Genomic DNA, 71,340 nt, shown 5'->3' on the forward strand with positions numbered 1-71,340 from the left:
CGTACCTTTAATTTATTACGTTTGTGTTTTCCATCTCCTGTTATAAAGGTCGCCTGATATTATAGATGAAAAAAGACTTTCCCAATTATTTTCTTTGAATATTGAGCATAAATTTATAATTAAAATTATGAGACTTGAGATAAATTTAAATATTTTATTGATGAGAAATGAATTTACTTTCTTCAATTGTGAACGACTAAAACCTTATCTTTTTTAAAATATTGCTTTAACTTTATATCCGCTGATCTGCGTTTTATTTACACCAATAAGGCTGTATGTTCCATATTATGTGAATTACGAACGTAAACGGTTAATAAGTTTATTGTCTTTATGCACCAATCATAATATTTGATCCTGATGTGTTAATCAAATGATATTACAGTACAGAGAGTAAAAGGTGTCCACAGCAGCTGCCTTGGAACACTGGTCATGATTTCTAATTAACTATGACACCTTAATGCTCTCAATTAATTGTTTCCAACACTGATACATATTCTCCCGTTGTTTTTAAAAACAGTAGGCCCTATTTGCAATTTAAACCAAATAGTACATGCTGTGTTTGTTAATAAAACGGCAGTATTCATTAGCAGCCATCCCACGCTGTTATCTTACTGAAATAGAGGTTCCTTATTGTTTTCATGTTCACCTTTACTGTTTCATAATTTCAGGCAGCACATCGACTTATCATAATATTCTTCATTAACCATGTCCTAGAAAATTAAATAAAGGGTGACCTGACGCTACATAAAATAATTATCTTGAAACTACTACAAGTTTGATGCTTGAAGTTCAAAGAAGAAAATAATAATAATGAAAAATGGATGGTAGTGGAAGTTACTGGTTTACCTTTTGTCAATAAAATACAATGAATGCGGCAAAGATGGCGAATGTGAGACAGAGTGAGGTGTTACTAAGGCCTTAACACCGCCATTCTCCCAACTCACAATTATTCCATGTTAGTGTCTTCCCCATTCTGCTTTGATGACAAGGGGGGAAACCTATATTATCCGCATCTTGTGTCTTTAGAAACTAAATGTGAAGCTCCTATTCCACTTTTTCATTGTGATTTACCTCTGTTGAAGATAGCAAGCACCGGTTAAGAGCTGGGCATTATTTTCCTTCCACCTAGCGTAATTTACGAATGTGAGATGAGAGTGAAGTGTTACTAAGGACTTAACACCGCCATTCTCCCAACTCACAAAAATTGCATGTTAGTGTCTTACCCATTCTGCTTTGATGACAAAGGGGAAACAATATTGTCCATATCTTGTGTGTTTGGAAACTAAATGTGAAGCTCCTATTCCACTTTTTCATTGTGATTTACCTCTGTTGAAGATAGCAAGCACCGGTTAAGAGCTGGGCATTATTTTCCTTCCACCTAGCGTAATTTACCAAGTCGTTCTATTGTTCGTTTTTCAGTAACGATAATGTGTCTGAAAATTTTGCATAGTTGATCACACTATTCCTATTTCAAACCTTCATTTTAATATGCGACTCCTTCTACTAATTTCTCTTCCTCCTACAGCTATATCATTTTTTATCTTTTCTTCCAAAGAGTTGATCAAACGCAGTTCTGTAATTGGAGCTCATATGATAATAAATAAAAATATTCAAAGACGAGTTGAGAGCTTCCAACGAAAAGAAAAAAGAAAACATGATGAGAAATATATTTTCAAACCTGCCCTTTAAATGAAAGTCTGGAACAATTTGCATGACAATGAAGGAAATAAATGCAGGGATGAAACAGACGATGAATATGGTTGCCACCCTGACGACCATTTTGGAAACTTTGGTATCGCGACTGGAGAGTGTGTTTGAACTCGTGGCATTCTGTCGCCATTTTGATTTCTCTCTAAGATTTAAGACTAAAACGATTGTGAAGACTACAACAACGACAAATGTGGTAATTGGGATGAAAATGCTGTGAATGGCAAATGCTATATTGTTAACTTGTTCACTATTCTGAATGAAAACTAATCTTAAAAGCGTTTTGTTTCTTGCAGGGTGGAATTTCATCCTGTATCTAGCTGTGTAATATATAGGTGAAATGGCGGCGATTACGAAGATAAAGATGAAGGTCAGGAATATAGTTACCCTTTTTGGTGTGATAATTTCCTTGACTTTCAAAGGAGCTGCAACGCATAAACATCGTTCAAATGTAATGAAAGCTGTGATACAGCTTGTAATTCTTGTAAACGCGACATGAATCCACCCTGACGTGAGATAGTGAAAATCTAAAGGGTCAAAGGGCAGATCCAATTTCTGAAACATCGGACTGTAACACATAGCCAAAAATATCAGGGAAAAGCAGCAACCGAAATCGGAGATTGCCAACGCCAGAAGTGTAATGTTTACTCGATCTTTGAATCCAAGCTTTAGGAAGACAATAATGTTGATTATGTTTGCGACAGAGCCAAAGGCGATGATGATTCCACTGAGAATGAAGTGATTTGCCATTAGAAAGGCTGCAGTGACTTCGTCACTAACAATACCTCCAGCTGTGGTGTTCAATGATAGTGCACCTGTAATGTCATCGAAAGGATATTCATCGAGGCTATTATTCAATGACATCATGATGTAGCGCTTTTGAATAACTGGCGATAAAATATGTTGAAAAGGGAAAATCTAAAATGGTATAATATGTCCAATCATGATTTTGCTGTCCGATTTTAGTGTCCGTGGTCACGACCGGATTATCACTTTAATGTTGTGAAAAGGGGATCTATCAATTATGTTTAAGTTGAAAAAATTCAAATGAAAAAGAGATTTTAAAGGATCATCCACACGCCGAGTTAGGAGGATTAAGAGAAAAAATATACGTTGTAAATGAAAATATTAGGTAAAATATGTGAACTATTAATGGCCCATCTAGATATTTTCTTAGTTTCATCGATTTTTTATATAATGATTTTTTTTATTAAATGAATTCCTTAAAATCGTTTGACAATAACTCTTTGATGGAGTAACAGACCCTGTTAAGTAATACATGTTCCTATTATCATATCAATCATTATGAATTTCAAAAGTTTCGCAACAAAACAAATTTGATAGAGAACCAATGAGAGAATTACAGTCGCGTCTCTATTATGTATAATATAATATCAAATTGCTACATAAAAAGTTTGATTTAAATTTCTCTGACATCTCAGTCACAAGTTAAATTCTGGTGTAAAGAAATAAGGATCACTATTAATATCAATTGTAGTGGATTAAACGCCGCGTGTCAGTTTGTAAAATTTCAGAATTGCCTTATTTAGAGGAAAAATGAGATGAGATGACAATATTGAAACAATGAATCAATCGATTCATCATTTTAAGTAATTATTTGAAAACTACAGATTTTTTTTTTCATATTCCAAAATAGCTAATCCATTAAATGTTTTCTTGATTTGATATAATTTTTATTTGCGCTTAGATTTTCGGTTGTATAAACGGTGTTAGATAAACAATTGATATGATCAAGTAAGATAAAGCTAGAACAGATGAACCGCAAGATGTCTATTAACGTCTAATCTCTTGAATAATTTTTATTCGTCTATTTTTACAAAAAAATAAATTATTGAATAGTTATTATCATTAAGTAATTTCCTTCCTTGTTTTCCATTTTTACACTGGTATGTCGATACACACACATTGACATGAATGTTATTTATCAAAGCTGAAAATGTTTCTGAAATTTTTTCTTTCTTGTTTTATGTTTGACGAGGGTTTGCCACCGCTTTACAATTTGATATAATATTCTGATAAAATGAAATCTTGTCATCCGTCAGAACAAAAGCAGTCTGCCTAAAAACCATTCTGAATGGATTATAAAGATACTTATGCATGCTCATCAAGAACAACATTTATAAACAAACAAAAACGCAAACGCAAAAAAAATGAATCACACGGATTCTATTAATGCCTCGGTATTCAATAAATTTAATGTCGTCAGTTTGATAAATTAGTCGTGCAGTATTTATTGGGGAAAAAACAACCAGATGTTAAGACACAGCCAGTGAGAACAGAACTGCTAAATATATTTTTTTCTCCAATACAAATATATATTTTTAAAAAGTAGTCCTCCGGAGTCATTAGGCCCATGGAGCTAGAGTTTATCCCGGTTTCTATAGCGTAAACGGACAATTTCAATTGCTTGCTAATCTATCGTAAAGTACCTTCCGCCAGATCTAACAGACGCCTCTACCCAATCACTGCTGGGTGGACAGGGATGTCAGAAAAAAATTTCGACGGCACCCAGGATCGATCTCCTTCCCTTTGATTGTGAAGTATGTGCTCTACCAACTGAGCTATCGGGACCCCTTGTATTAGAATCAAAACGAATATCGCCCCACATCCAGCACCACAACTGTTTCCGGATACCTACTTTTAATGGAACCTACCTTGAATGTCTTGACCCAGCTTCAGAATATTAGGTCCAAGATTTTTTCAAGGAAAGTTGGTGTAGAGAGTATAATCCCGATCATCTTCCAATTACACGTTGATTTTGAAAACTATTTAGAAGTTGTGTTGCATTCTTTAATTTATTTTATTAATAAATCGCTGAAATTGAGTTTTTCCAACGTGTCCGTATCTGTACGTCTGATAACCCAAATTGTCATGGGCTCAATGTTGTAATAGGATTATTGTAAACCAACGCAAACTATTGTCCATTTCAACAATGTTGAATCAAGCCAATAATCGCGTTCGTTTATTAGATCTGAAAATAAGTGAACGTCGGGTATTTTCTATCTTTTTATAATGAATTTATACTGTCTGTTTGACATACTGCACGTATTTTGAAAATAAACATTTGTTTTGACATGGTTATATAATGTTAATCTATTATCCTATGGTCACTAAAATTATAAAGAATACTGACTTTTGTTCACCTCTACCATTGTCAATAGATTCTCTAATAGAATTACCTGAATATTTTGATCTGTAGGTCATAAGGTCAGCTCTTCATACTACGAACTTGGAACATCTAACAGTGAAATCAGTTTGAAAAATATTCTGACGTTGTGTTGCATTTAAAAAATGTATTTTTCAATAACTAATTTAAAGTATAGTATAGTAGTCCTTCGGAGCCATTGGGTCCATGGAGCCGGAGTTCATCCCGGTTTCAATTGCGTGAGAAACGGGCAATAGCAATTGCTTGCTATCCTTTGGATAGGACGCTAGTCTATCGCAAATTACTTTCCGCCAAATCTAACAGACTCAGCTATCCATTCACTGCTGAGTGGACAGGGAGGTCAGAAACAATTTCGACTGCACCCGGGATCGATCTTGGTCCCTTAGCGTGTGAAACGAATGCTCTACCACGTGAACAATCGGGACTCACTATAATAACTGATTTAATTTGGGAATTTTCTTGGATTTTTTCAAGACCAAGATTGTTAAGCCATTACTAAAAAGTATGACTTGCATGTTGAATAATACAATTTAATTTTCATGCCTTTATAAGATAAAATAAAAAATGAGGAGGTATTAAAAGAAATTGGAGTACGACCAACTTTGATAAACACCATCAGAAAAAGACAGTTAAAATTTCTCGACATATTTACAGAAAAAAACGAGATTGAAAAGATTGTACTTACGGGTAAAGTTGCTGGGAAGAAAAGAAGAGGGAGACAGAGGATAGATTACATTGACAATCTGAACGGATGTATTGGTGGAGGAGGAACAGGAATCGAGATATTGAGAAGATCTGAGGACTGATTTGGTTGGAGGGACATGATCACCGATGTCTGCAACATCATGATGATGATAAACAAAATCCGATGTAAACGAATGTTAAGTTTTGTAACTAAATACTGACTCATATAAATGGCAGCTCTCTAAAAGAATACGCCAAGTGTGTCGACAGTATTAAAACATTGATTTAAAAAACATTGAAAAAGTGAAAGAGCAGGCAATATTTCAAGATCAAGATCCTAAAAAGTGTTTGTGATGGAGTGCCAAAAAGCAAAGGAAACACACACATACACACATTTATTCACTCACACATACACATACACACAAACACACACACACACACACACACACACACACACACAACCAAACAATATAAAGATTCATTCCAAAAAATTCGGGTTTCTATACAAATATCGTACTTTGTGGCTTCGTGTCGTGTGATATAACACGCGCCTTCGGATCGGTTGCTCTTTGGTTCGACTCTCATTTTGAGTGGCGCAGTTGGATTGTTTTTATACTCTTTAATAACATTTTTTGACCGCATTGAGGTGTAAAAATAAGTACCTGGCCGTAAACAGCGTTGTCTCTGTTGATAACAAAATGTAATATCGACTTACATCATGCTTTTCCCTAAATTTTAAGTGTTGCTGGTAGTTTTGGAACTCTTTGTAAAGCCCTTGGATCACATTTTAGTCAATTAAGTCACTATTAAAAAGCTGAAGAATGAGTACCTGGCCGTCAACATGTTGTCTCTGTCGGAAGAAAAAAAAATGTAATATCGCCTAACGGTCATCATGTCTCCTTTTGCACTCATGTTACGTGTTGCTGTTAGTCAGGGGCCCTTTATAAAGCGCTTTGAGCACATTTAGTTGGCATTGCATTGCTCTATATAAAAGCTCAAGGAATCTGGTGTTAAAGAAGTTTACATTCAGCGATATTTCACATTAATAAAAGCGCCCACCCCCTTTTTTTCCCAGCGAACATAATTCAAGAATGACGAACACGTAGAGTACTCGATGAGTGTCCATTGGGATTTCTGACATGTCTTGTGCGACCTTTATAAGTTGACGTGCTCATAGGTTTGTCGGGTGTTGTCTTGTGGCAGGCATTTATCTCCTCGTCCTATCGAAGACCGGTGTAAAAATTCAAGGATTTCTCTGTTTACTCTCGGTTTTTACATGAATGATTGTTTGTTTTTATGGGTTTTACGGCGCTTGTAATACATTAAGGCCATATCAGCGCCAGTAAAAAGGAAGAAAATGGGATAGTAAAAAGTTCTAGACTTACAATTAAAGCACCCAAGAAAAGGTAAGACAAAGGGAATTAGTTCAAATAGGAAACAGATGTAATTTCCAAGAGCACGCTATCAAAGTACTTAGTTTGAGATCACCTAAAAGTCTCATCCAGACACAAGCAAAGGTCCCAACTAAGAAGGATACACTCAAATGTTTACAAATAATATATAATACAGTGGATAACAGAGAGATGATTTACAAGGAAAAAAATACCATCTCCCAAAACTCTAACTATCAAATTGACTGCTTCCCTCTCAGCCAGGGTATCCTGCCAGGGCCTGGACAAAACCAAGTAATCTCATTCCAAGACAAAGACAGAAAACATGTTGGAAAATTGATATAGGAGGATAGAAGACACAGTGAGTGCCTCCCTGCCCTCTATGGGAGGTAAGGAACCCCACCCAGTTTTTACATGAATGTCTTTGTCGGAAAAATGTATAGGCACCTAGCGGGCTCTAGTGTCGTCAAATGTATTATATGGCCGTTATCCAAAGTGGATATTTTATTTAGACAAATATTCACTTAACCTAATCAAAGCAACTTTGTTGTGGGTTAAATGCATCAGTAACACTTAACACCTGGGATGATATATGATAACTGTGAGGCGTTATTTGAGACAGAGAGGGATATATATATATATATATATATATATATATATATAGAGAGAGAGAGAGAGAGAGAGAGAGAGAGAGAGAGAGAGAGAAGAAAGAAAAGAAAGAGAGAGAGAGAGAGAGAGAGAGAGAGAGAGAGAAAGAAATAAAGAAAGAGAGAGAGAGAGAGAGGGAGAGAGAGAGAGAGGGAGAGAGAGAGAGAGAGAGAGAGAGAGAGAGAGAGAGAAAGCGCAGTTACCTACCAGGTACTCATTTTTTTACACTTAAATGTGATGAGAGAATGTGGATAAAGAGCTACGAGGGCTCTTTCAGAAATAACCGAAAAATACCCATTGCTCAGCAACCAGTGGAGATTTTTTTAATTCTGTAAACGACATGATATTCCTTATTTCTTTACGAATATTCCCAGAAATTATGAAGTGCATCATTTTGCACAATGAATTTCTAGACGATTTTAAAGATGGTGGCCCGCCTTGAAACTTGGTCAAAGGAGGAAATCAGAGCTGTCATACGTTTTTTGAACGCCAAAAGTCTGAATCCTACCGAAATTCATAAAGAACTTCAGAGTGTATATGGTGAGCATGTTATAAGCCGTACACAAGTCTATCACTGGTGTAATTTGTTTGTAGCCGGCCATTCCGACTTGACAGACAGGGAAGGGAGAGGGCGTTCGATAACTGCGACGTCAGAAGACAATGTGAAGCGAGTTGATGAGCTTATTCGTCAAGACAGGAGGTTGAAACTTCATGAAATCGCAAGCAGTCTTGAAATTTCGGAAACTTCTGCCAATAGAATTGTATTTGATGATCTTGGCTACAGAAAAGTCAGCGCAAGATGGGTTCCTAAGCAATTGACAGACAATCATAAAGAACAAAGATTGGACATCTGCAGGGAACTTTTGAGAAGAAGCAAGAGCTCACGCAGGGTTCACGGGCATACTGCCAACGCCGGCGGAGACTTTCTAGGGTACGATGTGACTTTTCTTGACAGCATAGTCACCGGTGATGAGACTTGGTTGCACCATTGCACCCCAGAAACAAAGCAAGATTCGATGACATGGAAACATCCATCTTTACCTGTCGCGAAGAAATTCAAAGTCATGCGGTCAGCAAAGAAAATAATGGGAACTGTTTTCTGGGACAGTCGTGGTATTATTCTGTTCGAAACCTTACAACCTGGAGAAACAATCAATGCTGCAAGGTACTGCCAAACTCTTGACAAGCTTAGGGAGGCCATTCGCAGAAAGCGCCCAGGGCAGTTGACCAACGGGGTCATTTTGCAACACGACAACGCTACACCCCACACAGCACGAGTGACGCAAGGTTGGCTAGAGAAATATGGATGGGAGATTTTGCCACACCCACCACACAGTCCAGACCTCGCACCATCGGATTATTACCTCTTTGGGCCACTGAAACGTGAGCTGGCAGGAAAGCGCTTTGATGTCGATGAAGAGCTTGTTGACCATGTGTGGAAATGGCTACAAAACCTTGACGGAAATTTCTTCCGAGAGGGTATCTATTCCATGGTGCGGCGTTGGCAGAAGTGTGTCGACAGACTTGGCTGTTACGTAGAGAAATGAAGGACGAGACAAGGTATGAACACGTGCAAGAATTTTGTTGATAGCATAAAAAACGCGGATTTTACAGGCATTTTTCGGTTAATTATGAAAGAGCCCTCGTATTTTAAAGGCTTAACTTTGCGATCCTTAGGTGACTGTCAATCCAATGGACCATAAAGACTGAAGGAGGGGGGAAAAAGATAATAATATCAATGTACAAATAATAATAATAATAATAATAATAATAATAATAATAATAATAATAATAATAATAATAATAATAATAATAATAATAATAATGATGATGATGATGATGATGATGATGATGATGATAATCATCATCATTAATTTTTGTTTATTATTCATTTAATGAAATTCGTCACTGTTATAGTCAAGTGTCGTCTTCAGATCTGACGTAAATGTCTTTGCTATAGACTAGCTAGCTTCCTATTCAAACAATAATTGCTATTGCTTATTTTACGCTAGAAAAGAAGCGGGATCAACTCCGGCTCAACGATTTAATCTAATTGTTCTGAATGACTTCTTATTTTTTTATTGCTAAGTGTGAATTCATATACAAGGCGAAGGAAATTATTCGAGTAAAGCGCATCACACATGGACACAAGGTTACAGCTTTTGTGATAGTTGTCACTCATTAAATCAATGACCACGAGTATAAGTCAATTGTCATTTTTATTGCAGAATTGTTTTATATTAAAATACGTAAGGTAGAAATGTCGTGATGTCACTTGTTCAACTTTTCTGGTTCAAAATCCTTGGAATATTGTCCCTCGGATGGATGACTAATACGTATTGAAACATAGGTGGCATCGGTAACTATTTTAGTACCATGATGTATAGGCAAATTTTAATGATTACGGGACGTAAAAGAGCGAGCGTGGATGATCTCTTTATTGGCGGCCAGAATATATTTAGACTAGAAAATAAGATGGCATCATTCTGACACCAGTAGATCATTTACACAAAGTATGAATTCAGTCTTCCGGAATAGTAATTTTACATTTCCAATGGGATTTTGAGATTATACTTTTGGTCCCTATTACAATCCATGTCCTGAGTGAACTTTGGATAAACGAGTTCTGTCAAATATTTGTATAACATCTCATGATAAATATATTAAACTTTTTAACTCAAGTGGAAGTATCCACTACAGAAAAAAATCAAACTCTTTTCATGTCATCAATGTTATTCAGACATTGGACAAGTTTGTATACGTGTATAAGATCGGCTCTTTGTCTGTACCTAAGTCAAAACAGTTTTCTTTTTCTCCAATATATCTTCATTTACCACGTTGTTATTAAAACATAGTATGTATGTATTTAGATTTTTGGACCTAATGCGTTTTTCAATAATGTTGATTCTCTCTTGACAAGAGGACACCAAATTCAGTTTCCATATTGTCACTATCGGTTTATATATATATATATATATATATATATATATATATATATATATATATATATATATATATATAGTGAAAGGAACAATTAATTTCACTCACGTATTCAAAACTTATAAGGCTAATGTCAATTGTCTTGATAGCTTTGTTAATTATTGTATTATTTGTTGTCCAAATAGAAAGCGAGGTCAAAGGTCACTTCAACAATCTTTCTTTTTTTTCCAAGGGTAAAATTTTGGTTTGATTTACTACAAGTAACGTGTAAGAGATTTGTTTTACCAACATGTAAATATATTCATTTATTAAAATTGACATTATGTTAAACGTTTATAGTCGTGCGACTGTGTGGCCTTTTGATCGCCTTTGGTTCAGAAGTACCTGTGTTCGAGTCTCGCTCTGAGCGGGGCATAGTTGAGTCATTGGAAAAGGCTCTTTGCTCACATTTTCTCATCGTACTCAGTCAGCAGCACTGTATCTGTCGGAAATAATTGTTGTTTTTTTCGCCACATCAGGCGTCATGACTCGTCTTACATGTTAAGTGTTGCTGTTGGCTAAGGACTCCGTGTAAAACGCTTTCAGAATATTCAGTGAATATTGCGCTTAATAAAAGCTCAGGTATTTTTAAAGCTGATGCTTCATGTGCCTCATCTACATTTTAACCATCCCAAACATAATGGGACGAAAGAATGAAATAAGATTAGCGAATGTCGTTTATCATTGTTCTTTTATTTATCACATTGCCAAAAACATCAATAAGTAAAATAGATATATACACAGGAATACAAATATGTACATGAATCCAAAATTATATTCTTTCTGTTTTTTAAATTATTTAATAACAAAATTATAAACATATCTCTCTCTCTCTCTCTCTCTCGTTCTCTCTCTCTCTCTCTCTCTCTCTCTCTCTCTCTCTCTCTCTCTCTCTTTCTTTCTTTCTTTCTTTTTTTCTGTATCATATATATATATATAGGCTTGAAACTGGCCTGCAGCTTTTCAATAGCAGTGTTAGTAGAAGTAGTAGTAGTAGTAGTGGTAGTAGTAGTAGTATTAATAGTAGTAGTAGTAGTAGTAGTAGTAGTAGTAGTAGTAGTAGTAGTAGTAGTAGTAGTAGTAGTAGTAGTAGTAGTAGTAGTAGTAGTAGTAGTAGTAGTAGTAGTAGTAAAAACAAAGGAACTTAGGCCTTTATATAGAGCAATATCAATTAAACGTGCTCAAGGCGTTTTACAAAGGATCCCTGACCACTTAACATGTAATATCCGAGACATGACGCATGTTAGGCAATATTACATTTTTTCAACAGAAACAACGCTGACAACTCATTTCACACCTGAGTACGGTGAGAAAATGTGAGTAAAGAGCCTATTCCAACGACTCAACTATGCGACAAGCGAAGCTCAAACCCGGTGCTTTCCGATCCGAAAGCGAGCGCCATATCACAAGGTCACATTGCCGCACGCTAACAGTAGTAGTAGTAGTAGTAGTAGTAGTAGTAGTAGTAGTAGTAGTAGTAGTAGTAGTAGTTGTTGTTGTTGTTGTTGTTGTTGTTTTTTTTTATTGTTGTCGTAGTAAAAGCAGAAGTAGTAGTAGTAGTAGTAGTAGTGGTAGTAGTAGTAGTAGTAGTAGTAGTAGTAGTAGTAGTAGTAGTAGTAGTAGTAGTAGTAGTAGTAGTAGTAGTAGTAGTAGCAGTAGTTGTTGTTGTAGTAGTAGTAGTATTAGTAGCAGTAGTAGTAGTAGTAGTAGTAGTAGTAGTAGTAGTAGTAGTAGTAGTAGTAGTAGTAGTAGTTGTTGTTGTTGTTGTTGTTGTTTTAATAGTCGTATTAGTAGCGGTATTAGTGGCAGGTTTGTGCAGCATCTGAAGCAACGACAAATTTATCAAGTTCATACACAGGAATCAGCATTTCTTTAATTGTCTTCTTTCTTTCTAGAAAATACTTTCTCTAGTCTTACGATAGGAAATTCGAAGAGGAGTATAAAGACAAAAGCCACAATGTTTGATAAAACCAGAAGACCCACAAAGTTAACAATCATCGTTGTGTCGTTCATATAAAAAGGCTGGTCAATGTTCTGAAAGAATATCCATATAATGTACGGGTGAACTCAATAGGGAAGATTGCTTCGCTTAAACGGCTCAAGACTGTAAATGGTTTCCATGATAAGAAGTCGTTGACTGGTCCTCCATAGCCACAGTCACAAGCAATCACGATCCAGCAGTTAACTACACCCCAAACACTTCGTGCTACAGAATTATAAAGAGCTCGCATCTCGGTGCTGCTTTTCGTTTACCAGATGCGTTGCCATACACACCATATATAATAGCTAAAGCTGTCATTGTCGATAATACCCAGCAAAGAACGACTATCCCTATTTTTTATATTTAGAGAATTATGTCTGATTTTACTTATAGGAAACCCAGCTAAAATACCAATGGCGTACGGCCCAATTTGATTCCAGGGTTTTGTATCGTAATCATTCATCCAATGATCCGAGACTTCTTTGTTGTCTTTTGCAAAAAAAGAGAGTAACCCAGTCATAGTAACCCAGTCATTTGTAGATGATAGCACGCCTGTGATTATCCAAGTTCCAAGAAGCAACGCAATACAACACATGAGACCAACAATAGAACTAACAAAGAGAGGTATCATCATCAAAGGTCCTAAGACATAAAATTGCATAACATTAGCCATATACCAAGAGTGACTCATACATGTTTCGAAGACATTATCCATATTATTTATGTACAGCAGCTTTTTCCACCATTTATCCTCACAATCATCATGGTCAAATGGTTGCCTGTTAGTCCGCATAGAACGACCACTTACAAAGTACTGTACAAGCCCCATATATGGTGGGGTCGACTTCCAAAATCGATGAAAGAAGTACTTAAGCCAATTTACTTTCCAGCTACTTTTGTTTTCCATTTGCTTAAGAATCAAATATGAATTCAAAAAAACCTCTTACTGCAAAGAATGTATCTACAGAAAAAAATGAATTCGCTATCGATTCAAAGCTCAACTTGTCCAGAAAATTCTCTGTATTCGTTGTATAATCTGATCCAAACATATAGACATGGGTTTGAATGACCCAAGCCATGGTCAAATACTGAATTCCGTTAAGATCTGCAAATGAGTCATGACCTTGTGATGTGGACAGGAACCTCTTTCCGTTGCTGTAAGCAGAAAAAGCAGTAAGGATGATACGTAAGTATGGGCGGAATCCGATGTGCATTTTCCACTGAGTTAGAAAAATATGAAAGTCCATTTTGCGATGGTGTGATCGTGTCGTAAATTTTAGATTTTGTATTGCAATCTAATGTAGAAGATTCGTGGGAATTAGAACTGTTATTTAAATTATCGAACCCGTTTTGTCATGGGCCAGTCAAGTTTTGTAAATAGATTAGGTTATATGCAGTTCCAAGCTTCCAACAATTGATATATGAATGATGGCTAAGATTGTAAATGTCGTAACTTTGGTTTTATTATATCTGCATTCCACAGATATTAAAGTCCTATTGCTATCTGCCCCGTATTTTTTAAGAATTAGAGAAGAACGTGTGGTCAGTTCCGAATAAGAACACGAATCTGGAGCACAAACTCCAATCTTTGATAGAACCTGGGGATTGGAGACTAACCTAAACGTGAAGACACAGTATTGCCCTCTGGACCCAGAGTTTTTCTTGGGTTTTGGATTACGTGAATTAACTTGCTGTGGAGGAGCTGAAGCGCCTTCACATTTTTCCAAATATCCAGCAAAAGTCAACCATCAAAGGGATACTGACCGGCCGGGCTTCCCTGCTGCATCGATGAAAGGAACTGTCCACTTCTGCTTGGTGAGAGCGCTGTCAACTAATCTGGCCGTGTCGTTTACACACTTTGATGGATTGGAATTCCATCATAAAAATCTTTAAGATATGATCTTAGCCAGTAGATGGCGTTGGATGTAAGAGAGAGAACGGCTTCAAGATTCTCGACATCAACAGAAGAATCCTGAATTGTATTTGAAGTTCCTGAATTTTGGTTGATCATTTCTCCTTCAGGGAAGGAATTGGTATCCACGTTTGCCAACCCAGAGCTTGGAGTACATCCCTCAGCATTAAGGTCGTTTGCATCTTCGATTCCATCCTCATAAAAATCGTCTCCTACCAAGTCTCCAAATATCCGGTCACTGTCAATAGTAGGAGAATATCCCTCCCAATTCGTTTCTTGAAACAAAGCACAACGAAAATTTACAGACAAAGTTAAGAATCCCAAAAGTATAAATGTTAATTTTAACACGCTGGTCGCCATTCATAGTGTATATGAAATATCATTATTTTTCATCCATCACCACTGAATGAATCTCAACAGAATGCTTATCATTCGTAGGACGTAAGCTTATATTCAGTTATACTTTTTTCGTTTGACCGGGCAAGCTGTATATGCTAATTGTATATAGGTATAGGTTAAGGCTTGATTAAATTCTCATCTACCTCGTACTGACACTCACAATTGTAAGTATGACAGGATTTGTGTCTCTGATAGAAAAAAAACAAATTATGGCAATCAAGAGTGAATCCAACGAATGAGCGGTTTTTTTTTCTAGATTTGTTTCAAATTCAAGCACTGTTGATTGTGATCCACGATTGAATGGGAGGCATGGATTGAAACAAACTCTTGCTCCGACGTCATTGAACCAAGATCTAATTGAGTAACTCGTTATTGGTATCGACGAATATCATAAGCAGAATACTGGGAAAAAAAATGAAAATAAAAAACTAGTCCATCAGAGGCATTAGGCCCATGGCGATGATTTTAACAATTGTTGCCATTTTAGCAAACATTAATTATGCCACTATGAACATTCTATTCATCATAACTCTCTTCATCACGTACGAAATCTTCTATGTAGTACACTCACATATCGACACATATGTAACTGGATGTGCATAGAGTTTCTCAGGCATCACAACACGATTTTTAAGAATTCCGAAGAGTAAATGCCACAATAATTTGCATAATCTTTTCACCGATATCGAAATTTTTAGGTAGTGTTAGAAGATTATATTTTATTCAAAATGCGCTTATTCAAAAATTTTGATATTTTGCAATTCAATCAATAAATAATAGCTTTAATAGAAGTAAACATTTGAAAACAATGTTTTTATATAACTTTCTATAATAGAAATAAATAAATAGGGCGCGTTTGTTCGGTTTTATCTGGGGTTTTTTATGACCACCTGGTCATATATATATATATATATATATATATATATATATATATATATATATATATATATATATATATATATATATATATATATATCATACTATTATATATATATTTATATATAATATATATATATAATATATATATATATATATAATAATATATTATATATATATATATATATATATATATATATATATATATATATATATACATATTGCCCGACCACTCTATATGGGCCAGGTGATCATTCGTATAAGTTAAAGCTGCTCTGGCCAAACTATAGATAGTATGCAGATGACGTCACTCAGGCCTTTGTTATTGTTTTTGCCATCCGCGTTTGTGAGTTGTTCTCACTAAACTGTATTAACCAGACTATAAAAGTTCATGGTTACACAGAGTTTGTGTGTTGGTCCGTTATACTTCCGGATGGCAATGTTGTGAACTCCTTGGCCAAGCGCATTCTATCTATAGATAGTTCGAAGATGACGGCACTAAGGCCTTTGTTATTGTTTTTGCCATCCGCGTTTGTGAGTTGTTCTCACTAAACTGTATTAACCAGACTATAAAAGTTCATGGTTACACAGAGTTTGTGTGTTGGTCCGTTATACTTCCGGATGGCAATGTTGTGAACTCCTTGGCCAAGCGCATTCTATCTATATGTTCTGTCAATGTGAGGCAGTACCATTTTCCATCCGACATAATACGATTTGTCTTTTCCGCTATTTCTGCCGTTTTATTAAAGAACATAGTATGTGTTATTTGGTGTTAACATATCATATACTGTGTTTTTAAAAACAACGGCAATATTATACTGTAAGACAAGATGGCTAACGATGAAGTAATGGATCAAGAATAAGACGCACTATCTACCATAGATCTGTAAGAGAATAACAGTCAGACTTCCTCTGCCAATATTCAGAAAAAGAAGTATTGAGAAAACAGTCTAATTTTTTTAACTTACGCCCTTCAGAGTCATCGGTGTCTTACGCCGCCTATGGATATTTTATGAAGGAATATAGACTATCCAACCATCATAGTCTGATGTGAATAGGAATCGCATATGATGATAAAGATGACGAAGTTGGAGGAAGAAGTTAATAATCCCCCCCCCCCCCCTCCTCAGTAGTGGTAAATTAATAGTGGACAGGCTATGCCACAGAACTCGGGACGTTAACTGGGGAGATGAGTGAAACTAATGTCGACTTCCTGAGATCAGAGGACAGGGAAAAAAAAAAAGGGGGGGGGGGGGGGTAGAGAGCCTTGATCGCCAATGATAATCACAAACCAAGCACCACTTGATTGATTGATTGGTTTTAAGTCGAGTTCCATGGAACGGGCTCTTTAGTCACATGATAATAAAAATGATAAATAATACTGCAGTAATAATAATGATAATACTACTACTAATAATAATAATAATGATAATAATAATAATAATAATAATAATAATAATAATAATAATAATAATAATGAATAATAATAATAATAATAATAATAATAATAATAATAATAATAATAATAATAATAATAATAATAATAATAATAATAATAATAATAATAATAATAATAATAGAAGAAGAAGAAGAAGAAGAAGAAGAAGAAGAAGAAGAAGAAGAAGAAGAAGAAGAAGAAAGAAGAAGAAGAAGAAGAAAGAAGAAGAAGAAGAAGAAGAAGAAGAAGAAGAAGAAGAGAGAAGAAGAAGAAGAAGAAGAAGAAGAAGAAGAAGAAGAAGAAGAAGAAGGAGAAGAAGAAGAAGAAGAAGAAGAAGAAGAAGAAGAAGAAGAAGAAGAAGAAGAAGAAGAAGAAGAAGAAGAAGGAAGAAGAAGAAGAAGAGAAGAAGAAGAAGAGAAGAAGAAGAAGAAGAAGAAGAAGAAAAGAAGAAGAAAGAAAGAAGAAGAAGAAGAAGAGAAGAAGAAGAAGAAGAAGAAGAAGAAGAAGAAGAAGAAGAAGAAGAAAGAGGAGGAGGAGGAGGAGGAGGAGGAGGAGGAGGAGGAGGAGGAGGAAGAGGAGAATATTAATGATTATAATAATAAAGCAGTCCTGCTCTATGGGTCAGGGACTTGGTGAACAACCTTAACCACATCAGCCAAGATACAAACTTTTGTCACTCGATGTCTCCGACAAATCCTCAAGTTAAAATGGTTTGACAACGTTTCAAATTCTGGCCTTTGGACAATGACAAACCAAGAGCAAATGGATGTCCAGGTCAGGCGCAGAAATTTGCGATAGGTTGGTCATACCCTGCGGAAGGAGGCCTGTAATATTACCAAGCAGGTTCTCGAATGGAACCCTCATGGCAAGAGGAAACGAGGTCGTCCAAAACGGAGGAGCAGCCATCACCAAGATTTATGTGTCTCCAACCTTACCTGGAGTGAGGCAAAGGTCTGTGCCAAGGACAGAAGAATATAGAAGATTGCTGTTGAGGCCCTATGCTTGGCCAGGAGCCAAGAGGCATAAGTCAAGTAAGTCATTGTGTGGAATACAAGCACCTGGCCGATAACAGCGTTACCTCTTTTCAAAAGGAACTGTAATCGCGTTTTACAGGCATCATCATCTCATTCTTCATGTTCATTAGAAATGCCATAGGCTTAGGACGCCTTGTGAAGTACTTTGAGCACATTTAGCGAATATAGCTTGCTGTGTATAAAAAGCTTAATTGTGACAACATTAAATCACAATGTTCAGCAATAGTACGCGTAGTTAGAATAGCATGAAAACTCACATTTTTAAAAAATATGTTATCTCTTCAGTTGATTACCATGTCAAACCCAAAAAGTAAATATAAATAATAATATTGTCTGGCATCTCCTCTGTTGTATTCATGTAGCATTGATCATAACTAGCTAAAAACACAGTGATAACGGCTAGAGTGTAAAAAAAAAAATAAAGTTCATGGTGCAACTTGTTAATCTTGAAAAAGAAGCTAATCCATTTCTGGTTACACCAACGATTGAGTGTAGTTGACATTGCATTAGATAATAATAATAATAATAATAATGATAATAATAATAATAATAATAATAATAATAATAATAATAATAATAATAATAGTACTAATAATAATACTAATAATAATAATAATAATAATAATAATAATAATAATAATAATAATAATAATAATAATAATAATGATCATGATGATGATAAAAAGAATAATAATAATAATAATAATAATAATAATAATAATAATAATAATAATAATAATAATAATAATAATAATAATAATAATAATAATAATAATAATAATGATAATAATAATAATAATAAAATAATAACAATAATAGTAATAATAATAATAATAATAATAATAATAATAATAATAATAATAATAATAATAATAATAATAATAATAATAATAATAATCAGCTTCAACACCATCATCATTATCATTATCATCATCATCATCATCATCATCATCATCATCATCATCATATAGCATTTGTATTGCGCTTAACCATGACTGGCTCACGCTCTTTGCATTTCACAGTTACAAGTGTGACAATCTAAATAACACTCACACACATACACACACACGCACGCACACACGCGCACAGAAACACATACACACACACACACATACACACACAAACTTTCAGTTATTATTGAAAAGAAGAAAATATCGATATCAAATATATGTCTGTAATGATAGTTATAATATATTTAACTAATTGAGGAAAGATTTCATGATCTTTGATGATCGTTGATCTTTTAGATCATTTTCATTTAACAATTTCAGCTAATTTTATTTTTACAGGCCTTCAAAATTAATTAGTTACACCAAATATTTGTGCTGGAGTGCTAATAATATTAGCAGAGGCTTTTAGGAAAACTCGTGGCATTACAAGATAGTCCGCTTTGCAGCTCCGCAAGGATGAACAACCACGCCAAAACAAGCGCCCCATCTTGGTCCTTACGCACCACCCTCATGCTAACCAAGTCTTCTCCAAGCTGAGGAGGACACCCGGAAAGTTTTCTCTCAACTGCCGTTGGTAGCATATAGAAAGGACCAGAACTTAGAGGATTTGCTTGTACGCAGTCGTCTTGAGCCACCACAAGACAATGGACCTACAGCCCACAGATGTATGACCTAAATGTAGGACGTATGGGCACCTTTATGAATACAAGACCATTGTATTTCCGGAGAAAGATTGGACCATCACAAACTCTTTTACTTGTACTGATCGCAACCTTGTGTATGCCATTAGATGCGCACATTTTTAACATATGTTAAGTTGGCGAGAGGGCAAAAGATTGGGAGATCGCTTTGCACAGTATCTACGGGACATTGCCAACACATCGGATACAGCTGTGGCCCGACATTTCAACCTACGTGGCCATCCTGGCACCAGGGCCGCTCAAGTTTGTGTATAGAAATTCCTGCTACACGGACACTATATCTCCACACAGACAGGAAACACATCTGATTAAAACCCTTGGATGTTTAAACCCACGAGGACTCGACACTAGACTGGAATATCACTAAACTGTCGCCACTGAGGTGTTTCTGATTTCTATATAGGTTTATGAGATTTCATTCTGGAGAGTGAGTTTGGTTTTTTTCCCCAAAACTTCAAAATACTGTAATGTCCTAACTCTGATAGTTTTGACTTTAACTCAGTTTCCTTCATCCAGTTCACCTAGTGTGTCCCGCAGATTACCAGATTCAGGAGGTGGGTTATAGATTAGGTCTGATAATTGGAGCTGGTAACGCGATATGGTTTGAAGAAAAAGCATTTTTTAATTATTTTTTTAAATTGAGCTTTTTATAGCGCGATATCCACTAAATGTGCTCAAAGAGCTTTACAAGGGGTCCCTGGTCAACAGCAACATTTAACATGTAGGACGGGACGTTAGACGATATTACAATTTTTCGGACAAAGACAACGCTGTTAACGGCCAAGTACTAATACTCATTTTACACCTGAGTACGATGAGAGAAAGTGAGTAAAGAGCCTTTTCCAAGGACTCAACTATGCGCCGAGAGCAAGGCTCGAACCCAGGACCTTCCGATCCGAAAGCGAGTGTCATTCCACAAGACCACATAGCCGCACAAATATTCCTCTGTCTGAAATTGCCGTTAAACTCGGATGTTTCCCCTCATTAAAGGTGTGTGCTTTTTGTCCCATTCATTTTCTAGCACCCAACAGGCAGCAAGTACCGTCCAATGTATTATTTTTTTTGCAATTTTTGTAAAAAAAAAAGTTTTTAATTATAAAGCGCTTAGAAGATTATGGTTTTTGTAGTGAAGCTATATCTATATAAATACAGCAATCTATGTGTAGTTTATGTTTGATCACTGACAGGCAGTCAAGGTCCATAGAATGAATTTCCTACGAGAAAAATGAATGATTAATTGCTAGCTTTTGTTTACACAAATGTGATTAAGATTTGACCTTGCCAGTAGTGATTCGAGTGACATGACATTCAAAGAGAATCTTAATACGGTTGTGGCACGATTAACTGTACAGTGGCAAAGAAATGCAAGACAGAAACATGAGCACGAATTACTCGTTAACTAACTGTGTTGTGATTAAAACTCCGTTCAAGGTTGAAAATAGAGAATGAATATTAAATAGCGGTGGACTGACAGATGAACTAGCTGTCATGACATACAAGTAAAACACGAACGATTAGGTTTCTGTTGGTTCCGTGATGACATTCAAGTTGAATAGGCTTCAACAGTCGTGACTTCAATTCCCTCGTAATGAAGCATGGTAACTTAGTAACTGGATATAAACTATCGGAACAATGGCAGACGCCCTTATGAAATACTTCTCCGACGAGCATAAAAGTTTATCCAGAGGAGAAAAACATTATAAATCTGATCATGATTTGACTTTTAGTCATTCGGATCACATGACATGTGAAAAAGTTCTAGCCAGCATGAAGAAAAAAAAGTACCGATTTTCTTTGTTTAGAACCACGCTGCTCGTCTGGGCAGACTTGACATCAGACTATTGAATCCAATTAAAAACTTGATAGTACGTAAATCGGAATGATTATTGCTCTACAGATTTTGATTACGAAGGTTTAACCATTATTTGCGCGTGTATTCTTATTTGTATCAACAATTAAGCCAAGGTCTTGGTCATGAATCTGCTTTTATTTGAATTGAATATATATAATACTGAGCAACAATTGAAACATTCCAATTTTTAAAAGGATATAACTCCGAACAACAATGTTTTCAAACTAAAAATAAAGCCAAAAAAAAAAAACTTTTTAAATCTAATAATGTAAAATGGCTTCATTGTTATGATTCATTGTAATATCATATCAAAAATTGGATTTTTAATAACCACTCTTGAGGAAGATGACTTCAAATTGTTGGTGATGCCAATAACTTTTGTGTCTGCCTCGTGCGGGCGATCCCTTCCTGAGTAAATTATGAGATTAGTGTCTAGACGTCTATTGTCAAAGGAATATTTCTGTTGTAATCCTCAACCAGCATTCTTTCGAATCTTGCCAAACTTGTAGATTGTATGGCTACAGTATTATCCTGCAGATGTACGATGAGCTTTAAGTGGGATGATCATGCAAGGGAGAGAGAGAGAGAGAGAGAGAGAGAGAGAGAGAGAGAGAGAATGGTGGGCGGGGGGGGGGGGGAGGTTCCGAAAGACTCTCAATATAATGCCTCTCAATTTTCATCTTAATATGTGTATAATATGTACAATTTAAGACACTAGTGGAGTACCCGCAATACTTGCGGTAAATATAGGCTATTACGAACAGGCCCTTATCTATTATGAAAAATGTCTTGCGTTGTTTTTGGAGTATTTCCATAACTACAATGAGCTCATTATAATTTTGGTGTCAAGACCTGAAAATAAGTACACGTAGGTGGATATGAATCGTTTAAACCATCCACGATTAAAATCGGTCTGTTGTTGCGCACATATCAATCTGGCAACACATATTCACTGTTAATTGAACTTGAAACCATTCCTTCCATTAAATGATTCATCATTATTCCCTAGCAGATTTTATGAATAATTATTCGAAGTCCTTGTGACGCTTGTCGCTAAACCAGTACAATAGTACTCCGTTAAATTCTGATCCCACTTCACTCCCCCCCCCCCCCCCCCCCACACACACACACACAAAAAGAAGTCTCAATTACGGTTTAATTGCTGTTGCCATGTATTTTAAAAATGAAGAAATATATTTTGAGATTTTATGTAAAGAATCAAATATATAGATAAAAACAAATTAAAGGGTTTTATCATCACAGCCACTCTGGTAATAGTGGTCTTTGTGTTGTTGAGGTTCTTATCTTTGTCCTGGGTGATTAGAGGTATGCGTAGGCTTCCTTCCCAGCATCGCCCTCTCTCATTGGTCTATGTGGCAGCCCATAACAAATGTTCACGCGGTACAGCAACCGGCAGGCATCGATAATGAGATTTCTAGATGAACAGTGTTAGGAAGGCTTTTAACTGCTGGATTTAGAGCGAGATGGCATCTCAACAAATTAAGAATAACACCTTGGTGCCGGAGTGGCCAGCTGTAAATCCAAACCCCAACCTTACAATGTGACAGACGTTTGAAGTGAAACCCAATTTGATAATAACTTGTCGATTCCGTAGGCATAAATGGATGATTTTATGTGTGTGTGTTTTTATTACTATTAGTCACAAGCTCCATTTGATTTTAGTCAGCGATTTGTCCAAGACAATTCTCAACCAATCAGTTTTGAGAGGAAGAAGAATACAGGAAGGGAAATAGAGAGAAGAAAAGAGAGAGAGAGAGAGAGAGAGAGAGAGAGAGAGAGAGAGAGAGAGAGAGAGAGAGAGAGAGAGATTGATAGATAAAACAATCTGGGGAGGGGAGAGAGATCAGAACGTTGAGACCATCCGTGATACGTTCACGGAGAGTGAACAATGTTCACCAGATATAAGGACAAAAAGTGAATAGTGTTCATTGCAGACAACAAGGAGTGGGTCAGGTTCATGACAGTTTCGGGTTTCAGAATTTTTTGCCAACAGAAAAGCCATTTAAATAGATCGAGATTTGAAGGACGATTTTTCTGGAGTAAGCCAGTTAACCGATTACAAGAAAATGTTAGTAGATTTGGTTTGATTTTCAAGGGTTGTCATAGCTTTGTGATATGGAACAGATTGTACAGTGAAAGAAACTTCTGGGCGGTTCGCTTAGTCAATAAGAGAGATAAATAACAGTGGTATTTTGTCAAAAGATTGTGGACATCCAAGTACAGTAAATCAAAAAAATCTTTGCTGGATAGTATCTAATTTTCACAAGTTTATGAGATATATAAATCTACTCCAAACATAATGTGATACCATGACATTTTGAGAGACTTTGATCATGATTTTGCTGGACTCATAATGATTAAGTGACAATCTTGTGGCGATAATAAGTCTAATCTGTAACATGAACCTAGACTCTCTTCTTTGATATTGCCTTTCGTGTGTGTTAATACCTATATGCTTCCCAGAGAATGTCAAGGTTGGCAATAGAGAAGTACGATCAGTTGGCTAGGTCATTTGCTTTTTGGTCAATAAGGTCAGGTTCCAATCCCATAAAAGACATATTTATGTTTCTTTGCTTGCTTGTTTTGTCCTAGGAAATGGCATCTTATAACCTGAGCTTGTTTTGGGTATGGCATGAAACAAAGATTGTTCAGGGAAGATATTATACTATCATTCTCTCTTGTGACAGTGGACAGCTTGAAATATCGTTTGTTTGTTTTTTGGTCTCATTTGGGTATCTTAAAAGACTGTCTGAATGGTCCGTTAGGCTACCCTTATGATCAACGACATTTTAAGCAGAATGATTGTGGAAGTCACTGTTCTATCGTTGTAAAAGTAACGTCCTGGGAGTTGAGATGTTTTGTGATATTCCCATTAAGGTGCATTGTCCCACCATGCCAAAGAGTTTAATCATTCTATGGATAAAATTGCCACACAAATGGGCGACATTTTCAGTCTAAAGAACACCTGTAGTCAAGCTTCAGTTTTGTATCGAAAGAATACGCTTTCATTTTGCCATTCCACGAAACAGATGCAGAAGTATCTTAAAACAACATCTCGTTTTCCCATTACCAATAGGTGTGCTGCATGAACACATACACATACATTCACACTTGTGCACTCACCCATGCACATACACAAACACACACACACACACACACACACACACACACACACACACACGCAACAAACAAACATCCGGAACTACACAAAACAATAATCAGCCTCAACTAAATATAACAGCATTCCTCCCTGATACACCATTACTGACTATTTATCCATCTACCTATCTATTTACCTATCTGCCTGTCTGTGTGTCTTTCTATCTATCTATCTGTCAATTTTAGTTATATCCAACAGGAACAACATTTTTTCACCCGTGATGGAAACTTCAGGGTGGTATTCTGTATCGTAATGTTCAGTTGACGCCAATGTTGTTTTAATATCTATCTATCTATCTATCTATCTATCTATCTATCTATCTACCTACCTATCTATCTATGTATCTATGTATCTATCTATGTATCTATCTATCTATCTATCTATCTATCTCTCCTTTTCTCATTCTTGATCAGCTTTTCTCTAACTCCTTCTTTATATTTTAACATCCCCATTTGTTGTGTTATTGAATCAAATCCAAAAGCATTATATATTCAACAGACTCGCACGGAGACACTTCATTTGATGCTTACGATTCCGGTTGAATTTTGACCCAAAGACGTGGGCTAAAACAATTTATTTATACAACTATTCGTGTGATGAGCTGGTAAAACCAGTCGAATCAAAGTTCGAATCAAATATTCTTACATATTAAATAAATAAAATAAAAATAAAATCCCTTTATTCATCCTATGGGAGAAATTTGTCTCTAGGGTCTATTCCAAGAGAAGACTGGAATAACCCAGGCGTAAGCCGCAGTGCAGCGCCGCAAACTGAGCTGGGGCGAGGTGACTTACTCAAGGCCACACAGCGCAGCGGCGGGTGATCGAACTCTGTACTTTTCGGGTATGAAGCAAAGACCGTACCGCTGAGCCACGCTTCACCTTAATAGAGTCACCATTTTTGGGAAAATGCAGTTTGAATTTTGTAATTATCTTATTTTTGTCGGAGTTATCATCATTTGATTACATTGACATAAAAAAATAAGAAACAGAGAAAATCACATTAAAAACAAGACATACATATAGTATGTAGAGGTTTGAGTAAAAAAAACCTGCTAAATTTAATGATCTATAAGCTTCAGGTTGCAAAATCATTTTGTGAGAATGTAGTGGATGGATAATAAAAACGAGAAGTGAAAAAAAAAAAGAAAATCGTGAAAACAACGATATTTCACTTTCATTCATTTGCATCTCAAAACGAGCTCGTGCGACATCCGACGGGTTTTGCCAAATCAGTTTACATTTTTTATCAAATGTTCTGTGGCTGATGATTCGAACATTTGTCAATTTCTTAGGTACCACCAATTTCATTCTTCTATATACGCCAGTTAAATTTATTTATTTCATACACCGATGTCTGCTTTGCAGTACTCTGAAAAAACAGATTTTTAAAATATATTGGCCAGAAAACTCGTCCTTTAAACATTTATTGATTAAAACTCTCAAACCTGGTACTTTAAGTTCGTTTTAATTTATCGATATTTGAAGAAGTTAATTGTCAAAATAAATTTTTAAAATCGTTTTGTTTTTCGGAGTCGGCAGTGTTAAGTTCTTTTGTCAGAGCTACAAGATCCATGGCTTACTAATGCAAAAGACACAGTATAACAAATTATTTAAATCTAATAAATACTTTACCTAAAATCATTCTTTCTTGCTCTTGTTCTGTGGAGGAAACGCGTTGAATTGGTATTTGATCTTTGTTGTCTACTATGTCACATGGTAGTTTATTCCATTCGTGTATTATTAGAGGGAAAACCTGTATTTGTATATGTTTATTCTCTAAAATGGAATTTCTCGAAATTATGAAACCTGGTGGAGTTCATTGTGTTGTTTTTTTCAAATTGTTTATGTAGGCTGGAATTTACAATGTTTGCTAATGACTGTTTTCTGAAATAGATTTATCCGCTCATTTCCTCTAGGAGACTGAGCGTTGTCCATCTTAATGCTGCCGTCACACATCCTGGGTATGTTTTACTTCGATTTTAGATATGCCTGTGCCTCGGGGCATTGATGGATATTTTCTTTGATGAAATTTTGTTTTGCAGTCTTCTAGTCACAATATGGCGAATAGGATCGTCCAATTGCAGTATACTATTCTACCGAATAAGGGAAAAGAAGTACGAGTCACATTACTTGTTCCCATACGTCTTTTTCCTTACGACGGAAGGATTTAGATGGACTTTATAAGGTATGCTATACTTTTCAACAAACCAAAGCTCACTGTGTTTGGGTTTTTTTCCTTTATGGCGATTGAAATCACAGGGCCATTCAGGGTTGAAATTCAGCTAGTTGCCAGATGTTTGATCACTGCACAAGTGAATCCTAATGTAACTGAGAAACATTTACATTGTTATGATCTCCTGGTGGGGCAGCATGACTTAGTGGTATGGTCTTTCCTTCGTAACCAAAGGTACCAAGTTCGAATACCAGCTGTGCTGCGTGTCCTAGACAATCGCCATTGTAAGATCCATGATGGATATTGATATAACGAAATTATTAGTATCTTCTCTTATACTTAGTAGAATAGATTATTGTAACGCTCTTTTGGCTGGTTGCCCAAAGTATTCTATTGAAAGACTGCAGAAGATACAGAATAAGGCAGCCGGAGAGAGCACATTACTTCTACTCCACATGACCTTCACTGGCTCCCTGTTCACTACAGAATAGAGTTCAAAATTATTTATACGCCTATAAATGTTTTACTAATGTAGGTCCTTCTTACTTACAAGACCTTATTGAAGTCTATACACCTAGTCGTGTCTTGAGATCATCAGAATCTCTTTTAATTAAAGAAATAAACTGCATTAATAATTTTCACCAAAAAGCTTTTAACTGTAGAGCTCTGCGTCTGTGGAATTCTCTTAGTCTTAGAACAGAATCTGCTCCAAGTCTTCTAACATTTAAGAAGCATCTTAAGACTGAATTATATTACAGGGCATTATATGATTGATGTATTTTTTAAATTTATATATGTGTGAGCCAGTGTGTGTTTTCTTGTGTGTGGGAGAGGGAAGTGGAGGGTGGTAATGCGTTTGAATCAATTGCAAAGCGCTGCAGAGCACCTTTAAGTTGATGGTTAGGCGCTATAGAAATATATTATTATCATTATTATTATTATTATTATTATTATTATTATTATTATTATTATTATTATTGTTATTATTATTATTATTATTATTATTATTATTATTATTATTATTATTATTATTATTATTATTATTATTATTATTATTATACTACTACTACTACTACTACTACTACTATCATTTATTAATATTAATAATAATAATAATAATAATAATAATAATAATAATAATAATAATAAAATAATAATAATAATAATAATAATAATAATAATAATAATAATAATAATAATAATAATAATAATAATAATAATAATAATAATAATAATATCATAATAATAGTAATTATTGTCATTATTATCATTATTAATGTTTGATGTGATAGCCCAAACCACGTATGAAAGCGGGTAGCAAAGGGACTCTAATACAGATTTTTATGGCACTCTAGATAGAGCTGTATTTTTCACTTTTTTCTGTCCAGCACAATCTCTTGAGCAATCAGTCAATCTTTAAACCGAGAGAGAGAGAGAGAGAGAGAGAGAGAGAGAGAGAGAGAGAGAGAGAGAGAGAATTCTTTTCTTTTAATCTTTATTTTTATCATTTAGATGATAAAAGATTTTTTTTCTTTCCTACCGAAATTTTTGGTTATATCATTTTATATATATAATGTATATATTTGTTTGTTTGATCATGAGTTATTTGATGTTCTTATTGTGAATTATAATGGCGAACTTGAATTTGATCATGAACCTACGTGTACTATTTGCATGTCTGATAATCCAAATTGTTATGGCCATTTTCTAGATGGAAATACTCTCAAACAAACACAAAATGCCGTTCATTACTCATACATGCAAATATTATGTGCACGACCACTTTGACTTATTTAATAGACAGACCTATTGTAGACTGGTTCTCATACAACTACTTCTTCTTCTTCTTCTAGGTTCCATGCCTGGTCCAGGCTTCGGATACTGCATGAATTATCTCTCTCCATTCCTCCCTGTCTCTTGCTTTTTCAAACAGCTCTTGGATTGTTAGGTTGGTGAAGCCCTTCAGTTGGTCTATGAGTGTTTTTCTTTGTCTCCCCCGGGCGCGTTTACCAGGTATTTTTCCACAACTTGCTAGGTATTCATTCTTATCTTTCCTTACTATGTGTCCGAAAAAGGATAGTTGTCGATCCACTATAAGGGCATTAGTTTCCTTTGTTGGTATGTTTGTTTTAGCACTTCTTCGTTCGTTTTGTGTGCAGTATACGATATTCTCTGCATCCTTCTCAAGCACCACATTTCAAAAGCTTCAATGTTCTTTTGTGTTTCTGCATTTGTAGTCCAGCTTTCGCATCCGTATAACAAGATTGGCCACACGTAGCACTTCAAGACTCGGAATCTAATCCCGAACGACATCTGTTTGTTTTTCAAAATGTTTCCCAGGTCCATGAAGGCCTGTTTGGCTTGAGTTATTCTTATACAACTACATTCATAATATATTATTAGAAATAATAATAAGAGTCATTGTTTTACTCCAATACAAATGGTGTAAATGTTACAGCTCGAAACTCGAAGAAATAAATAACAATGTTAAATTGAATGTAGACTTCAATTTAATATACGAAAACAGATAAAATGCACGTTAAGGGTTGTTAACAACGCCACTACCACATTATCTCATTCGTCTGTAGTGTTTCATTTATCCTGTTTTGTTGATAAAGGGGAAACCCGAAACGTCTATTTTATATGTTTTCGTATATTAAATTGAATGTTACATTCAAATTCACATTGTTACCAAAGGACCAATCACTTCCATCAATTGGTTTTACACATAAGTAAAAATATTAATGCTTTGTTTGATTTTGTTTACAAATACATTTCTCATGAGACTTAATCACCCTTCAATCATCATATTTACGTTTTAAGGACAAAGGGTTCTTTGACTGATGTAGCCGTTAAACAAGCCTTCAAACATATCAGCAGGAAGCAAAAGCAAATCTTGAAATCTGAAAATAACATGTTCTGTATTGATGAATTCGACCCAGGGTCTCGACACCCGGCGGTAAAGCCGTTCATGACTGGCTTGAACATATGTGACCCACCGTCTCAAGGCGGTATTATGTCGGGATGAACTAGGTGTTGAATATTGAATTTATACCCACTTATATAAAATATTGGGCTTGTTTCACTTTTGTTTCGACAACAGAATTTTGTGCAATGCAAGAGATTCTCTACGAGAATGTACAAAATCTCTTGCATTGCACAAAATTCAGTTTTATTTCACATGATTTTATTTATAACTTCACTCTTAAGGGTCCTATTCAATCGCGACATAGTACCTCTGAGAGAAGGTGGGTCATATAATATCTCACCGTCTTGTCAAACGGTCCGTAAAATTTGGCGGACTCCGTATTATATAATGGATGAAGATGACATCACTCGGCTCTTTGCTAGACCGCCTGAAAGGTGATACGTTTTTCCATCATGTGAAAGACAATAAATCCCTGTTAAGAATACGCATGGTATTGAATGTTAGTACGATCGATCTGGTGGGTAGAACTGATATATATTTTACTTAGGCGCATACCATCAATACACAAACATTGTCTTTGCATATGAGAACACCTGGGATTTGTCTGGAGGCATTTTGTCTTACATTAATGTATTAAACGTACATTGTCCCTCATGATAAGTAGCTAGATACCGTATGAACATGGTGATACAATTATATTTTACAAGAGTTTTATACATTAATTGATTACTTTTATTTCAATAGCGTGTAAGTCCTCAGTGGCCGATGGACACAGTATCCCGTCTGGTGATAAAGTCAAGCAATTTTGAACCAACTCATGGGTGGCAACGATTGCAAATTCTAACGTCAATGTTGTAACTTGGGGTACCGCATCTCGTACACATTATCTCACTTAAGCCAGGTGTGAGTGTGAGTACCTGGCTATGGGTAATGTTAGAACACAAATACATAAAAGGGATTTTGCAATCTATGCAATGTAAATCTAGTTACCAAATGGCCTGCTGGAGAAATAAATAAAGTATTTGAAGTTGAAGTCAAGTGCCACAGCATAATGAAATATTAAAAATGATCTATATAAATAAGCTTTTTTATTCATTTACATTATCTTCGTTGTAAAATAATCAGATTTAGATATCAAAATTTCACACAGGGATTATCCGGAATTGCAAGACAAACATTCGTTTTGACTTGATTTACTTCAAGCGACTGGATAGCGAGTTTACAGTCGCCGATTCATTCTCACACCATGTTGCCTTTTGTTGAGGATTTAATACAATGGGATTTCAAAATCATTTTGTTTTTCATATTGGGACATATCTGGAATTATCACCATTTATATTGAACAAACTTTCACTTAACATCAAGACATTCGCTCAATCATAAACTATAACATTGCTCAACAAATTTACTGCTACATGAGTAAACCCGGAAAGTAGAAAAGAAAAGAAAGAGAATTATTGTTTTTTATTTCTTTTGAATAGTTGATCAAAAACAGCTCTATAGTTGGAGCTCATGTGACAGTAAATAAAAATATTTAACGATGAGTTAAGGGATTCCAATGCAAAATGATAGGAAAACATGATAAGGAATGCGTTTTTGAATCTCCCTTTTATATTGAACTCCGGGACCGCCAACATGGTAGTGAATGATATAAAGACAGGAATAAAACACACGATAAAAAGCGTCGCCACCATCACGACCATTTTGGACACCTTGGCATCGCGATTGGAAAGTGAGTTGGAAGTGGACGTTACATTTTCACGCCATTTTGCCTTTTGTCGAAGGTTTAATACCAAAACTATTGTAGACACCACGACGACGAAAAATGCTGCTATGGGGAGAAAAATGCTGTGGATGGCAAATGCAATATTGTCCACTTCTTCGCTGTTCTCGATGAAAACCAACCTCAATAGTGTTTTGTTTTTTTCTGGATGAAATTTCCATTCGTACCTGGAGGTGTAAAATATTGGCGAAACGCACGTGGTAACGAAAACAACGACACACGTTAGGTATATAGCAACCCTTTTTGGGGTGATGATTGCCTTGACCTTCAAAGGCGCGGCCACACATAAACAACGTTCGAAGGTAATGAAAGCTGTTATGCAGCTTGTGATTCTAGTAAACGTGTTGTGAATCCATCCTGATGTAAGATAGTGGAAATCTAAGGGGTCAAAGGGCAAATCTAATTTTTGAAAAAACGGATTGTAGCACACTGTCAACCAAATGAGGGAAAAGCAACAGCCGAAATCAGAGATGGCCAATGCCAAGAGAGTGATATTAACAGGATCTTTGAAGCCGAGTTTTACAAAAACAATAATATTGATAACGTTTGCGATAGAGCCGAAAACTGTGATGATTCCGCAAAGAATAACAAAGTTCATGACAGTGAAAAATGTTCTTATCTCGTTGCTAACTACCCCTTCAAGCGTGCTGTTGTCTGGCTGCAAATCCTCCATATTCTTGATATCAAAGGTAAAAAAGCTGATGTTTGTTGACGACATCGTTTATTTCGGTGGAATATTGGCCGAGGTGGTCTAAAATGGGCTATCTATGAAATAAAGTGTTTGATAATTGAACAAAACTCCAAATTACCCACGTGCATGTTTGAATTTAACGTTTTGGGCTCTGTATAAAAGACAAGTTAGCATTGAATCATTTTCAAGACTCATACGTTCATTATTAGTTCCTACAAAATTCTCCAAGCCCAAGCCAAGATCTTTTTAGCATACAAATCTATAAATCTTAAAGAATAAATTATCTGTTAATAAAAGAGGTATAATAGGTCTCCCAATTACGTCATCAAAACTTTTTGAAATACTGAATAGCCCTCTAATCCTTGGAGTAACCATAGATTCTGTTCTCATCATCTTGTATCTTTTTTAAAGAATACATTCCTAAATTGATACTTCTTCACCTGGATCGACTTGTGATTTTTTAAAACATTATAACTACTTTGTTATAGATGCTATTTGCTTGAATACACGAATTATATGTATATTTATACTTTGGTATTATTAACAGTGATTTGGTATTTGTTGTTGTCGTATAACGCAACTACTAACTAATTAGCCAAATAGGAAGGCTGTTGATATTTTACTTTGAACTCGCTGGAGTTTATTGGGTGCTTTCTTTAATTATGTAATTATGTAAGAAATAAATTGTATTGATATTTACTTCAAGATGTTGCTGAAAAATTTTTATCAGAAACGTTTTAGAAATGATCTAATCTTCGTTTGAGGTTGATTCACTATCGGCCCATTATTGTGTCTTATCATAGCTAATGCCATCTAGATGACTAAATTATAAATCCTAGACAATGTATTATGCCAAAATGACAGTCATTTTTGTACAGCAGTTTAACAGAAAACAATATAGTTTACGCAGAACTTGTAAAGAACAAGGAAAATAATGTTTAGATTTAACTCTAATTATTGGTTCACGTCGCTATTGAAATTGAGAGAAAATGATCAAATTATTAGTGCAAATTCAGGTATGATTGCAACAAAGAATAATAGCAGAGCCTATTTGTACTAAACGATAATCTTCATACTTTCCGTATTTTACTTTCTGAAATGAACCTTGTATGACATTATAATCATTGCATTATCAAACAATCATATTAAGAAATGATGAAATTGCCATAATAACCATCAAACATATAATCCGCTACTGTCGTCACAACTCTTCATACACGTGCTTTAGAGTAAATTGATATTACCTAAAATTATGGTTTCACGTGTTTGCATAGTGATTTAGTCATTACTGCGTGATGCTTTTACTTGTTATTTAAGTGTGAATGGATTGGGGTGTGGGTGGGTTGGCAACTCAACCAAATTCACAGGAAAAGGGTATAATCTGTTAAATCAGAAATATAATGGTACGCCACCAGCACAAAAAGGTATAACCTAGGGTATAATTTTGTTCCTTTTGTGTAAGAACTCGTCAATTCCAAAAGATTATTTGAATTGCTCTAATGCTATCAATGGACACAACCTGTCGCAAAATATTTTAACAATTATTCTTTTAAGCTTCTATCGTTTCTCTTTCTTTTCGAACCTTGTTATTCTGTTTCCCAGATTGATTAAGCAATAATTACTTCGCTGGGTTTAGTCTTGTGTGGCTATGTGGTCTTGTGGTATAAAACTCGCTTTCGGGTCGGATCTGGGTTCGAGCCTCGCTCGACGGATTGTTGAGTCCTTGGAAAAGGACTCACAGTCTTTCATCGTACTCAGGTGTAAAATTGTTACCTTGTCGTTAACAGTGTTGTCTAAGTCTGTGGGTATTGAGCAATATAAAAGCTCAAGTTTTTTGTTGTTGTTGTTTTTATGCAAGAAACTAGTGTTCTAATCTAAATGAAAATTGTGTTTTGACATTGGATGATAAAACACATGTGAAATCCGACTGCTAATGATTAATTTATAACTATTCTAACATTAAAAATGAAATAACATAGACGGTCTTTATATTACTGGTAAATTATTGGTTTATATCAAATATGTATTGATAGAGAAAATGTCTTTCTTATATTTAAAAACAGCATGTTGAAACAAATTAAACCAAAAAAAAATACTTCTTTATATGCAGATTTGTGATCAGTGGAAGTGTTCGTATTTAGGGGAGCAACGGCATATTTTGATTTTGTTTTTAAATTAAGAGTAAATCATTAGATTTCTTTGACCTAGATATATCATGACGATTAGAATTTTTAAAAATAATCTCTAACTTTTAATCGTCATTATCATTATCGTTTATCATCGTTTTCAGTGTCGTCATCGCTGTCTCGAAAATAATGATTTGCTGCTCCTCTGGTATTTACTGTTAAAATACGAGTATATATGATAACGTCCGAGTGGGTTGGGATTTTTCAGATTGTTTATGTTAGTTTTGTTCAATAATTTTATTGTATATAATATGTATTATTTGTTTTTCTTTTATCTGTATTTTTGGTCAATTTTCTTTCTGCTTTGTGCTCCTATTAAAAAGAAATCCAATTGAAACTTCGAAATTGCACTTTGATATTCAAAGGAAGAAATTTTATATGACTGTCAAATTGCTGTTGTCATGATTTATTAAATGATTTTCACAAATCTGAATGCACTGGCGTGGGCCACAATCTATACCCATGATAGGATCCATAGACAACTTCAGTGATCGAGTGATATTTTTAATTCAGAAAAGTGAGTGGAGCAGGCACTTATGATGGTAATAACAAGATATGAAGTGAGTAGAAAAGTGCCAGAAGACAATAGAGAATAATTTTTTTTTTCGCGGCGGTGGTGGGGTTTGAACCTGCGACCTTATTGGTACGACAACTCCGCCTGGCAGGTGAGAGCGTGGCTCTACCGTGTGAGCTATCCACGAACACAAAAATATTCGTTTCAAACCCAAAGTCATTTCTAGATCCCTCTCTCACCCACTTCTTGAGATCGCCGATTCGTTCGCCACCATCGCGAAGTAATTTTGACCAGCAGTTAAGCTTAATAGCCAATATTCTCATCACAAACATATAACATAGAAACGATTGAGACATTGAGTATGCTCCGGTGTATGGGGTGAATTTTTAATTCAGAAAAGTGAGTGGAGCAGGCACTTATGTTGGTAACAACAAGATATGAAGTGAGTAGAAAAGTGCCAGAAGACAATAAAGAATAAAAAAAATTTTTCCGCGGCGGTGGTGGGGTTTGAACCTGCGACCTTATTGGTACGACAACTCCGCCTGGCAGGTGAGAGCGTGGCTCTACCGTGTGAGCTATCCACGAACACAAAAATATTCGTTTCAAACCCAAAGTCATTTCTAGATCCCTCTCTCACCCACTTCTTGAGGTCGCCGATTCGTTCGCCACCATCGCGAAGTAATTTTGACCAGCAGTTAAGCTTAATAGCCAATATTCTCATCACATACATATAACATAGAAACGATTGAGACATTGAGTATGCTCCGGTGTATGGGGTGAATTTTTAATTCAGAAAAGTGAGTGGAGCAGGCACTTATGTTGGTAACAACAAGATATGAAGTGAGTAGAAAAGTGCCAGAAGACAATAGAGAATAAAAAAATTTTTTCCGCGGCGGTGGTGGGGTTTGAACCTGCGACCTTATTGGTACGACAACTCCGCCTGGCAGGTGAGAGCGTGGCTCTACCGTGTGAGTTATCCACGAACACAAAATTTTTATTCTCTATTGTCTTCTGGCACTTTTCTACTCACTTCATATCTTGTTGTTACCAACATAAGTGCCTGCTCCACTCACTTTTCTGAATTAAAAATTCACCCCATACACCGGAGCATACTCAAGGTCTCAATCGTTTCTATGTTATATGTTTGTGATGAGAATATTGGCTATTAAGCTTAACTGCTGGTCAAAATTACTTCGCGATGGTGGCGAACGAATCGGCGATCTCAAGAAGTGGGTGAGAGAGGGATCGAGAAATGACTTTGGGTTTGAAACGAATATTTTTGTGTTCGTGGATAGCTCACACGGTAGAGCCACGCTCTCACCTGCCAGGCGGAGTTGTCGTACCAATAAGGTCGCAGGTTCAAACCCCACCACCGCCGCGAAAAAAATTTTTTATTCTCTATTGTCTTCTGGCACTTTTCTACTCACTTCATATCTTGTTGATCGAGTGATAACAACTTTGCTTTAGAGTAGAGGAAGGTCGACAAATGGACCTTTTTTACATATGCCCATCGTAAATATCAATTACGTGAGTACAACTCGTTAAAATTCAAACCACATATGCCTCCGCCCCTCCCCCCCCCCAACACACACACAAACACACTTACACACAATAATAGAGAGTGATAACAACTTTGCTTTAGAGTAGAGGAAGGTCGACAAATGGACCTTTTTTACATATGCCCATCGTAAATATCAATTACGTGAGTACAACTCGTTAAAATTCAAACCACATATGCCTCCGCCCCCCCCCCCCCCCCCCCCCCCAACACACACACACAAACACACTTACACACAATAATATACACACATTCTAAAAAATAAACCCACTAGAACATTCATGAAGCCCAATATCCATTCAGTGTGCTCAAGGCATTTAAAAATGGTCCTAAGCCAATAGCAACATGAGAGACGTGAATGATGCCGGTTGGGCAACATGACATTTTTCTCCGACACGGATAACACCGTAACCGACCAGATACTCATTTAACAAATGAGTACGATGAGAGAATATGTTTTCGACTCATGTCGCCTAAAACACAGAGGTTATTCAATGCACTAGAAATAAAAGCGGAAATGCCTTGATGGAAGATTTAACTGTGAATATAAATTGTTGTCAAATTCAGCCTTCGGCAAGTGTTAGAAATCTCGGGGTATTCCTGGAATAATGAATTTCCTACGAAAATGCAAGTAGACAGCTTCTACAGAACTCTTTGAAATAATCTTAAGAAAATATCCACCATTATAGATTTCCTTATTAAAGATGCAAAACTGAAACTCGTCACAACTCTTGTCACGTCTAGATTATTGCAACGGTCTTGTGTCCCGCATACGCCATGATAAAATCTCGCGCCTGCAGGTCATACAGAATAGTGCAGCTAAATTCGTATCAATACAGAAGACAATGGCACAGTCCCTGTCTTTTCTGTATGAGATGCACTGGCTGCCAGTCAAGGTAAGAATCATTTTAAAGATTGCTCTGATTTGTTTTAAAAGCTTAAATGATGAAGCACCTGACTACATCAAAAGCATGTTAGAAATGGACAGTGCGTTATTTTTATTGACATATTTCAGATTTGAATAACCCAAAACTATCTAAGATTTCATCAAACAGTTTTTTGCAAAAGGTGCAGAATTTATTAAAATTTTGATTGATATAAGTTTTAACACTGTGCACTCTTTGGTTGTTGGTTTATGATGCCATGAGAAGAAACGGGTAATTTTGAAATAAATCGTAGTTTACAGTGTATTTGTTTTAACATGGACACATTTCAGGTTTGAATAACTCAAGAACAGCTGCAACGACATCAATTTGGTTTTCAACATATTAATTCAAGTTTATTAAAGTTTTTTTTTCCTGATATCTTATATATTTGTGATCGTGTGTTTGCGCAATTGTCCAATCTAAAGCTCCACGTTACCACCACCGTTTTGAATGGCAAGCAAGCATCTCTCCAGTTCGTCCCTCGTCTTTTGCAGCATTAGTAATGTGACTGAGCGAACTGCTTAGCATTTTTTTTTTGTCTTCAGGTGACATCACGCACAAAAGAAGTTTACAGTGTCAAGGCAATGTTCCAAGTTGATATCCTTAGATCGACAAGTTAAATAGAATAAACTTTCGAGAATCATGTCGGACAAAGCCTAAATAAATCACGATCAAAATTATATCAAAATTACCCTTTTCTACCGATGACGTCATAAATCAGCTAGCAAAGGATGCACAGTGTTAAAACTTATATCAATCTAAACTTGAATAAGTTCTGGACATGTGGAAAAATTGTTTGATGAGATCTTACATATCTAGCTCTCTAGTTATTCAAGACTGAAATGTCTTCTTTTTTTTTTTTTTTAGCTTGGGCGACCAAGAGTTTCTAAAAAAGTTAGCTCGGGATAGAGAATGGGGGAATCTGTTTGTCTGTGGCCTATACCCTGACCCAAGGTAAAAAAAAAGGCAATGATGATGATATATAAAGGTGCGATATCCACTAAACGTGCTATAAGCGCTTTACAAGGGGACCCTATCCAACGGCAACACTTAACATGTAGGACGAGACATGGCGCCTGTTTGGCGAAATTACCATTTTTTCTGATTCTAACGGCCAGGCACTCATTTTACACTTAAGTACAGTGAGAAAAAGTGCATAAAGAGCCTTTTTCAAGGACCAGATTATGTACCTCTCAGAGCGGGACTCGAACCCAGGACCTTGCGATCTGAAGGCGTGAGTCGTACCGCTAGACCACATAGCCGCACTATCTATCCACTTGCGGAAAGAAATTGGAGGTTTGGTTTCTTACCTAGGATGGCGCTTTGTTGTATATTTTACTTTTCATTTGAACATCAAATTTTATAACTGAAAATCAAATAACACTATCTAGATATAGATACGAATGGAGGGTTAATATACCAGTGTCTTGTTGTTTCCAGTTATTTTATTTTATTTTGTTTTTGTTTTTTTTTATCTAATTTTACAAGTCCTGTCATCACAGTATCATAGTATCATTGTGTTACTTTGAGGAAAGCGAGTGGACTTAACTGCAAATTTATTAATAAAGACAAAGATCTGCCCTACGTTGCTGGGAATTCTTGGGTGTATAGGATTTGCTTTGAAGTTACCAAAACATTTCTTGATTTGTGAAGAGAATAACATTATTATGGTAGACAAGAAATGCTCAGACATGAATTGTCATTTAAACAAATTATAAGATAAAAAATACTTTATTGATCCTAATTGGAAATTAGTGGTGTCTATTTGATAATTATCCCACATGTGGTCACTTACAAATGTTGTGTGCTGAAAATGATATGAAACTAGTCTAGAAACGTAGATGTGTTGACATAAGCCGTAAACTGTATAAGACAACTGTATTTTTCATGTGCTGAGAATTGTTGGCATCTATTGATGGGTAAGAAGAAATGCCAATAGAACCTTTACATTTTCAGCTCAGGATATTACACAACATTTGGCGACTGTTTATGTTAACAGCAAAACTTTGTTCCTACTCGACGGAGATTGATCAACTCGTGGAACGTTTAACAATTTCTTAATGTCTTTAGACCGTCAATTGGGTGGTTAGTTCTCACTAAATTCTATCTGCAAGACTAAACGTTTGATGATACATAGTTCTGTGTCTTTGTGCGTGTGATCTAGGGGGCAGAACTGAAAAAAAAACTATATTACATTAACACATACCAGCAATTGCCCAAAGCATTACTGTTAATACTGATAGGAACGTGGATACTCTTTAAAAAGTTAGGACTAGGCGTTTAATACGATTAATTCAGAAACGTGAGTGGAGCAAGCACTTATGTTGATAATAGCAAGAAATGAAGTGAGTAGGAAAGTGCCAGAAAGACATTAGAGAATAACAATTTCGATGCGGTGATGGGGGCTCGAACTCGTGACCTTACAGTTAAGACAACTCCACCTGGTCAGGGAGATCGTGGTTCTACTCCAGTGGTGGATAGCTCAAACAGTAGAGCTACGCCCTCCCCGACCAGGCTGAGTTGTCGTACCAGTGAGGTCGAGGGTTCGAGCCCTCATCGCCGCCGCGAAATTTTTATTCTCTATTTTCTTTCTGGCATTTTCCGACTCACTTCATTTCTTATTACTATTACGATTAAGAGTGGTAAAACACTATTTCTCATCACGATAAAGAAAATATAATGTGCAATGAGAGCGGCTTAAATTCCAAGACATTTAACAACATCTGCAATATTCCAGACATGTATAAAACTTGTTCTCTAACAAAATTGTGCCATAATAAACTAAGAATAATTGCAAATGTCAAATTGTTAAAGCTGGTATTATAATTGTAAGTGTTCGTTTCTTTATGATAAAGATCTGAAAAGTGTGTATGATCTTTTTTTCCCGATATTTTACAACAGTAGTTACTCCCTAATTTCTCAATTTAGATTGTTTGCACAGTTTATGTTTATGGAAGGCTGATGAAATTGTCTGGCAAGCATAATATACAAAAGACAGCAATGGTGAATGGGGTGATACACGAAGAGATGAAACAAATTCATAATTAAGAAATTTTATAAACCAACCATGATGATATACATGTCAAGATAATTCAATATAAACATTCTGATTGGTAGGGTAGAAACAGAAGTAGGACAAAGCACCGCACCGACTACTCAAAGAAAGTTAGCATTGCGTTCTACGATCTATGAACTGCTTAAAAAATCACTATTGGTGTGTTCTGTTAGGTTCACCATTAAGTGTATCATATAAGTCATGTCATCCAGCCAACCTAACAGACGCCACAATCCTTTCTGATCCTGCGTACATTGACTAATCACCTTTTGTTCATTATTATGGGTAAAATTTGTTATTTCCTATGACGATAGATTAATAAGACTCCGAACTTGATTATGTATAGATTAGATAGACGTTTAGACGCAAGTAAGGCGTTGTTCAACCTCATAATGTAATTTTACTCATCTTATGATTGTCTGATGAGAGTCATTGTTGCCGTTGTTGGTGAGGTCGTCCGCCGCAGGAAGTTTCCCTCCGCCAGACAGAAGTATTGCTGGATGTCATATTTCCAGGGGCTTCGTTTTCTCGCTTTCGATCATTCTCCTCTCGGCTTCTACCAATGAATAGAAACATGTATCCACCTATTGACATTCATTCTTGCCTCGTGCGCTGTTCATTTTCATTTGATTATAGTTACAAAGTTACATGTTTCATTCTGTCATTTTTTTGGACAACAGCTTTTCAAAGTCTATTATCTAGTCTTATTTGTGCTATCGGTCTGAACAATCAAACTTTGTTTTAGTAATAATAATCCTTGTTTAAATAGTTAATAACAAACAGACTTTCGTATTGGAGGCTTACTGTTTTTAATCACGCGTAAGTTGTGCATTATGACCCGCTTTTTAAAAACAGTGAGTCCTAATAAATAACAAGTACCTGCAGATATCGTCCCACAAAGGATTAAGATTGAGTACTCGAGTCCCAAGTATGCTCAAGTCCGACGTGTATAGTATAATAACGAAAATAGATCTCATTCCTTCAGAAGCCTGCTTTCTGCAAAGAATGTGATCCCATTTGTCCAAACTGTAATATGTAGTAATGGATGATCAAGAGATAATGTTTCAACCTCTCTCTCACACACACACACACACACACACACACACACACGCACACACACACACACTCACAAAAAATGTCCATTACCTCGCTTTCTTCCTCTCTCCTTTATTATATAAACCATGTTGATTGCTACACAAAGAGACCGGTATTGGTTCCCAGTTCACTGAAGGTTATTTTTGACGCTATCGAAACCGTAATAAATTTTAAATACAATGAGTCTGGTAATTTCAATTAACTTCTTTTCTTTTCACTATTCACAACTCATGCTTAGAGTAACCGTTTAAGTCTAAGTAGAGCAGAAGTCAAAACGTTCCACAAACCACACCGAAGGCGTTATATATTACATACAAGGGAGATAACCTCCAACTCATCCCATTTGAAACCCAACCGCAGGAATTTCCCTTCTCTAGACCGAAGTATTGCTGGATGTCATATTTCCAGCCAAGGGCTTCTTTTTCTCGCTTCCGATCATTTTCTTCTCGGCTGCTGCCAATGAATAGAAATATGTGTCCACTTATTCTTGCTTCCTGCCCAGTATATTTTCATTTGATTATAGTTCCATGTTTCATCTGTCATTTTTTGGACAACAGCTTTTCAAACTCTATTCTTTAGTTTTATTTGTGCTATTGGTCTAAACAATCAAATATTTTTATAGTAATAACAACCCTTGTTTAAATATATAGTAACGAAGGGACTTTCGTAATTGAGGCTTACTGTTTTTAATCACGCGTAAGTTGTGCATTCTGACACGCTTTTTAAAAACAGTGAGTCCTAATAAATAACAAGTACCTGCAGATATCGTCCCACAATGGATTAAGATTGAGTACTCGAGTCCCAAGTATGCTCAATTCCGACGTGTATTGTATAATAGCGAGAATCAGAAGCCTCCGCTCTATTAAGAATGTGATCAGATATGTCCAAACTGTCAGAAAACTGCAATTTGTAGTAATGGATGATCAAGAGATAATGTTTCAACCGCTCTCTCTCTCTCTCTCTCTCTCTCTCTCTCTCTCTCTCTCTCTCTCTCTCTCTCCCTCCCTCTCTCTCTCTCTTTCACACACACTCACACAAAAAAAACCTTCCACTATCTCACTTTCTTTTTCTCTCCTTTATTCTATAAACCATGTTGACTGCTACACAAAGGGACCGGTATTGGTTCCCAGTTCACTGAAGGTTATTTATCCTGACCCTTCTGTCCACCATACAATGACTTTTTTGGCGCTATCGAAACCGCGATTAATTTAAACACAACGAGTTTGATAATTCCAAATAACTTCTTTTCTTTTCACTCACTATTCACAACTCATGCTTAGAGTAACCGATTTCTTTTCCTTAAGTCTAAGTAGGACAGAAGTCAAAACGCTCCGCAAACCACACTGGAGCGTTATAATATATTACACTCAAGGGAGATAACTTCCGACTCATCCCATTTGAAATCCAACCTTTCCGTGTCTCGCTTGGCAAACCATGACACGACGCCCTGTGGGAATCCAGTCCTGGGCGTCTATTAGTCACTCGTCAATGGAACACCCTCTTCTCCTCTCAAAAAAAAAAGATATATATATCAATCCCTCCATTAACATTGACATTTTCCACATTGTTTCTAAACTAAGAGATAGAAAGATAAATAAGCGAATTTATTGAGATCTCCTCGACATGCTTTACTGGCTGAATGTATGTCAGTCACATGTTAACGAGGTCTGGTTCCCAAAGCTAGATTTGAATCCGACTTATAAACTTACACGGGCGAAGCACTAAGTGCTTATCATTTGTTCGAAAAGATATGATAAAACTCTTTGCATCTTAAGTTGGCAAAAATATTCATAAATAAAAAAGGGTCCTCCAAATTGTTTATCCTGTATTTATCTATTTTCTGACTTCCCCGTGATCCATCTTTCTCTTGATCAAATTTGGTTGGGGTGGCTTTAATTGAGTGCTTCTTGTAACGGAAGGTTGTTTTTTTTTCGAATTAACGTGGGGCTTTTTTTGTTTTGTTTTGTTTTTGTTATTGTTTTTTTTTTTGTTTTTTTTTGGGGTGGGGGCTTTTTGTTTGTTATTTTTTGTTGGTTTTTTTTTTTTTTTTTGGGGGGGGGTGGGGGGGGGGGGGGGGGCATTCAATTCTTAGGGTGATATCGTTCTGAATTGTTCGTTTCAATAATGTTTTTTTTTTTTAATTTGTCAAAATAATTATATTCAAAATTTGCTGGGGCAAGTGAACATATTATAAAGTTCATTAGATAAACTTTAGCTTTCGAACCATTTCAGTACCGTATTTTTTAAATTCTATGGTAGCTATTTCCGTTGATACAAAGTCAAGTCTTAGCCGGAGACATTCAACTGTGGAGGAAATCGAGGTATATAATACCCACCTGAAGGGAACTGGAGAGGACGACCCAAGACATAATTCGAGGAAGAAAAGCTGTTGTTTGCCTAGAATATCTCTAAGGGGATCTCAAGGAACTTAGGCAAATATTCTACTGTACTTTGAGAAAAACACGTTTTGTAAAAAAAAAAAAAAGCCAGAAATATGGTCCTTCAAATTGCAATCGATTAAAATGACGATCGTCGTGTCAAAAAACTCTCAAACCTGAGATGGAGATTCAGTCCCAGAGATTTATTCAAAGTACAGCAGTGCGGCTATGTGGTCTTATGGTATGACACTCGCTTTCGGATCGGAAGCTCCTGGGTTCGACCTCGCTCGGAGCATAGTTGAGTCCTTGGAGAAGGCTCTTTACTCACATTCCTTTATCGTACTCAGGTGTAAAATGAGCACCTGGCCGTTAAGAGCGTTGTCTCTGTCCGAAAAAATTGTAATATCGCCCAACAGGCGTATGTCTCGTCCTACATGTTAAATGTTGCTGTTGGCCTTGTAAAGCGCTTTGGGCACATTTAGTGGATATTGCTCTATACAAAAGCTCAATTTATTTTGTATTAGTAGACAAAGATACACACAATTCATGTCATTCATTTTTTGTAAACTCAGGCATGTGGTTTTAATTTATTTTGTGAATATCTCTTTTATTACCAAAACAACATCAGATGGTTGAATATTTACTGAGTTGTAAAATACAGGCCATCTGTATTCTTCTCTTCCATGAATGATTGATAATGTCAATGTGATAAATACACATCCTACAATATATCGAGGTGACCTAAAACATGGTTTGTATGTGACGCCTGGTCAATTATTCTAATCTTTCCTTGGATGGTATAGACCCTAAAAACAAATATCCCCTTGGGGATGAATAATAGTTGTTGTTTGTTTTTTTTAACTTTTAACATCTGCATAAACCCGACAGAATACCATTAGAGGCAAAATGGTCACACATGCTATGAGATCAGCTCGAAATTATTTAGTTTTAATTTCAGGCTCAACTCAACATATCGCTGTATTGGGACGGTTTGTCTCTCTACTCACGCCATTATGACGGTGTGAGCCAATGTCAAAATATGAATATAAAGTTATAATGAATAGAAATGTGAAGCTTTAGTTTTCATCACTTTTAGAAACTATAATATACTTATCTGTTGTCCTTAACCTTACTCTGAAAAAAACACGTGTTTAAACTTTTGGCCAGAAAACTCCTCCTTCAAATATCGATCGATTTAAACGACCCTCATCTTGATAAAAACTCTCAAAATTGGCACCTAAGTGCGGAGTCCCAGGTTTGAGTCTTTACCAAGATGAGGGGTTTTTTTTAAGTCGATCGATATTCAATTTGAAGGACTGCGTTTTCTGGCCAAATTTTTAAAACACGAGTGTTTTTTTCCCAGACTGCGGCAGTTAACTGGTTAATAAAACTCTAACTCGAGTCTTATACTTTTCAGCGTATTTTAAACTTTTAACGCCCACATCATCTCGACATAATACCATTTTGAGTTAGTGACTCAGATATGTTTAATTTTAGTAGGCCTTAAATTTCAGGAAAATAAACTTCAAAGTGACTACTTTTTATATCTCTAGTTACTAACTATTTTTTAAAATTATGTGATAGTGTTAATGAACTTTTACAACATGCTACATTCCGTTTCATGATTGAAACGTGAGCTAAATGGAATTTTTATTCTAATGACATTACGCATGGGTACTCCGATTATCACTACTAGTGATATTTGATATGGGTTCATTTATTAATGACCTAACCTTTTAAGGTATTTTGTATTTCTGGCATTCTAAAAACCAATCTGCATCAGCATTATCAAAAAGATCATATTATCCACTATCACTATTACCATTATCATCATCATCATCATCATCATCATCATCATCATCATCATCATCATCATCATCATCATCAATATCATCGTCGTCATCATATCATCATCTTTATAACCATAATCATTACAACCATCGATATTCTGGAGGTTACGAGGCCAACTCAAAAAAACTGCGAAAATGTATTGGCCAGCTAGCTGTTTGTTGTGCTAAGAGTCTCTATCCTCTACATAAACATACCACAGAGACGATAAAGGCATTGAATTGTATTAAGTAAATTGAATAAATGATTTATTGTCGGTAAAAATACATCCTACATGCATCTTTTATACAAAGACACAAAACTATATAAAAATAATGATTTAAAAATGATAATAATACAAATAATGTTTATTTTCTTAATAAAATCTGACTTATAAATCATAAAGCCCCTTTTGGCTTTTCATCGACATAAGAATTGTTACTGTAGATACTGTAAATACATATAAATTGAATACTATATATTTTACACATAAACTGTCTATAGTTTTATATTAAACATTAGGACTACGTACGAGAACAGAAAACGGATCTGAATAAGTTAAAGAAGCTTGCTGGCCAACTAACTTCGCGGAGGTCGTATGTGTTGGACCCGTGATCTCCAGTTGACGGTGTGAGAGAGAGAGAGAGAGAGAGAGAGAGAGAGAGAGAGAGAGAGAGAGAGAGAGAGAGCTCTAGTAATTAATGACCTGAGTTTGATACGATTTTTTTGGGATCGTGGATAGCTCATACGGTAGAGTCACGCTCTCATTGGCCAGGCGGAGTTGTCGTACCAATAAGGTCGCGGGTTCAAACACCCATCACCGCCGCGAAAAATTTATAATAGTCTCTCAAACCTATTCAAATATGTCTCTGTTCTCATTGTGCTCTGACAGATTATTCCACGGAACTGCAGCGGCATATCGAAAATAATGTTTACCAAAATGGGTTGTTTTGACATATGGGACATTGAATAAGCTCCAATGTTACGGAAATATTGTTGGACTCAAGAAATATACTACAGTCAAAACTAATTTTTAGAGTGGATGACATCGTCTGTAGAGCGTCCGTCTTGCGGCCAGTCGAAGGATGTAGTACCAGACGGGTCATGTACCATGGCAGTGGATTTCATCTGCGTTTCATTTATTAATTAATTGAAACTCTTTAATTTACAAACGTTGACACGTAAGAAGAATGTTGATAAGTAAAATTATGCTACGATTCTTGATTTTACTTTTGATTTATAATCTATGACAGTGAAATGAAGCAAAAAATAGTGAAATTTACATTGATTGCTCGGTTATATAACTTTGAAAATTATTATCGATATATCAAAATTTAAAAGAGCATTTAAAGATGATTAAATCCTGTCATTGTACGGTACGATACGAATGTGTCAGAGATCACTTTCCCTCTCTATAGAAAAAATATATTCAGACCTGTTACCTTATGGTCTATAACAGAAACGTGCGCTTTGGTCTTTTATAACGACGAGCTCGATAACGCTATTTCATTTCCGCAATACTGATATTTTTTTCATTCGTTAAAGTGATACTAGAATCTGTAGACTGTAAAAACTAATGAACTCAAATGAATATGGATATAACATCTTAGAAAAAGAACAAAATTGCCAAACACCGAACGTTTCGTGCTCAAAACATAAATACATCACTGAAAATCCAGGCAGATTGAAAAAGTATAGTCGGGAACATTGTCCGCGAGTAAGTTACATTCCGTGTTTAGTATTGTTTTCTTATTTGATGCTGCTCTATTAATTTCTGTTTATTGTTTCCATTTAGGCATTTCATTACTCTAGTGTATCAGATAGAAGGGGGTGGGGAGTAATAGAAGGGGGAGGGGGAGATGGGCACTTTGGCCAAACTTCAATGGAAGCGGGGGGGGGGGGGGATGGGTCGAAATAGAAGAGTGGTGTTGCACAATTTGACCAATCCATTGAAGAGAAAAAGGAGAAGGGATGCGGATTTAGGCGAGGCGAAATGTGATGCATAAAATTGTTTTCCTTCAATAAAATATACTGCTGGTAAAATAAAAGCGGCAGAAAAGAGTGTATCTTTTTCAAAATTATTTAATTATAAATGGCTGACATTTAATGGAAAGGTGGAGGGGGGTGTGAATAAACTTGAGTATGTGCAAAAATTCTGAAACAAAAATTGACATGAAGGGGGCGTCTATTTGATACAGTAGAGAAATTCATAAAAAATATAGTTTATATTCATTCGCCTCTTGTTACATACAAATGGATTGGTTTAGTCTAAATCCAGTTTTCCCTTATTTTGTCAATCTCAACTGACAGATGGGTGGATAAGAAAGCTTTAGATGACAGAGTAACGTTGCCTGGCTTTACTGTGATAATGAATACCCATATCCCATAGACACTGCAGACTCGAACTAAATACAGACTACGATTGACACGAAATCACACTTTCGTCGATTGCATTTATCTATCCACAGCCAATATTACAGTAACAGAATATGACGAATGATCTTTGTAGAGTTTTAAGAAAAATAATCAGAAAAAAATGAAAATAAAAAAAAAATTAAAAAATTAAAAAATAATAATGATTTAAAAAAAAAATATATTTTATATAATATATATATATATATATATATATATATATATATATATAATATATATATATATATATGAGTGTTGGTTGCTTCCAACGAAATGGAGGACATAGTAGACAAGTTGTATCTGTTAGTGACCTTATATATATATATAATATATATATTATATATATATATATATATATAATATATGTATAAGTAACATGCCCAACAGTGATTTTATATATATATATAATATATAATATATATATATATATAATATATATAATATATTGTGTGGTGTGTGTATAAATAAATAACATGCCCAACAGTGATTTGTTTGAACCAAACTCTAAATAAAATGTTGAAACGAAATCTATTGTGAGATAACAATAAATAAACGTAGACAACATCCATCATGTATTTACGAATTGGAAATTAATCGAGAAATTGAATTATTCCATATTATAGATTGTCCATTTTAAAGCTGTGAAGTAAACCGATGGGATAGAGCTCAGCTCTTGTCGCTGATTGGGATAAGCAGTGTGAAAAGTTGTGGAGGGCATTTATTTATTTTAACATTCTTTAGTAACAGGTGTTTTGAGTATAAAATTCGACAAATATACAATACGGTTCAACACTAGAATGGCATTCAAATGTTATCTACCTCTTCTATAGGAATATAAGACCTCATCCTACCTTACCCGAATTCTCTCATTCCCAAGAGATTCATAAGGCTTTGGCAGAATTTTTTGAACAACCAGGCGATCTTCTGATCATTTTCTAAATACATCACCTATCCAGTGTAGTAATTTCCTCCTAATCTCTATGTTGCTCTTTTCTGTGCCACCCCTATCAATAATTTGTCATTTGGTGCATGCTGGTGTCATCTAGATAGAACGGGGCTTCTGAGACACCAAGACATAGCAATTATCACGTTTCTCCTCCTCTACTTTTTTTTTTATTCCAATGACTACGATGTTACTAGTGTGCATCTGTGTGAATGTGTCTATGTCAATATTGTATTGTTATAAATGTGTAACCAAATTACAAATTGCCACTTTTTTTAGGACAATAAAGATTTATTATTATTATTATTATTATTATTATTATTATTATTATTATTATTATTATTATTATTATTATTATTATTATTATTATTATTATCATTATTATTATTATTATTATTATTATTATTATTATTATTATTATTATTATTATTATTATTATTATTATTATATCACCATCATCAATGTTATTATTATTATTATTATTATTATTATTATTATTATTATTATTATTATTATTATTACTTTGATGAGTTGTAAGTATCATATTTATATAGCAGTAATGTAAGGACAGGAATAAACTCTAGATAAAAAGCGACTCTGTCTATTTTATAATATCAGCGTTCCTTCAAATGTTGTGCAGCTTTTTGAATTATTGTGGGCCCTTTGGACCAGAAAGTTCAACACCAGAGTACATTAATATTTCACATGTCACTCTGACTGGAGATTTAATATTAATTTTATTGATGTTACTTTTACTTTTACGTTTACTCTTACTTTTATTTTCTTATTTTTCATTTACTACGTATAATGCTTTAGAAAATGACATCGATTTAACATTTCTAAAACGTTTATCTATTCATTCTTGTAATTCACGTTTGTAAAACCAATTATTTATGGATACATTTTTAAAAAAAATATGATATACTTTATTTGTTTTATTATATTTTCATTACTATCTTATTTTGTATATTAGAATAGTTGTGGAGTTTTTCCCCGCTCTGGGTGCTTGAACTCAAAAGCCTCGTTTTATGGTTTCAAAGAGAGCCAAAAAGGTAGCTAAATGATATTTTTACAATTAGAAGAAATAGTAATTGTTATATACAGATGTAACTGAAGAAATTGTAAATTTTTAGATTTTCCTTTTCATTCTGCAGTAATTCTTCTCAATCTTATGGCTGTATTTTCATTAACGTTTCAATTACAGACTCGTCAAAGAACAAACCATGTTGTGTTGGTTAAACGTATCTAAATGGAGCAAACATTGAGACGTGATTTATTTCTGTTACCAATTTGGAAGTTAAATTACCTTGCCGCTCTAACTTTGACGGCCCAGACTTAATTGAATCAGAAGAGCATTCATTAAGGGGCGCTATTCCAATTCAAGGACGCAATGTCGGAGTTAATTTAAGCAATTTTATCAACAACTCAACAATGCAATAAGATTCAATAGTCTGACGTCACGTCCGCCCAGAAACGAGCAGATGGCTAGAAATTGTTCACATGGCATGTGATCAGAATGTATAAAAGCCAAAACATGATCAGATTTATAATGTTTTTCTCCTCTGGATACACTTTTATGCTCGTTGGAGAAGGTCATAAGGTCGTACGCGATTGTTCCGATAGTTTAAAACAAGTTATTAAGTTACTATGCGTCATTACAAGGGAAGTGACCACACGACTGTTGAACCCTATTAGATAGCTGGGCTTGTTTTAGATTTCCGGAACAATAATCTTTCCATATATGCCTTATTTATAGATTAAGCTTGAAATGTAGATTTGATTGCCAGGTTCATCTCATTCAGCATAATACTGTTTTTTAAACACAACATTGTCACGAAAGAAATAAGATATGTACTGTCCAAAACCTTAATACAGGAAACATCTGCATAAAGTCCCATAATTACATAAAACTAAAAAGCAGACTGGCAAGAGGACCAGACAGCAAATTATCAATTCAAACAGACTTACGTTTGTTTATGGAATGGGTTCCCGTAAGAAGTGATAGAAACTTAAAAACAATACAGAAATCTTAGAAACGTGGGAAAATGCCAAAGAATGAAGTGATCGCAGCGTGTATTTGAAATGTGTGTGTGTCTGTGTGTCTGTGTGTGTGTGTGTGTGTGTGTGTGGTGTGTATGTGTTGAAAATGATAAATGTGAGCTGTATTCTGAATCCTTCATTTAAGAGGCTACTACAACGACCACGAGAAGAAGAAAAAGAGTAAGAAGAAGAAGAAGAAGAAGAAGAAGAAGAAGAAGAAGAAGAAGAAGAAGAAGAAGAAGAAGAAGAAGAAGAAGAAGAAGAAGAAGAAGAAGAAGAAGAAGAAGAAGAAGAAGAAGAAGAAGAAGAAGAAGAAGAAGAAGAAGAAGAAGAAGAAGAAGAAGAAGAAGAAGAAAATTATTGGTCACATTCTTATTTATGGAGAGAAGCCAGGTCGGGTTCTATTCACCTCAAAGTAATCGCTGGGTTACAAAAGTTTGAAATACATAGCGGGGTTAATGATCTGTTGGGAACACATCGATTCCTTGTGCACGAAGTACCTGACAATGAAATGTCAATATGCAATGGGTACGTCACAAGTCTGGAAGCATTCCTGTCTAATCATTACTCAGTGCTGTCAACCTGTGTCTATTGATCTTGACCGATGTGGACATTACACTGTTAGAATCAATGTGATGAAGAGCATCTTTCTGTAATATGACGTTTCATTACTATTCTCTATATATCTATGTCTCTCTTCTCTCCCCATCTATCTTTCTCACCCTCTCTACTCTTTCTCTCTCTCTCTCTCTCTCTCTCTCTCTCTCTCTCTCTCTCTCTCTCTCTCTCTTCTCTCAATCTTTCTCAGAACTATTTTGTCCGGTGTGGACATTGTACAGATATAAGCAATGTGATATACAGAATATTTCTGTAAAATGGTTTTCATTACTACATCTCTCTCTCTCTCTCTCTCTCTCTCTCTCTCTCTCTCTCTCTCTCTCTCTCTCTCACTCTCTCTCACTCTCTCTCTCACTCTCTCACACTCTCTCTCACTCTCTCTCTCACTCTCTCTCTCACTCATTCTCTCTCTCTCACTCATTCTCTCTCTCTCCCTCTCTTTCTCTCTCTCACTCTCTCTTATCTCTCTCTCCCCACCTTTTATCTCTTTCTCTCATCTTTGTCTATTCCTATACCTTTCTTTCACTCTTCCCATTCTCCTCTCCATCTCTCTCTCTTTGTTTATCCTTCGCTATTTTATGTAGTTCTATCTCCTTTACCTTTTCCACTTCCTTTGTTCTAAAGGTCATCATTAAATTTCAGCCGATGTCAAGCTTTTAAGTCATTGATTTAAAAGGCCGTGCAAACAAAATGATAGTAACAATATTTGTATAGGCCTTCTTTGATTTACTATTTACTCATGTAGCATCAACTCAAGCCGGTAATGTGCATAGTATCATTAAAGACTATTCGTCACATGTTTACGAATGGAAGAGCGGCCAAGTCGCTGTGTATTCACCCCATGCCAAGGGTACAAAAGTTTGAAATACACAGGGGTTAATGATCTGTTTGGAACAGCGACTCTTCGATTCCTTGTGCACCAAGTATCTCACTATGAATTGTCAGTATGCAACAGGCGCGTCACAAGTCTAGAGACTTTCTTGGTTAATATAATCGTTACTCAGTGCTGTCAACCTGTGGTTATCGATCTTGATCGATGTGGGCATGATTACATGTTATGGGAAAATGATGAAGAGAATCTTTCTGCGAAGTTTCATTACTCTCTATCCTCCTCCTCCTTACCCTCCTCCTCCTCCTCCTCCTCCTCCTCCTCCTCCTCCTCCTCCTCCTCATCCTCTTCCTCATGATACATAAACGTGAAATTAAAATTAATTATTCTCGTAAAAACAAATAAATTTAGATTTAATCTAATGTTAATAGTTTTACTATAAATGAACATTTTAGCATATAAATGACTCTGTCATAAAGCAGTCTGAAGGGATGAGTCTCCCAATATGATCCATGGAATCCGAAATCCGATTTGCATATATCTTTTATATATATATATATATATATATATATATATATATATATATATATATATATATATATATATATACGATTATATATATATATATATATATATATATATATATATAGTGTGTGTGTGTGTGTGTGTGTGTGTGTGTGTTGAATGAAGTGTTGGTCTCCTTTTAGGCAAAGAGAGAGAGAGAGAGAGAGAGAGAGAGAGAGAGAGAGAGAGAGAGAGAGAGAGAGATTGACCTTCAACTCAGCATTCAAAATAATATTCTTAATTCGAATTTTGTGACCTGGTTCGTGACGCAAATGTTCAACAGGGAACTAACATCTTGAATACTATTTGCAAATAGATAGCTGGAAGTCGCGTGTTTAATGACCAGACTTCGCATAAAGCTAAACAAATCAAAATGTAGGCGTAAACAATTTTCCCTTCCAGCCAAGTTCCACATAAAACTTTTTAGTGGAAAAAAGTAATTCTAACTTGGCATGTGATGGAATCGTCATGAAAGATTTTGGCAGAAGGTTAAAGGTCATGTAGCACTGAGAAATCGAAAATTAATTATTGAAGAAATTAAATGTAAACATATATTATTACCGATTCGATTACAGTTGTCTGATCTTGTAGATGGTTATATACAGATATCGGTTTATAGAGAGATAGATATATAGATAGATAGATAGATAGATAGATATATAGATAGATAGATAGATAGATAGATAGATAGATAGATAGATAGATAGATAGATAGATAGATAGATAGTTAGATAGATAGATAGATAGATAGATAGTTAGATAGATAGATAGATAGATAGATAGATAGATAGATAGATAGATAGATAGATAGATAGATAGATAGATAGATGGATATTGAATCGTGTTGGATACAAACAAGGTACGAAATAACTGTCAGATAAAGAAAATGTATTGTGACGATTATATTGAATTTATTACTGTTTCGTCACGACCATATTACCTAACTCGGGAATATACTCATGTCATCATCGTCAACGTCTACATTCCACCATCATCAGACAACACCACAGCGAAAAATATTTTGAGGAAAGAAATACAGGACATTCAAATTAAGTCACCCGATGCCGTATTGATGGTCACTGGCGATTTTAACCAATGTAACGATTTTACTCTCCCGGGACTTCATCAATACGTGGACTGCGAGACAAGGGACAAAAAAACATTAGATTTATTCCTGTGTAATATTAAAAATAGTTATAAATGTTTACCCCGTGCCCCATTAGGTTTATCTGACCACTGCATGCTCTTGCTACTCCCCACCTACCGCCCTGTTTTTAAACGTGTAAAACCAGTAAAGAAAAGTGTACAGATCTGGAACGGAAGTGTGTGTGAAGATTTGCGTGGTTGTTTTGAATGCACTGACTGGAATGTTTTTATCGAATCATGTGATAGTGTGGATGAGCTGAATGACTGTGTGAGTGAGTATTTAAAATTCTGTGAACAGCTAGTGTCTTGTAAAAAAGAAATAAAATATTATCCTAACAATAAGCCTTGGATAACAAAAGATCTAAAACTTTTATTGAACCAAAAGAAAACTCTCTATACTAGTGGAAACAAAAAAGATCTGAAAACAAAACAAAAAGAGATAAAGAGGGTAATATCTAGTTGTAGAGACAAGTACAAAAATAAAATTGAAAAATGCTTTTCTTCTGGGGATATACGGGACACGTGGCGGGGGCTTAAAACTGCTGTTAACTATAATCCAAAGCCCACGATTATATCAGAAGATATCGAAATTGAAACTTTAAATAAATTTTATTCACGTTTCGACACAGCAAACAAATTTGATATTGAAAATGAAAAACATAAATTAGACAGGGCTTTGGAAGATGAAATGGCTGTTGAGGTCAGTGAAGAGGAAACGAGATTCGTATTTTCGAAACTAAACGAGAGGAAGGCTGCTGGGCCGGATGGATTGAAAGGAAAACTATTAAAAGAATGTGCCCACCAGCTTTCCCCCATTTATACACATATTTTTAACTGGTCCCTCCAATGCGTTTCAATCCCTGAAATTTGGAAAACTTCGAAAATTATTCCTGTTCCAAAAAAAGAAAAACTTGAAGCTATGAACGATCTCAGACCTGTTGCACTGACTTCAATAGTCATGAAATCTTTAGAAAAACTTGGTCTTATTAAAATTAGGAATCAGTTTATGCCATTGAGTGATAGTCATCAATTTGCTTACAAACCAGGACGTGGCGTAGAGGATGCCATTTTGCTGTTTACAAACAACATCTACAGGCATCTAGATCACGCTAGGAGCTATTGCAGATTGCTTTTTGCAGATTTTTCTTCAGCGTTCAATACAATGCAACCCCAGTTGGTTGTTCAAAAATTGACTAGTCTGAATTTAAACAAGTATATAATTGCTTGGGTGCTCGAATTTCTTACGGAGAGAGCACAATATGTTCAATTAGGGCAAAACAAATCTTCCTGTATAACTACAAATACTGGCGCTCCTCAAGGTTGTGTATTGTCCCCTGTATTATTCACAATATACACGAATGACTGTAGAAGTCAAAACCTGAGTGTACCTTTAATAAAGTTTGCAGATGACACCGCTCTTCAAGGCCTCATAACAAATGGCAACGAAGTGGCTTATAGGCAAGAAATTGATAGATTTGTGTCTTGGTGTGATGCCCACCACCTAGAGCTTAACATAAGCAAGACAAAGGAGCTAGTGATTGACTTTAGGAGAGTGAAGGAACCGATAGAACCGTTAAAATTAAAGGACCAATTCGTCCAGCGAGTTCCTCACTACAAATACCTTGGTGTAACGATTGATGACAGGTTCAAGTGGGATGAACACTTGAAAATAATTAGGCATAAGATGTGCAGACGTACATATTTTTTATCAAAACTCTCTCAGTTTAGAATAGATAAAACCCTCTGCACATTATTTTATAGAGCAGTAATCGAAAGTGTTTTGTCATTTTGTATAACAGCTTGGGGAGGCAATTGCTTAGCAGTGGAAAGGAACAAAATAAATTCAAATATTAAAAAATCCATTAAACGCTATATAAATGATGTTGACGATGTAGATCTTTTATACGAGAAATTTTGTATAAATAAAATAACTAAAATATTAAATGACCAGTATCATCCACTAAGACCATCAATTATTATGTCAGAAAGAAGTGGTCGCCCTTTCTCTATTTCAACGAAAACAGAGAGACACCGAAAATCTTTTCTGCCGTCCAGTATTAGGCTTTATAACAACAAGCAATAATCATTTTATATAATTATTTCTCATTTTTACTTTTTAAAAATATAAATATTAATTTATTAATTTATTTGTTTTGCAATCTTTTCAATTTTCAATTTATAGTGACAGTTTTAACTATTTTACAGTGTTGAAATTATTCATATTATAAAGCGCAGCTCTGGTTATAGAGCTGCTCCTTTTTTATATATATACATCCTATTTCCATTGTATTTTTATCTTATGTGTAAATTATAACACGTCTGTACAAAAAATTTCCTTTTTGGGATGCAATAAAGTATTATTATTATTATTATTATTATTATTATTATTATTATTATTATTATTATTATTATTATTATTATTATTATTATTATTATTATTAAAGGCCTAAAACATCGATGTAGACTGACTCCAACATCGTGGTAAAAACACACAGTCCTGACGATGATTGAATGGCCTGAAACATCGATTTAGACTGACTCCAACAACTTGGTAAATATTACAATAATAGATAGATAGATAGATAGATAGATAGATAGATAGATAGATAGATAGATAGATAGATAGATAGATAGATAGATAGATAGATAGGTCGATAGATAGATAGGGAGATAGAATTGTTTATATAGGAAGAGAATGTGTGTGAGTGCGTGTGTGTGTGAGAGAGAGAGAGTGAGAGAGAGAGGGAGAGAGAGAGAGAGAGAGAGAGAGAGAGAGAGAGAGAGAGAGAGATTGGCCTATGTCCAAGCATTCAAAATAATTATAAAACAACAATTTATTCGAATTACGTGATTGGTTCGTGACGTAAGGATTCCACAGGGAACCAACATCTTGATTACTAAAGCATTGGGTATTGGGACGGCTTTGTTTAACAATCCAAAGGGAAACATAAAATAGAATAGTAGACCGATAACCTTTCTACAAATCGGTATAAGAGTGGCTAGAAACGTGTTAAGTATAATCTATTTCGGATTGATGAATGTATACAATTGACGGTTCCTCTGTGACCTCTTGTTGCTATGCCTTCAAGCTATTGACATGGATGCCTTTTAACTATTATCTTATAGTATGAGCCTTCAGTTCTTCAATCAACATACTGTGCATACACTTTTGAAAATTACGTCAGTAATTTTTTTTTGCTTATTGATTTTCCATTGTCTCCTTAACAATTGGGGAGGAGAGAATATTTTGGTTGTCAATTTACAATTATGTAAATTACTTTCTTTGTTCAGTTCACTTTTAAAAATCACTCACTCCACCTATACATCCTTGACCCGGTTTTCAATTCTATCACCGTTTGGGGTTTTATCAATGACATTAACCCACTCCTGTGCAATTCTCAAATTGCTTTTTAACGACGTCCTGAGTGAATTGAGATACTGACTCACTATCTGATTATAATTCAATTTGGTTCTCACTCGTGCGCCTTTCGTGCGCTTTTCGACCTCACAACCAGGATATCAATATCGCCGAACTGTATCTTGGTTTCTTTAAGAAGACTGAGATCGGTTCTTGTTTCATTTCCCTGATCTTGATTAAATGAAAATATTGCAAAAATCAATTTACAGCTTTATGGGGGTTTTTTTGTTATTGACACTCGGCTTCGGACATGTGACTCTGGATCGAGTCCTGCTGCGACGGTTGAAATTTGAGATTTTCGAAAAACACTTTACTCACAATCTCTCATTGTACTTAAGTATAAAATGAGTTCCTGGCCGGTTAAAGTGTGTTTTTATCATCAATAGGTGTTATACCTCTGCTTATATGTTTACTGTTGCTGTTGACTTGGAACCCCTTGTAAATCGTTTTATGCTCATTTAAAAAGAACAGTGCTCTATATAAAGTTCACTTTTTGTTTTTAAAATTGTGATATCCTTTGATTTAATTATCTAGTATTTATCCGTCTTCGTATAATCGTAACTTTTTTTTTTTCGTGAATATTTTTAAAAATTCGTTAATAACATAGGCAGTGTTGTCGACGATCACGTGGGCCTAGCATAAGGTTCGGATAGCTCAGTTGGTAAAGCACTCGGTTTAGCATCATTCCTGGAAGCAGTCGAGATTTTTCTGACCTAACTTTCCACCTTGCATTGACTTGGGTAGCTGACTTTGTTAAATTTTACAGAAATTATGTTAGCATGCTCTAATGTCCTACGTATCGGGTAGCTCTAAAGGTCGTAGAGAAGCATGCAGAGAAAAGAAAACTTGAGGTTTTTTTATCTACTAAATGTGCTCAAAGCGATTTACAAGGAGTCCCAGGTCAATAGCAACAATTTACATTTAGGAAGTGGCACAAAGCCTGTGGGGCGCTATTAAAATTCGTCTGTTCCGGGTCGATTCACCATTTCATACGGTGAGCAAAGAGTCATGTCGAAAGACGTGACTTTGCACCGCCCAAAGCAAGAGTCTACATTTGGACCCAATGGTCCGTTTGCAAGTGCTGTTCCACATGACCACAAAACCACCACACAAAAAAAAAAAGAATTTTGAAAGGAACAGTTGACAAGCCAGACGCCCGTGAGGACCATCGGATATCAGATTCCATCAACAATCGCCTTGGTAAATATATTCTGTAAGGTGATTTGAATCAATAGTGACTTTGTTTTCATTTCAGACTATTTACAATGGGGTGTGGGTGAGAGACCAAGATACGCCGTCTACCATCAACGTTAGACGCTATAGAAATTATTTTGCCCGTCCCTTGAGACCAAAGTACGTGATTTCTTCTCTCTTTTATAAAAAGGTCCTTTTTTTCGAAATCAGGTTTACTCGGTAATAAATGGATTTGTTCCATTCAACCGGAATTGAAATCTTTCTGTACTATTAATTTCAAATTGCTCATTGCGCTTAATAGAGGATGTTGCTTATCTTTCAAAATGTTCAAAAATATTTATAGAAATATTCTCCATAGAGGGTATTTTATGAAGGCAGGCTGGACTGCACAATGCTTTTGGCTCTTCATACAACTTTATCTATTCTTTCTATATCCCCAGCAGTGAGGGCACCACCCCAGCAACTGATTCCAAATGTTATAACACTTTGAACTATTGACAAATAGAACATATTAAGGATTTCTTTTGTAATATAAAAAGAATTTAGTTTTCTATGGAAAAGTAATGTAGAAATAAGTTTTGAACAAATATTATTTACATGCAATAAATGCCATTAGACTCCATTACATAATCAGCGTGGACGGTGAGGATAAAAAATTTACCAAATCACAAGTTCAAAATAGGCTGGCTTTCTTGTCAGTGATGTGTTTTATAAATTAAACTTCCAGACCTTTATGGATGGAACGAAATTGACGTCGCTCAACTCATTTTAATTGTTTTTAGACAGCCTGTTGACTGATTAGTTCTCACTCAATTTTATCAATTATATAAAAACATTACTTCAGACTATAACATTTAAGGTTACACAACGTTTTGTGTGTGTGTGTGTGTGTGTACGTTATATCCGATTGCCAGATTTGAGTATTTTATCTAGACGTATAGCATCAATAGTTACACCACAATAAACCCGTTCTCGACTAACAAACTAGGGTTATTGAACTCTGGGGAGTTGACAACATAATGATATACATTGACTCGCCGCAGATCGTCAAATTTTATTCTTTTATTCCCTAGGTGATCTATAAATATTCTACGACCAAAGAGCAGTGATTGTTCGTTCACGAGTTCAATGGAGATCATAATCCAATCCGATCCATGATTGTCCCAGCTTGAAGGGTTGAAGATAAATGCAACACTGTGTAGATCTGGGTCGTGGAGCTTCTATGACCAGTGTACACGTTTCTGTCTATTGATGCTATGCAGTTAGGTAAAATATTCACTACATCCACCAGCCAAATAATAAAACATACCAACACCCAATACTGTGTGTAACTTTTATCGTTTATAGTCTGATTGATATAATTTAGTGAGAACTAATCACTAACAGGCCGAAAAAAATAATAACTAAGGACTGAGTGATGTAACTTAGTTCCTTTATAAAGGAGTGGATTCCTCATCCGAGTGGATGCGCCCTAGGTACGTCACTTGTCTTTGGAATTAAATTTTTGTCGGTTTAATCCCAGTGGAGACATTTGAATTCTCCTCTTTAGTATTTGAATGCCGCCTTTTGCACAAACCATTTTGTGTCGATTTTACTCACATAACACCTAACTTAGGCCCGAGATTTCAATCGTAGACATCGTGAACTTATAGCCTGACACCGTAGCCATCGAAAAGTTATAGATAGAATGCGCTTGGCCAAGGAGTTCACAACATTGCCATTCGGAAGTATTACGGACCAACACACAAACTCTGTGTAACCATGAACTTTTATAGTCTGGTTAATACAGTTTAGAACAACTCACAAACGCGGATGGCAAAAACAATAACAAAGGCCTGAGTGACGTCATCTGCATACGATCTATAGCCTGACACTGACCAAAAAATGGCGTCAAAAGGCCAGTCTTTTGCCACAAAAGAAAACAAATTGTGAGTTGTATTCAATAGTTCAACCAATGAAATAACTTTTTTCCTTGAGCTCTACTAACGACAACTCACTAGACGCGACACAAACCTAAAATATGACGTCAAAATGCCAGTCCCAGAGGTTTCTAGCGTAGCCATCGTTAACTTATAGATAGTTCGAAGATGACGTCACTCAGGCCTTTGTTATTGTTTTTGCCATCCGCGTTTGTGAGTTGTTCTCACTAAACTGTATTAACCAGACTATAAAAGTTCATGGTTACACAGATTTTGTGCCTTGGTCCCTTATACTTCCGGATGGCAATGTTGTGAACTCCTTGGCCAAGCGCATTCTATCTATAGCCTGACACTGACCAAAAATGACGTCAAAATGCCAGTCTCAAAAGAAACAAATCGCGAGTTGTATTCAATAGTTCAACCAATGGGACCACTTGTTTCCATGAGCACTACTAACGACAACACACTAGGCGATACAAAAAGCAAATAATGACGTCAAAATGCCAGTCTTTTTGGATTTCAGTGACAGGCTATAACTTAACGATGGCTACGGTTCTAGTGTCAGGCTATAAGTTGACGATGGCTAGCACTGACCAAAAAATGACATCAAAAGACAAGTATTTGGCCACAAAAGAAAACAAATCGTGAGTTGTATTCAACAGTTCAACATGGGAGCACTTGTTTCCTTGAACTCCACTAACGACAACTCACTAGACGCTGCACAAACCTAAAAAATGACGTCAAACGTCTAGTGGATTCAGGCTATAAGTTAACTATTGGCTACGGTTAGAGTCAGTGTTCAGGCATTTTCTCGGACAGTTTGTTTTGTACTCATTTTCCTCGTCCAATCGGATGTAAAATACAAAAATCTCCCCTGATGATCCAAAGTTTAAATTTCCCCCTGATTGTCTCGTTCAGAAAACTAATTACTCTGACCCCTAATAGCTTACATTACTGGTCATGCATTGCCTCAACATCGCTAGGATGTATAGCGCTTAGATCATGGTGTCTACATTTAATTCCGTCACTATAAGCTAAGTGTGTTGTGTTGTCCAGATTAATTTTTCCTACCCTTAATAACTTGCATGTCTTGCCGTATATTGTCCCATCATCATTAAGTAAAAAAAGATATATATAAAGCTTTAATCATGGTGTCTATAATATATAATTCCGTGACTATTCAAGCAATCCAGTTTTTAATTGGAGTTGAAAACGTGCGTATTTCTCTAGTATTACAACTTCCTTCAAGAGAGGATTTAAATAATAAATAATAAAATTCCCTTCATTCATCCCATAGGGAAAAATTATCTCCAGGGTCTACGCCAAGGGAAGACTGGATTAACCCAGGCGTCAGCCGCAGTGCAGCGCCGCAAATTCAGCTAAGGCGAGGTGACTCGCTCAAGGGCACACAATGCAGCGGTGGGTGATCAAACTCGGTACCTTTCGGGTACGAAGCAAAGACCTTACCGCTGAGCCACGCTGCCCCCGAACCGGTAGGGCACTATGGATGCAATTCCCCGATGGATGGGATTGATTTCATCCTCTTTCCCCCTTCTCTGTTTCCCCCTTGCCTATCAGGAAACAAATAGGTTGATGTCTAATGTCTTTGTGCCGGGAAACTCGTCATAATTCACAAAAGTCTTGTGTAAACAAAGATTATATAGCAAACAAATAATATTACTAGTGCCCGTTTCGTATTTCAAGAAAGAAAACAGCGTGTCGGAAACTCGTCATAATTCACAAAAGTCTTGTGTAAACAAAGATTATATAGCAAACAAATAATATTACTAGTGCCCGTTTCGTATTTCAAGAAAGAAAACAGCGACGACAACAAAAAAAAAACAAACCCGATGCTTCACGTGACCTAAGGAGGTCTCAAATAGCTCGGTTGGTATAACACTAGCTTCACACGCAGGTTCATAAGACGGAAGGGGATCGAGAGAGCGCAGCTGGTAGAACTCGCGCTTCTCACGCAGAAACCGGGATTGATCCCGGGTTTAGTCCAGATTATTTCTGATCTCTTATTTGCCACCTAGAGGTGAATGGGTAGCTGGGTCTAGTCGATCTACCTGAAGGTATTTTTCGAAACTCTGGGGTCATATCCAAGGGTTGCGAGCAATTTCTATTGTCCATTTAAGGTAACAGAAACCGGGTTTAGATTTCGGTTCCAAATGCAGACCTGCCAACTTCAAAAGTTAAACATTCGTAGTTTGGGGGAATTATAAAATAGAAGTCGCTCAATTTTATAAATCAACAATTTACTTATGCAAGGATTTAATAACATCTTAAATTCCTTAGAATTATGTAGTCTCGCATCAACTTTTATTTTCAATAAGTTTTAATGACTTAAAGTTGCTCATTAAGTTCTGAAATTGGAGACAAAATTTCGTATTTCTACGAAATTTTTGATAGTAGTTGGCAGGCCTGCAATAAATGACTCTGAAGGACTGACTGCTCACCGGACAAAATGTTTCGAGATGTTACACATAAAATTGACAAAACTCATGCTGTGTCATAATGACCAAAACCACTGTGATTTGAGGACGAATGGACAGGGTCATTGAGTCGTGAAACCAGGCAGGTCATTTCACTAATGAGTTAGAATTAATGGCCGTGGAAGGGGGGGGGGAGAGGGAGGGGGGGGGGGGAAGAGAGAGAGAGATCAATATCAAGCCTCTCGTACTTCTAACGTATTTTCCATCCAACAACCCTTTAAAGGCGGGGTTCAATCCGACTCTTGCCAGCCTTATATTATGTGGTCTACCGAGTAAATTTGTCACTGTGTGTGTCGGCGCGAATGAATTGAAAGAAACTGACTTTGTAGTCAAATTAACAAGAATCAGAATTATTTTGTTTGTTTGTTTTGATTTTTCGTTGTTGGCATTTTAAATTTTGTTTTTGCTTTTGTTTGTTTGTTTGTTTATTTTAGTCTCTTTTTTAAGGTTTTGTTTTGGGTTTTTTATTGTTTAGTTTTATGTGGTTTTGTTGGGCTTTTTTGTTTTTGTTTCTTCTTGTTTTTATTTTTGTTCTTAATTTTTGTTGGGGGTTTTTTGTTTGTTTACTTGTTTGTTTGTTTGTTAGTTTTCTCTTAAATCTAAGAAATATAAACTCACTTTCCTCAATGAAGACATTTATTTTAACTCAAATTTTATATCGTACTAGACGTCTATTGTTTTGAAACGATTGATCACATTTTATTGTTTCACAAAAATAGCAGTTACAGCAGTGTAACACAGCTACGCAATCACAGCTGATTGGAAGTAGAAATCCGAAAATAATTATAAGATTCCACTCGGGAATGAAGCAGGTATCTTCGGATGAAAAGCCAGTGCTCTACATACATTTTTGTCTTTAGTTCTTGTTAAGGAAAGGACAACGAGGTTGGTGGGTCCGGAAATATAGAAAAAAAATGGCAATATATAAGATTTGAGAACATTATTATATATTTAAACCATTCCTTGGTATTTTGCTGTCCACATCACACAGCTTTATCGCATCTGTGTTTTAATATCTATTGCATTATTTCAACCCCCCGCCCGCCCCTTATAGAACGTCAAAATGTAAAGCGTCGTTTATTTTGTTTTGTTTCGTTTTGCCTATTACCCTGAGCAAAACCAACTTTCCCACTCTCCCAGATTGTAATGGCCATTTATCTCCTTTTTAGAGTGTATCTAGTATGTGCCATTAAGAATATATTATATGTTAATCTTTATTTTCCCCTCCCCAACGAGCATCAGATAATATTTCGTAACAACGGGACATTACTATGTAATATTCATTCCTCCATTGATGGCCTTGACCTTCTGGAATACAAAGAGAAGTCCCGTTCCGATACCATCCGTGTTTGTGAAGATTTTTTGTTTTCATTTTTGTTTTTGTTTATTTGTTTGTTTTTTAAATAACAAATCAATACTTAATTGGTTCAAGCTGTGCATTGTCAACAAATTATTTAACGGAAATCAACAAAAGGTCGAAATATTTATCACTGAGCGTTACGCAGCTAACTATAAAAGCAATGAAAACGGTTATACTTTGCCTAATGTCCAGAAAGGCGATAGAGTAAATTGTCACAGTAAAGATTATTCACATTTATTTTATTAAAGTTTTATTTAAGTAAGAACTGAATTCAATTCACTCCAGTTATATTTCGGTAGGCATAGAAAAACTTTACCTTCTCATATTGACCTTTAATAGCCTTCCCTCGAATTAATTTCAAATTAGTGAATACTTTTCGTTCTACCTTCTGTCACGTAGCCACTTGTTATAAAAGGTTACCGATCTAATCTTCCTCACTCACTTCTCTCTATAATTTATGCCCGGACGGCCAGCCATTCCATCCCTTACATTATATATATTTATATATTAAAAGATTTTTATCTTTTGGGACTTTGTGGATATTTTATGAATTTTGATTTCCACCATAAAGATGCCAGAGCTTTTGCCTTTACCAATTCAGCCACTGAAGGATCAAGGACTCATGACCCAGAAAGAAATTACTTGTGACTCAGAAATTAGCAATGATAAAAAACAGAAATTATGTCATGTGTAACTTTAATTGTTGAATTATTCTTTCACAACGACCAGGAAATAGATAACGCAAAAGAACTCGTGGAAAATAGAGCAGTGGGTACATCTTCTCCGGACTGTCCTGTCGGCACAAGCAATAATGGCCTCCCTCTTGAATGTCAACCTCATTTACCTCTTCCCTTCTCAATTGTTCTCCTCCATTATCCTCTCGGCCTGGAATAGTAATAAATGATCCCCAAAATAAAAGATTGCAACAAAAGTATATTGGAGTGCAACTGAAACTTTTGCTCCTGACAAAGGCAGATGCGCCTTACTTTATGCTGGATTGCATAAAAAGACAGAGGAACACATTTAGCCACATTCCACAATCATTATAGTTATGTGTCTTGTGGTAAGACACTCGCTTTTGGATCGGAAGGTCCCGGATTCGAGCCTCGCTTGACGCATAGTTCAGTCCTTGGAAAAGGCTCTTTGCTCACTTCTCTCACCGTACTCACGTATAAAATGAGTCCCTGGCCGTTGACAGCGTTGTCTCTGTCGGAAAAAACTGTAACATCACCTTGTCTTGTTCAAAATGTTACTTATTGCTGTTGGTCAGGGACTCTTTATAAAGCGCTTTGAGCACGTTTATAAAGTGTAATTTTCAAATTTACACATGACCACGTGATCTGTGAGATATGCCGGTGCTTTACCAGCCAAACACGTATAAACAAGACACGCTGCTTTGTAATATGTGCGCTTTTCAATGGGCAACCAGTGGAGAGAGGCCAACAAAGGGGTTGCATGATCAAATTTTTTTTGCCAAAAACTAATCTTGCTGCACTGTTTTGCAGTAGTTGTAATTGTTTAATAGAAGCATGAGGCAAGTTGACAAGCAGTGAGTTACAATAATCTAGTTTCGAAAAAATGAGGGAAACAACCAATGTTTTACATGTTCCAATTGAGATATACTGACGGATCGAACTGATTTTCTTCAATTGAAAGTATAAAGATTTACAGAGAGCAGAAATGTGAGCTGACATTCTCATTTCTGAATCAAAATAAACACCCAAATAAGTTTAGTGGATATTTTTCCAAATAAAAGCTCAATATTTCTAGAATTTTTTTTTGTGGTTTTTTTTTTTTTTTTTTTTTTTTTTGTTTTGTTTTTTTTTTTTTTGTTTGTTTTTTTTTTTTTTGGAGACGAACCGTTTTATTTTTATAAAATGTTTTAAGGTACTATCTAATTCATACTTATGCAAGATCAAAATGACTTCGTCCTCGTTTTACATACAACATGCAATAAATTATTATTTTTTGCAGAACCACACAATAAAATCATAGGTATATATATATATATATATATATATATATATATATATATATATATATATATATATATATATATATAATAATTACATATATGTATATACATATATATATATATATATATATATATATATATATATATATATATATATATATATATATTCCAACTGCCTCTGCTCTGTACACAAAGGAAGTCATTTAGATAACAAGGTTTACAAACATTCTCATCACATTCATACGCCAACAGGACGAACAATTGGCAAAAGTCATTAAAGTAAAATAATAAAACGCCCACATTGCATCCAGGCAAAGGATATTATATGAATAAGTAGATGACACAGACATAGGTGTGCACGGTGCACTATTCTACCGCACTCAGAAAAAAACACGTATGTTAAATTTTGGTCAGAAAACTCATCCTTCAAATATCGATTGATTAAAATGACCCTTTTCCAAATGACTTTGCAAAGTCCCAGATTTGAGAGTTTTTGTCAAGATGAGGGTGTCTTTAATTGATCGATATAATTGTTTGGCCACATTTTTTTAAAACGTGTTTTTCCAGTGCACAATATTATTGTTCATAATGCACAATAAAAATGATAAAAGAATGGAGTTAGTGCTCAATAATAGCGGGGTGATGAATGACTCACCCTTTGTATTGGTAATTAAGTAAGCAGATTTGGTTCACTGCTCACAGGCTTAATGATGGTCATTGCATTAGTATGACGTTTTCATGGCTGTTGATAACGTAAATCGTATGTAAAGCGCCCAATTGTCTGCGGCGTCCGTGGTCATTGATCAGTGCAGATTTGTTATGATTCATTATAATCTATTTTGGGTTGTCGATGCTCATTGGATAGGACGCCCATTCACGACATACTACTATGTGTTTTCTACCTTTCGTAAATTACACTTAGAGACCTATTCTTTCAGAAAAGTGAGTGGAGCAGGCACTTAATGTTTGATAATAATAGGAAATGCTGTGAGTAGAAAAGCGCCAGAAGACATTAGAGAATAAAAACTTCTCGGCGATGGTCGTTCGAACCCACGTCTTAAATGTTACGACAACTGGCCGCGAGAATGATGCTATACAGTCGAGGATCCACCACTCCAAAAAATTGGTTTCAAACGACGTGTCTATCCTAAGTCCGTCCGTCTCCCGACTATTTGAGGTCATGGGTTCAACATACACAAAACACTAGAGCATAATTTATATAGAGCAATGTCCACTAAACGTGCTCAAAACGCTTTACAAGGAGTCCCTAACCAGCAGCAACACGTAACATGTTGATCAAGACATGACGCCTGTTAGGCGATAATTTTTTTTGTGTGACAGCGACAACGCTGTTAACGGCCATGTGCTCATTTTACACATGAGTACGTGAGAATGTGAATAAAGAGCATTTTCCAAGGACAACCATGCGCCGAACGAGGCTCGAACCCGGACCTATATAAGTGTTCATTTATTAACAATTTCAAGTTTTAACATCGGGTGTCCAGGACATAATACCTTTTTCAGACGTATTATGAAAAATTTGTAGAATTACGAAATTTTGACTCCAGTTTCAAAAGTACATTAAAACTGTTTGGAAATGGCTGGCATCAGCCATACCATAAACCTTTAACGATTTTGAAGTGTTTTTTTTTTAATCTTTGAAATAATAAAGGTAAATTGTTGATTCTTAAGGTTAATTATGACGACTGCCTGTTTTATATTTTTAAAAAGTCGAATTTTCAAATTTTCAGGTAGGCTCGACTCTATTTTGGACGTGTAGTTACATAACTGATAGCGGGTTCATAACAAAACTTGAATAACGTGCTGTGAATGCAATAAACTAAAAATAATTGAGCTTTTATGTAGCGCAATATCCACTAAACGACTCAAAGCGCTCTACAATGGGTCCCTTGCCAACAGCAATTCTCAACGTGTACGACGAGACATGACGCCTGTTAGGCGATATTACAATTTTTTCGGACAGAGACAATGCTGTTAACGGCCACGTACTCAATTTTACACCTGAGTACGGTGAGAGAATGTGAGTAAAGAGCCTTTTTCCAAGGACTCAACTATGCGCCCAGGACCTTCCGATACGAAAGTGAGTGTCTTACCACAAGACCACATAGCCGCACAAACTCGATGATGCATCGTGTAAATGATGGCGTCATAACAAATGAATCGTGAAAACGTAATATGAGAACCAGGACTTTTATATTTGCCAATTGTGTGCCTGACACTGGATCCAGACATGTCAAAATGCATGCCAGGGACCAGTGTCTGTTTAATCATATTACTATCGCCATTAATAAAATATGGCGATTGAATTATGTATGTTGTAATCATCTGACACAACCAGATTGTTTTCACTCTCATTGTTCAATCTCTAGTTCTTTGCTACAACACATAATTTATTATATATTTATATATATATATATATATATATATATATATATATATATATATATAAAATATGGGTGTGTGTGTGTGTGTGTCTGTGTGTGTATGTATGTATGTATATTTGTGTATGTGCTTGTGTTAGGCAATGATGATGATGATGATGATGATGATGATGATGAGGATGATGATGATGATGAGGATGATGATGATGATGATGATGATGATGATGATGATGATGATGATGATGATGATTATAAGAAGCCAAAGTTGCTGGTAAAATGAAGTACTCTTTCGTGCAACGACATTGTTTGGTAAATTTAGTATTGACTTATTACATATCATCCCAAATCCCGCTGTACGTCCTCTCATCAATCTATAGAACTAGTCCTTCGGAGCCAATAGGCCCATTGAGTCAGTTTATCCCGGTTTCTATCCTGTGAAACGGACAATAGCAATTACTCGCTACACTTTGGATAGGACGCTAGTATATCGCAAAGTACAGATCTAACAGACCCAGCTACCCATTTATTGCTGAGTGAACAGGGATTCGGAAAAAGTCTCAACTGCACCCGGGATCGATCTTGTCCCACACACACACACTATCTCACACACACACACACACACACACACACACACACGCACGCACACCGCAGTGTATTATTCTGTAATGTCTTCTTCTTCCTGTTAAGTCTGTAACTTCAGATTTTGAAGATTCCACAGACTACAGTATTTTTCTTTCATTGGAGATGTGAGACTATTCCGTAGTCTTAATGTCGATCGATGGTATGAATGAGTACAACTGTGCACCCACCACTCTTGAGTGGGAAACATAAACTTGAATGACGTCCTCTTATTTTGCTTGAATATCACCGAGGGGTAATTTAACTTGATCGGTTAGGCCTTTGCAAAATATTGTTACATGTAACTTTGTCACGCTTTGAGATGAAGTGAATAGAAAAGTGCCAGAAGACAATAGAGAATAAAAATTATTTTTTTTTGTCACGCTTTCTGCCCTGTTGTAGTGGTTCGAGATTTAAATCAGTTTCATGTTTTACATCTTTGTTGTTTTGATATATAAATTTCACTGCTCTATTTTGTATTTGTTCCATTTCTTGGATTTCCGATTTGTGGTGAGGGTCTCAGACAGAGCTACTATAATATTCTAGTGTGGGTCTAACAAAGGCTTTGTAGCACATTAACTTTATTTCCAACCTGCTTTCATATACGTTGACAATTGACTAAATACGAGTACATACGTGATTTGCGTGCGTAAGTAACAAAGACTCATAAAATAAGACAATAATCTTAAAATAATCGAACTCAAATTTTGGTCGTGATTCCTCCATGAAATAAGCACAACTTACTATAGATGAAAATAGCATGTTTGAGCCGAGTCAAAGCAATAATAGAAATTCCGATGTTTAAAGAAAGCAATTTGAAAATTAATCTATTTACTGGTTCTTTTTATGAAAATGGCACGAACTGGGCTATGGCTAATCCAGCACTTCGGGAATCACTATTGGAGATTGAGATGTAAAAACGTTCCTAGTCACGGATCACTCAAATAGCTATTGTGCCGAAAAAATCATGAAGTGAGTTATTCTAAATCAGATTCATGATGACTAATATTGTGCTACTGCTTACCTCAAAGAAAGATTGAAGCTGGCGTCACTCAGCTCCTTGTTAATGATTTTAGACCGCCAGTTGAGTGATTAGTTCTCATTGAATTCTCTCAACCAGACTTTTAACGTTAAAGGTAACACAGAGTTGTGTGTGTTTGTACAATTCATCTGGCTGGCAGAGCTGGTGAGCATTTTACACGCATAACACACAAAAAATTACTGGATTTCAATCCTAAAGTTTACTCTCTTTCAGACGCTGTGTAGTGAAGGAAATGCTTTATGATAACCAGGAATGTTGATAGTTATGTCTTTATTTACTTGATTTGTCAGGATGAGTTTACTGGCTCTATAACTAGATGTTAGTTGAC

The 71,340-nt window shown here is 35.7% G+C and overlaps 2 protein-coding genes and 1 long non-coding RNA gene across 3 annotated transcripts in view; 1 reads left to right on the forward strand and 2 right to left on the reverse strand.

Moving 5' to 3' along the window:
* Positions 1 to 2,844, reverse strand: part of LOC144971955 (uncharacterized) — a 3,474-nt gene extending 630 nt beyond the window's left edge. The window contains exon 1 of the mRNA XM_078913030.1: positions 1 to 2,844. This exon is cut by the window's left edge and continues 630 nt beyond it. Within this exon, the coding sequence (XP_078769156.1) occupies positions 1,531 to 2,574 (1,044 nt within the window). The 5' untranslated portion in view covers positions 2,575 to 2,844 and the 3' untranslated portion in view covers positions 1 to 1,530.
* Positions 2,845 to 30,733: 27,889 nt separating this feature from the next.
* Positions 30,734 to 32,957, reverse strand: LOC144970220 (uncharacterized). Its single transcript, XM_078909628.1, has one exon. The coding sequence runs from the start codon at positions 32,523 to 32,525 to the stop codon at positions 31,479 to 31,481; it is 1,047 nt and encodes a 348-aa protein (XP_078765754.1). The 5' UTR covers positions 32,526 to 32,957; the 3' UTR covers positions 30,734 to 31,478.
* Positions 32,958 to 33,847: 890 nt separating this feature from the next.
* LOC144970223 (uncharacterized) lies at positions 33,848 to 60,341 on the forward strand. The gene is made up of 3 exons (XR_013644923.1): positions 33,848 to 33,922; positions 57,034 to 57,140; positions 60,275 to 60,341. It is a non-coding gene; the product is annotated as an uncharacterized LOC144970223 (long non-coding RNA).
* Positions 60,342 to 71,340: the final 10,999 nt, after the last annotated feature.

This window comes from Berghia stephanieae, chromosome 4 (assembly GCF_034508935.2).
Source record: "Berghia stephanieae isolate SIO BIC M18660-M18661 chromosome 4, UCSD_Bste_1.3, whole genome shotgun sequence".
NCBI classification, from domain to species: Eukaryota; Metazoa; Mollusca; class Gastropoda; order Nudibranchia; family Aeolidiidae; genus Berghia; species Berghia stephanieae.

Bases quoted from the DNA above. Each gene is read 5' to 3' on its own strand.
- LOC144970220 (XM_078909628.1), bottom strand. From the start codon at position 32,525: ATGTCGTCAACAAACATCAGCTTTTTTACCTTTGATATCAAGAATATG.